We start from the raw sequence: 72,089 nt of genomic DNA on the forward strand, positions 1-72,089 counted from the left end.
AGTCAGTCCCACGGCTCACCGAGCTCCGCGAACGGGCTAGTTCAAGCTCCGCGGCCCGGGGTGGTCGAAGCTGCCGCCCTCCAGTCCAGCGGACACAGCTGTTGCCGCGGGAGCTCCGGAAAACAGGCACCAGCCTGTGACCTGCGAGCTCCCGACGATGTCGTCCACTGGCCCGCGGCCGAGCTCCGGATTCAGGTCGCCGCCGCCAGAACGCCGCCACAGTCACCGGAGCGCTGCCTCAGCCCCACGCCGGGCCCCCTCAGCTACCGGAGCACCATCCCAGCCCCGAGCCGGGCCGCCCTCACCGGAGCGCCGAGTCGTGACGCTGCCACCGGAGCATCTCAGCCCCGTGCCGGGCCACCCTCACCGGAGCGCCGAGTCACGCCGCTGCCACTGGAGCATCTCAGTACCGCGCTGGGCCGCCCTCACCGGAGCGCCGAGTCATGCCGCTGCCACCGGAGCGCCGTCCCAGCCCCGAGCCGGGCTGCCCTCACCGGAGCGCCGAGTCGTGCCACTGCCACTGGAGTGCCCGAACGCCGCCACAGCTCGAAGATGGCCAGCCTCGCGTTGGTGAGTCCTGGCTGGCTCTACCTCCGGAGCCTCGAGGTCGGTCGCAGGTTGGAGGCCGCCAGCGCAGACGGAGGCAGAGAAGGGGGATACGACAAGAAAAAGTCGCATTCCCCCGAAGGGAGAGACAGAAAGCCCTGTTTCAGCCCTGCCACCCCCCACACATAACACAACCTAATAACCAAAAATTTAACTAAACAAGACAAAAAAAACAACAGAAAAAAGTAAAACAGATGGACTGCAGGCGAGCCGCAGCCGTTCAACAGCGCCGCCACTTCCGGATGTGGCGATAACAGCCATAGTAAGGATTGAACCCCGGTCTCTGACACTGTAAGGCAGAAAATCTACCTCTGCACCACTGTGCTGCAGCAAAGTGCAAAGTGATTTTAATTGTTTTTAATTATTTATAAATAATATCATATCACAGATATTTTTGTTTAAATTCCAGCATTTGCCTTTCTTTCACTGCTGTTAAAAATTACCATTTGAAAGTTGGCACAGGATTCACAAACAAGTTCTCCGTTCTCCATGCTGGGGTATCTCAACAAGGCCATGCCTCACTCTTGGATTCCATGTTACATCTAATGAGGGATAGCAATGATAGAATTGTCCACAGGAATCTCTTGGCAAGGTCTGCACTTCTGTGTTAAGATACACATCTGGAAAATTCTTGTCCTGGCTGGCTTATGTGGATAAGTTCATAATATTCAAATTTGTACGTTAAAAGAAGAGAATTAGCCCATTTGGCCCATCGAGTCTACTCCAACATTCAATCATGGCTGATTTATCTTTCCCTCACAACCCCATTCTCCTTCTCCCCTTCTCCCCATAATCTCTGACACCCCTACTAATCAATAATCTGTCAATCTCCATTAATCTATTGACTGATTTAGGCTCCACAGCCCTCAATGCAACAAATTCCACAGATTCACCACCCTCCGATTAAATACATTTCTTCTCATCTTCTTTCTAAAGTTGGCGCTATAAGTATCACAGTGCCATATAAAGATTGACACATCCCATCAGAGTTGTGGCTGTTACTTCATTTATTTCTGTGCTATAAATTGGACCTACTTTGGTTTAAAAGATAATGCTTCTTGGGACTAAATAAACACTAAAAGCCCTGTCCCACTGTACAAATTAATTCAAAGAGTTCTCCCGAGTTTGCCCTGATTTGAATTTGGAGATTTACGATAATGGCCGCTCGTCAGTACTCGGGGCTCACGTGGACATTTTTCAACGTTGAGTCTTCCCGAGCTTACCGCATTTCCCGAGTATGAGCCGCTAAAAGACGTCCCCGAGCTCCGACGTACCCGCTACGTTCATTCTACGTGCTTACCACGAGTTTGATATTTTTTTAAACTCGGGAGAGCACTTGAATGAACTCATACTGTGGGACAGGGCCATTACTTGGTGTTTAGCTTATTATTGTCACGTGTACAGCGCAACAGTGAAATGCTGCTCGACCCACGGAGTTACTCCAGCATTTTGTGTCGATCGGTGTCTATATAAACCAGCATTCGCAGTTTCTTCCTATCCATGGTTTGTGTGATGGTCCGGGCTGCGTCCACAACTCTCTGCACTGCAAATGTTAACTATAGCCATAAGGTGAAGCAAAAACCACTTCACAGAAGTATTAATGTTGTAGCAGTGGATACATCTCTTCTAGGCAAAGATCCAGTGGGATACAACTTCTGCTGGATACTTACAATCTGCCTGTTCCCCCACCCTGACTCATTTTCTTGGCTTATGTATAATGCATGATGCATCTTTGGCAGAATTTCAGACATTATGAAGAACAGCTGGCCAAACCAAATCCCTGTACACCACTTAAGGGGATAAGAAAACTGCAAGTTCTGCATCAAAGCTCCAAACGGAGGCCTTGGTCAAGGCCTTCAGGTGTTAAATGCACAAGCAGATTAAGAAGAAAATAAATGTCTCCACTTGTTCCTCCAGGGGTACATAGACCAGTACCCCTTATATTCTAATTCCAGACTCTCTTCTGATCTCAAACCTGCTGACCTGTATGAGCTCAAATGGCCAAGAATCTACTCAGCACAGCATCCATTTTATAGTTCAACGCGCCACACATGCAAATATTCTATTCCCTTTAACTTTAAATGCAACACATGCAGGTACTATCGTAATATTTAAGAAACATTTAGACAGGTATATGGATAGGACAGGTTTAAAAGGATGCTAGACCAAGTGCAGACCCGTTGGGTCTGTTCCCCCAAAGTGTGGTTGCGGGGGGGGGGGGAGGCGGCATGCAGCATGCGGCATTACACACACTAAGTGCACACACGCTAACTATCCCCCTTGATATTATATTAACATTATTAATTTGCTCTTTTTACTCCATACCCGCCCTATCCACTGATGCATAGCCCCCAACTCGCAGGCGCGTCTAGAGAGGAGGGGGGGGGGGGTAGAGAGTGAGGGCAGAGAGAGAATGGGGAGATACAGAGAGAAAGGGGCAGAGACAGAAGGGCAAGAGACAGAGGGAGAGGGCGGTGGAGGGGAGGAGGAGAGGGAGAGTGGGTGAGGGGGGGACGATGGGGGAGGAGGGGTGAGAGAGATGGGAGGACAGAGAGAGGGGAGCAGAGAGAGGGAGAGAGGGGGGCTGAGAGCGGGGGAAGGGAAGGGGGGAGACGGAGGGGAAGGAAGGGGGAGAGGTGGGGGGGAAGGGAGGGGGAGGAGGGAGGGGAGGGGGATGAGGGGATTGGGGTGGAGAGACATGGGGTAGTGGAGTGGTGGAGGGGAGGGGGAGAGGGTTTAGGGAGGGAGGGTGGGAGGGAGCAGGGGAGAGGAAGGGGGAAGGAGAGAGATGGGGAGAGAGGAGAGAGAGAGGAGGGGGAGGACAGAGAGAGCGGAATGCAACCGTGATTCACACATTCAGAATGTTCTGGAAATGAAGCTGGCGCGTCTCATGCACGAAAGCTGTCGGCAGCTCTATGGAATTCAGGGGAGAATCCTTCGTGTCACCAACACACACTACCAACTCTCCCCTCTCCCCACACCACTATCCACCTCCCAACAACCATAAAAGAACAAAGAAACGAGAAGAAAAAGAAGAGAGAAAAAAGAAAAATAAAGAAAATCCCCTTCCCCCCTATCTACATCCACATCGCCCTCTCCACCCTCCCCCCCTCTCTCCCCTCCCCCCCCCTCCCCCCCCTCTCCCCCCCCCCCTCTCCTCCTCCCCTCCTCCTCCCCTCCCTTCCCCCTCCACCCACACAGCGGGTTTGATCTAAGCTGTCAATGAATACAGCAGTATTGCATATCTCCCACCCCTGTCCCATTGTGATTAGACATCTGTGAGATGGCGCTGTGACTCATGCAGCAGTTTGGTTTTAGTGGGACTACGTGAAGGTTTCGATCTCCCACACCTGTCCCATTGTGATGTCATATATGTAAATTAGATCCATTGTGATTGGACATCTGTGAGGTGGCACTGACTCAGGCAGCAGTTTGATTTTAATTTTTTTTGTTGTATTGTGAACAATTTAATTCAAAATCTGGGGAAATAATTGACCAAATTTAGAGAGGAGTGCATTTATGCAATCATAAGTTAAATCACTACCGAAATTGTAAAAATCTCCGCGTTTTGCGTCTGGTTTTCGAGGAGATACGTTTCACATGCAAAACCACACACACACATCCACAAACAGACATCAGCCCATCTTGCCCACACCAAACAACATGCTCTATCTACACTAGTCTCACCTGCCTGGACTTGGCCCATATCCCTCTGAAGCTATCCTATCCATGTTTTTGTCCAAATAACTCTTAAATATTATGATTGTACCTGCCTCAACTACCTCCTCCGGTAGCTCATACCATACCACCCTCTGTGTAAAAAAGTTGCCCCCCAGGTCCCTATTAAACCATTCTCCCATAGGTATCTTAGGTAAAATTTTAAAAAAATAGAAGCCTCCCTAGCCTATTCAGATGAACATAAAGGATTCCACATCAACAATCAAAGAGCAAGGATTTGGCCTAGCCAGCTGTACTTCACAATGTCTGACATCCTGCCTTTATATCATCATGCATAATGCATAAGTCAAGAAAATGAGTCTTATCCCATTGAAACTTTGGATGGAAGATATATTCGCTTGTATAAATGTTATACTTTTATGAAGTGAAAAATGTCTTTACTCAACCAACATTGCAAGAATAAGAGCAATAAAATGGTTGATTCTTGATTTAAAGTTTGTGAAACTTTGTATTTTATTTTGCATTACATCTTCTTCTAAGTCTGGAATTCCCCATTAAACCTATCTCTTTTTTTTATTTTCAGCTTCCCTTACAATCTACCTCTTTGCCTAAGCTATTGAACATTGTCTCACTATCTCCTTGTGCCCACATTTTGATATGAGAATGTGCCAGTGTCATTTTACTTTATTAAGAGTGCTTGTGAATTCCAGTTTTTATTTCTGTCTAAGGTTATGAACAAAAGCCTGGCAATCATAATTACTCAGAATCAGGCACATTTCCAACATTTCCCTATATTGCGGACACAAGAAACTTGACCAGAAACTGAAAAATGCTGGAGGAACTCAACGGGTTCCCACACCTGAGGAAGGATGTGCTTTCTTTGGAGAGTGTGCAGGGATCATTGGGTTAAGGTATGAGGAGTTTTTGAAGGCTCTGTGCCTGTACGCGCTGGAGTTTAGAAGGAAGGGGAGAGGGGGGGGGGAGGGGGGGGAGATGATGTGGAATCCTTTATGTTCATCTGAATAGGTTAGGGAGCCGCTTCTTTTTTTTTTAATTGAGACCTGCCAGATAATGAAAGTCCAAGATAGAGTGGACATGGAAAGGATGTTTCCAGTAATAGGGGTGTCGAGAAACAGAGAACACAGCCTCAGAATAAAAGGACGTACCTTTATAATGGAGATGAGGAGGAATTTCTTTAGCCAAAGGGCGGTGAAACTTTGGAATTCATTGCCACAGGCACCTGTGGAGGTCATCATTGGATATTTTTAAAGCAGAAATTGACAGATTCTTGATTAGTAAAGGTGTCAAAGGTTATGGGGAGAAGGCAGGAAAATGGAGTTGAGAAGGATAAATGGATCAACCATGATCGAATGACAGAGTAGACTGTATGGCTTAATTCTGTTCCTATGATTTGTTCAGTTTAGTTTAGTTTAGAAATACAGTGTGGAAACAGTATTCGGGCCACTACATCTGTGCCGACCAGTGATCCCCGTACACTAACCCAATCCTGCACACGAGAGACAATTATATATATTTTAACCGAAGCCAATTAACTTACAAACCTGCATGTCTTTGAATGTGGGAGGGAACCGGAGCACCCGAGGAAACCCCATGTGGTCACGGGGAGAACGTACAAACTCCATACAGACAGTACCTGTAGTTAGGATCAAACCCAGGTCTCTGGCACTGTAAGGCAACAACCCTACCGCTGCACCACCAAGCCGCCCCATATCTTATGGTCTTTGAGTCAGGCAGCATATCTTGGGAGAATATAGACTGGTGACATATCAGGTCAGAATCCTTCCTCCCTATATTATCTTTGATAATGGGAAAAACACAAAATATGCCCAGTATCAATCAACTACATCAGGTTTAGTCATTCTATTTGTCTTACTCAGTGAGAATGGTTTTCAAATTTTCAATTTATGTTCATATCTGCCTCCGCCTTCTCATTTTCTTTGCTGTCTGATTTTCTTGGTATTTCAGCATTTTCTGTCTTGTTCAGAGTTTTTCACCCTTTGCAAATCCCTCACCATCCTTCTCAGTCCCAACATCACTTCCTGGCGGCATATTTGTGCACCTGGTAGAGCTGCTGCCACACCGCTCCAGAGATCCGGTTCAATCGTGACCTCGGCAGGAGTCCGTTTAGAGTTTACGCGATGTACCTGTGGCTGAGTGGGTTTCCTCCAGGTGCTCCGGTTTCCTCCTACATCCCAGGGATTTGCAGCTTTGTAGGTTAATTGATCACGATAAATCGCCCGCAGCAGTGGCGGAACAAACATAGAACTGGTGTGAACAGGTGTTCAATGGTCAATGTGGATTTGGTGGGCTGTAGGGCCTGTTTCAATGCTATGTCTTTCATTCACTGAATCAAACTTGAGCATTACCTGAACAATTCCTGAGTTTTGCTGTGCAAGACTGCTTGATCATGAATTCCCTCTCTGAGTGCATTTAACTAATATTCAGCACAGGGATGATAAAACTACCATAATTGGCCTTGATTGTTACTTCTATTTACAGAAATAAAGATTTGAATGCCATATTTCGTAACCTCAAGAAATTCCAAATTGTTTTTATTCCTAATGAAGCCGAATTGAAGTGCAGTTACTGTAACATGGAGCCAATTTACAGAACAGGAAGCTGTCACAAAGAACCAATGGCCAAGTAATCTTTTCATAGTTTCGTTTAGTTTAGAATTCCACCTGGAAACATCTCCACAAATGCTGCCTTATCCGCTGAATTCCTCCAGCACTTTATGTTTTGCCAATTTTCTAATGTCACAATTTGTGTACATGCGCTTCAAACTGAAGGGTCTTCAAACGGAAACATTCTTTCTGTTTCTCTTTTCATAGATATTGCTTGACCTGCTGAATGTTTCCAGCAAGTTATATATTTTGTATTTCAGATGTCCATTACTTTTAGAAGTATGAATAGTTTGTGCAGCTCCTTTAGTTTAGTTTAGTGATACAATGTGGAATCAGGCCCCTGTGGCCCACAGAGTTCTTGCCAATCAGTCATCACCCATACACTAGTTCTACCCTACACACTGGGGACAATTTACAGAAGCCAATTAACCTACATTCCACGTGCCTTAGGAATGTGGGAGGAAACTGGAGCACCCGGGGAAAGCTCACGCAGTCACAGGGAGAACGTACAAACTCTGCTCAGACAGCACCCTGAGGTCAGGATCAAACCCGGGACCCCTGCGCTGTGAAGAAGCAACTCTACCACTGTGCCACTGTGCCTCCCCTGACAGTGACGTTTCGGGTCTGTAGAAGGGTCCCGACCTGAAATGTCAGCTCTCTATGTTCTCCAGAGATGTTGCCTGACCCACTGAGTTACTTTTAATTGTGGTGACCAGTTCAAATTGTGGTGACCATAAAACTAACAGATTGTTACCAAAAACCCATATGACTCACAAAGGTCCTTCATAAAAGAAGATCTGACAACCTAGCCTGGCCTCTATATGACTCCAGCCCACCTTTAGACTTTAGACACTGAGACATTAAAGGTAGTGAGGAAAGAGGCCCAATTGCCTACCGAGTCCATGCCGACCTGCGATCACCTTGCACACTAGCACTATCCTACACATGAGGGACAATTTACAATTTTACCAAAACCAATTAACCTACAAAACTGTATGGCTTTGTAGTGTACGAGGAAACTCAAGCACCAGGAGAAAACCCACACAATCACAGGGGGAACATGCAGACTCCATACACACAGCACCCATAGTCAGGTTCGACCCCAGGTCCCTGGCGCTATAAGGCAGCAACCCTGTCATTGGGTCACTGTGCCGCTCTTACTTAGTTGACTCGTAACTGCTTATTCCATTCAGAGACAACTCAAGGTGGAGAGTAGTAGTCTAATTCTATTCTCTCTGCAAGTGATATCAACATCCTTTGAATGAATTAGATAAACAAAATTGCTCCTTTAGGAGTATAATTGTATAACAGAGAATTCCACAAAAGCTGCACCGACTGGTTTGGAAATGCTGTCAGCCATGATTTCTCAAATGTAAACAAAGGTTATGTTTCTAAACATAAGCAAAGTCTGTCAATTAAGAACTGACAGAAGGTTAGAGTTCAATGTGCGGAGAAAATCAATGCAAAAGTACTAAATGTCCTGAAGAATTTTTTTTTAACATGAGCATAGACACAAAGTGCTGGAGTAACTCAGTGGGTCAGGCTGCATTTCTGGAGAAAATTAATAGGTGTCGTTTTGGGTCGGAACCCTTCTTTCGACAGTCTGAACAAGGTGTAAGATACAAGGTGTAAGAAAGAACTGCAGATGCTGGTTTACACTGAAGATAGAAACAAAATGCTTGAAGCATCTCTGGAGAAAAGGAATAGAAGATGGGTTTCCGACCTGAAACATCCCCTATTCTTTTTCTCCAGAGATGCTGTCTGACACGCTGAGTTACTCCTGCACTTTGTGCTTATCTTCAGTGTAAACCAGCATCTGCAGTTCGTTCCTACACTTAAGCCCTTGTCCCACTTTCACAACCTAATTGGCGACCTCTGCCGAGTTTGCCCTTGACTCATACTCGCAGCATGGTCGCCACGAGGCGTAGGAGGTCGTAGGATGTCTTTGTAACTCTTCCTCATGCTCGTGAGTGGTCTCCGCGTACTCGTGGCCTCAAGTAGGTCGTGGCGTTTTTTCCAGCCTGATAAAAAATGTCCACGAGTAACAAAAAGGTCGGCATGGAAAAAATGAATACTTTTTACTCGTAGGTCGGTCGTAGTAGGTTGTGATGGTAGTCGTAGGTAGTCATAGATAGCCGTGGATAGTCGTAGGTAGTTGTCCAAGTCGTAGGTTGGTAACTGGCCCGAGAAAAAATATGCAAACATGACATAATGTTATCTTGTGATAATTTTCCACTCATAGCTAGTCGTAGTTGGTCTTAGGTGTGAAAGACAGAGGTCGAGGGGGGTCATAGGAGGTCATGGACATAGTCATAGGAGGTCGTAGACATAGTCGTAAGAGGTCGTAGGAGGACTTTTATTTTGGCGAGTCAACACAACCTTGACATTTTTTTCAACTCGTCTAGGGTCTTTTAAACTCATGGATTAGGTCGTCCAAGTGGGACAGGCCCTTTAGCACGAGCATGCTTAGCAGTATGTATTAAAACTGTTGCTCTATTCTCATTATCATAACATTTCTAATTCTATTCTCTATTTCCTTGTTTAGTTTTATTTGTTTGGCTGCACTGTTTACAGATTACTGCTTGTTCTCTGCCCCGTGAAAAGTAGTGTAAGCTGCTCTATCATATATACCATCAGCTGTGTCTCCAATAACCATCGCCCATTTGCACTGGATCCATACTTCTTTTTAAAATGACTATCTCTTGGTTCTACCATAAACACATTGACTTGAGACGTTGACTGTTTCACACTAACTTGCCGTTTCAAACATTTAACTGTGTTTATGTTGCGATTTTCTCACTTTTAGGTCCTTTGAGTACAAAAGGTTGCATTTTGCCCAACAGCTTGAAAAAGCCATTGCCAATGAACCAGCAATAGCAGATTTGTTTTATTTAGCCACAAAACCTCTCCGGGTGATCCAGAGCAATATAGTTGACATTAAGCCACCCTGCAAGATTTCCTATTCAGCTCTTGTGCTTCCAGCCTTGATGAAGGGTTTTGCACAATGGTTTTGCACCTTGGCTCTCAGTTAAAATATAACCTAGACTCAGTTATAGCATTGAGCACAGAGATAAATAATAATTATAGCCATAACGGAAACAGAAACAGAAGAGGAGGCAGTTCAACTTTTATGATGAATTTGTGATGAAATCAAGTGAAGAGATAGAGGGCGGCACAGTGGTGCAGCAGTAGAGCGGCTGCCTTACAGCGCCAGACCCAGGTTCGATCCTGACTACGGATGCTGTCTTTACAGAATTTGTGCATTCTCTCCGTGACCAGCGTAGGTTTTCTCCAGGTGGTCCAGTTTCCTCCAAAGACGTACAGGTTTGTAGGTTAATTGGCTTAATATAATTGTAAACTGTCCCTCATATATATGAGATATGTAGGAAATATGTAGGAAGTGTGAGTGTGCGGGAATAGCTGGTCAGCGCAGGCTCAGTGGGCCAGGTCTCTGGTGCTGTAAGTCAGTAACTCTACCGCTGCGCCACTGTTCCGCCTACTGAATTCCTCCAGTGGTTTGTGTTTTACTTCCAAAATAAAGGCATCCATATTGTTTCCAAAAATGCCATCGTTCACCTTACTTATGATCTGCACAATATCCCTCCAATTTACGTAATTAAAGATGTATAACTATATACTTTAACCCCCCACTCCAGGTTCAGTTATCTTAAAGCTTCTTGTTTCTCTTAACCAAACATTATAAAAGCCACCCTGGGAATATGTTGTGATTTCAATTAGTGTCTTCTTCAGTGATTTGGAAGTAGCCAATTTAATATTGACATCTGTTGTAAATTATTAAAAAACCATGCTAGTATCAGAACTTTGACTTGCTAAGAATATACATCAGAGACCTGGCTTCCTGTTAAACTGGTTAAAATGCGTAATCAATGCACTCCCTGGAGAAAAAAATTCCAGGGTTAACATGCTTCCAATTCAATGAAATCTACCCAATTTCTCTAAGGGTTTGCAATTTAATCCAGCTGAGAATATTTATATTCAAACTGAGTTTCAAATTCTTAAACATATATAGCAAAGGTCCAGTACTATGTTCAGAATGACATTGGGTGGCACAGTGGTGCAGTGGTAGAATTACTGTCTTACAGCGCCAGAGACCTGGGTTCGATGCTGACTACGGGTGCTGTCTGTATGGAGTTTGTACGTTCTCCTTGTGACCGCGTGGGTTTTCTCTGGGTGCTCCAGTTTCCTCCCGCACTCCAAAGACGTACAGGTTTATAGGTTTATTGGCTTCTATAAATGGTAATTGTCCATAGTGTGTAGGATAGTGCTGGTGTAGGAACGTCCACATCAGAGTAGAATATAAGGAGCACATCACGTGTTTAATTTAGTTTTTTTAGTTTAGATTAATTTATTGTCACGTGCACTGAGGTGAAAAGAGTTTTTGGTGTGTGCTGTCCAGTCAGCGCAAAGATTGTCCACATACAGAAGTGTGCAGATACAGGATAAAGGGAATAAGGATTAGATAAGATAAAGTCCGGAAAGGTTCCATGGTTCAGTTGCCTGATAACAGCTGGGAAGAAACTGTCCCTGAATCTAGCGGTGTGTGTTTTAATACTTTTTTATCTCTTGCCTGATGGGAGAGGGAAGAAGAGGGAATATCTGGGGTGATATTCATCTTCGATTATGACGGTAGCTTTGCTGAGGCAGTGTGGTGTAGACAGAGCCGGATTTAGATAAAGAGAGGCCCAAGGCTATTCCACTTGTGAGGCCCCTCCCAATCCCCCAGCCCCACGACTAGAGGAAGATGGAAGAGTGTTTTAAATAATTGGATTAAAGCCAAGGATGATGACAGGTGTTTAAAATTCGCAATTCCTTCACTAAAGGACATAAAATGTTAGTGTTAAATACCGTAGTGATTGAAAAAAAATGCATAAATATTAAAATTAACTGTGAAAACCTTTTGCTGTAACCGAACTTTGTAAACATTTTGTTGAATAAGCAGGAATTTTTAGGAAAATAAAATTGTAAGTTTACAGTTATATTAAAAAACAAAAACTAAAAAAAAAAAAAAAAAAAAATGTGAGCTGAAAAATGTTATTGCCTGGGAAGTGTTAATAAGATCACAATGACTACCTCACAGTGACAGTGTGACACTTTTAGATCCTACTGTATGTTGTCATTAAACAGTTGGTTTTAAAATACACTAGATTAAGTGGGACCCGTTGCGTCCCACTTCAGACAGGAGGGCTGGTCCCCAACTTAATATTCCACCTCTCCACCAATTCCAATATTGCTGGCCTGTTTGGAGCGCTAGCATGGGTGTTGTGGTCTGAAGGGACTGGTTTCCAGAGGGCTAGTGTGGACATTGTGGGCAGAATGGACACTTGGGCTGGCAGCTTAGTCACTGAAGCCTGGCAGCTCAGTCACTGAGGCCAGGCAGCTCAGTCACTGAGGCCAGGCAGCTCAGTCACTGAGGCCTGGCAGCTCAGTCATTCAGGCCTGGCAGGCTGGCAGATCAATAACTCAGGCCTGGCGGGCTGGCAGCTCAGAAACTGCCAGAAATACTGCCAAAAACAGTTGACAGATTCTGTGAGAGAGAAGGGGGAGAGGGTGGGGAATCAATTTTAGACATTTTCATCTTTATTTTTACAGATCACAGCAATGAAGGAGGAAAGTCTATTCTTGCATGGATCTCTGGAGTGCTAGTATGGGTGGGGTGAAGGGACTGGTTTCCAGAGGGCTAGTATGGATATTGTGGACTGAATGGATTCTTGGACTTACAGTTCATTGAGTCATGGCTGGTGGGCTGGCACTTCATTCACTTACAGTTGGTGGGCTGGCAGTTCACTTACTCATGGCTGGTGGGCTGGCAGTCCAGTCACTCAAGGCTGGTGTGGTGGCAGTTCACTCAGTCACCCCTCCTCCCTTCATCCCCCCCACTCTGCTCCTTGCCATTCCCCTCCCCCCCACGCATTCAGTCCATCTACCCTCAACCTCCCCACCGTGCACTCTTAGTGGCTCTCCGACAGCGCAGCCATTCCTGCCTATTAGGTTCCCATTGTGATGAGGAACACGCAGGCATGGCAAGTGGAAAAAGGATTTATTAAAGTATAAAATGTGAATGACTCTTAAAATATAACAACAATTTAAATGTTAAAGAAGAGATTTATTAAGGTCTTTCCTGTTATGTTTCTTGTTGTGTTCTGCTGCTCACTGCCTCTTGATGGCGCTTTACTGTTGATAAAAAAAGAAACTATTTTAATATAGAGAGATTGAGCGTTCAAATTTTAACAAAATAAATCTGAAAATTTACCTCAAAAGTCATCATTCAGTGCAGGCCAGCAAATCCAATCTCACAGCACTGGAAGCAGGGTGCAGGGAGCAAATGCAATCTCAGAGCACTGGAAGCATTGTGCAGGCAGCAAATCAAATCTCACAGCATCCCAAGCAGGGTGCAGGCGCGCACGCGCGCGCACACACACACACACACACACACACACACACACACACACACACACACACAAACACACACACACACACACACACACACACACACACACACACACACCCCACCCCCACTCCACACCCCCCCCCCCCCCCTCCGGAGCTCCACACAGCGACCCGGGTAAGGCATCGCCCCGCTCCGCAATGGTACCTCAGTGCTGAAGCTGCAGCTCGATGCTCTGGCCTATCCTGGCAGGAAAGGCAGCGCCAATACGAATGGTAGGCCGCGAGGAGGGGGCGAAAATGCTGCTCGGAGAAAGGTCGCATCCTTGCCCAGGTAGGGACTGGGAAAAACGGTTTCCCCCTCCCCCCCCCCCACCTCCCACATAAAAAGACTGCAAGGCCTCCAGAACAAAACTAATAACAAACTAAAAATAAAAAAAGGGTGAAGAACGAACAGCTGCAAGCAAGGCTCCCACCACCACTCGACATTTTCCACATCAGCAGATTAAAATGAAGCCACAACAAAAAGCAAGAAAATATGTTAAATACACGACAGACCTTTTGTTTTGTCCTGCACTTGCGATCCGTGATGTTGAAGGCGTTTTTAGTCGCGTTTAACTTCAATGCAGCAGAAACGGGAGCACAATCGAAGAACGGATTTTCTTCATCAGGTAGTATATTTGAGTAGCAGTCCGAGCAAATTCCTCTCGACAACGAATACAAACCTCACTTACATTTTAATCACGCAGCCCCCCCCCCCCCCACAGCGCCACTGATGGTAACATAGAAACATAGAAACATAGAAAATAGGTGCAGGAGTAGGCCATTCAGCCCTTCGAGCCTGCACCGCCATTCGATATGATCATGGCTGATCATCCAACTCAGTATCCCATCCCCGCCTTCTCTCCATACCCCCTGATCCCTTTAACCACATGGGCCTCATCTAACTCCCTCTTAAATATAGCCGATGAACTGGCCTCAACTACCTTCTGTGGCAGAGAATTCCACAGATTCTGTGTAAAAAATGATTTTCTCATCTCGGTCCTAAAAGACTTCCCTCTTATCCTTAAACTGTGACCCCTAGTTCTGGACTTCCCCAACATCGGGAATAATCTTCCTGCATCTAGCCTGTCCAACCCCTTAAGAATTTTGAAAGTTTCTATAAGATCCCCCCTCAATCTTCTAAATTCTAGCGTGTACAAGCCAAGTCTATCCAGTCTTTCTTCATATGTAAGTCCTGCCACCCCAGGAATCAGTCTGGTGAACCTTCTCTGTACTCCCTCTATGGCAAGAATGTCTTTCCTCAGATTAGGAGACCAAAACTACGCAATACTCCAAGTGTGGTCCCACCAAGACCCTGTACAACTGCAGTAGAACCGCCCTGCTCTTATACTTAAATCCTTTTGCTATGAATGCTAACATACCATTTGCTTTCTTCACTGCCTGCTGCACCTGCATTCGTACTTTCAATGACTGGTGTACCATGACACCCAGGTCTCGTTGCATCTCCCCTTTTCCAAATCGGCCATCATTCAGATAATAGTCTACTTTTCTGTTTTTGCCACCAAAGTGGATAACCTCACATTTATCCACATTATACTGCATCTGCTATGCATTTGCCCACTCACCCAACCTATCCAAGTCACCTTGCAGCCTCCTAGCATCCTCGCACAGCTAACACTACCCCCCAGCTTAGTGTCATCCGCAAACTTGGAGATGTTGCATTCAATTCCCTCATCCAGATCATTAATATATATTGTAAATAGCTGGGGTCCCAGCACTGAGCCTCGCGGTACCCCACTAGTCACTGCCTGCCATTCTGAAAATGACCCATTTACTCCTACTCTTTGCTTCCTGTCTGCCAGCCAGTTCTCTACCCACATCAATACTGAACCCCCAATACCGTGTGCTTTAAGTTTGTATACTAATCTCTTATGTGGGACATTGTCGAAAACCTTCTGAAAGTCCAGATATAACACATCCACTGGTTCTCCCTTATCCACTCTATTAGTTACATCCTCGAAAAATTCTATAAGATTCATCACACGTGATTTCCCTTTCATAAATCCATTCTGACTTTGTCCAATGACTTCACCACTTCCCAAATGTGCTGCTATCCCATCTTTAATAACTGACTCCAGAATTTTGCCCATCACCTATTTTAGACTAACTGGTCTGTAATTCCCCATTTTCTCTCTCCCTCCCTTTTTAAAAAGTGGGGTTACATTAGCTACCCCCCAGTCCTCAGGAACTACTCCAGAATCTAAAGAGTTTCGAAAAATTATCACTAATGCATCCACTATTTCTGCGGCTACTTCCTTAAGTACTCTGGGATGCAACTTCTTTGGCCCTGGGGATATATCGGCCTTTAATCCATTCAATTTACCTAACACCACTTACCGGCTAACCTGGATTTCACTCAGTTCCTCCATCTCATTTAACACGTGGTCCCTTGCTATTTCCGGCAGATTATTTATGTCTTCCTTAGTGAAGACAGAACCAAAGTAGTTATTCAATTGGTCTGCCATGTCCTTGTTCCCCATGATCAATTCGCCTGTTTCTGACTGCAAGGGACCCTACATTTGTTTTAACTAATCTTTTCCTCTTCACATATCTATAAAAACTTTTGCAGTCAGTTTTTATGTTCCCTGCCCGTTTTCTTTCATAATCTATTTTCCCTTTCCTAATTAAGCCTTTTGTCCTCCTCTACTGGACACTGAATTTCTCCCAGTCCTCTGGTAGGCTGCTTTTTCTGGCTAATTTGTACGCTTCATCTTTTGTTTTGATACTATCCCTGATTTCCCTTGTTATCCACGGATGCAATACCTTCCCTGATTTATTCTTTTGCCAAATTGGGATGAACAATTGTTGTAGTTCATCCATGCAGTTTTTATATGCCTTTTATTGCATATCCACCGTCAACCCTTTAAGAATCATTTGCCAGTCTATCTTGGCCAATTCACATCTCATACCCTCAAAGTCACCTTTCTTTAAGTTTAGGACCCTTGTTTCTGAATTAACAATGTCATTCTCCATCCTAATGAAGAACTCAACCATATTATGATCACTCTTGCCCAAGGGGCCACGCACAACAAGACTGCTAACTAACCCTTCCTCATTACTCAATACCCAATCTAGAATAGCCTGCTCTCTCGTTGGTTCCTCTACATATTGGTTTAGAAAACTATCCCGCATACATTACAAGAAATCCTCTTCCTCAGCACCCCTGCCAATTTGATTCACCCAATCTATATGTAGATTGATGTCACCCATTATAATTGTTTTACCTTTGTTGCACGCATTTCTAATTTCCTGTTGATGACATCCCCAACTGCACTACTACTGTTAGGTGGCTTGTACACAACTCCCACTAGCGTTTTTTGCCCCTTAGTGTTTCGCAGCTCTACCCATATCGATTCCACATCCTCCTAGCTAATGTCCTTCGTTTCTATTGCGTTAATCTCCTCTCTAACCAGCAACGCTACCCTGCCTCCTTTTCCTTTCTGTCTATCCCTCCTGAATATTGAATATCCCTGGATGTTCAGCTCCCAGCCTTGGTCACCCTGGAGCCATGTCTCCGTGATCCCAACTATATCATATTCATTAATAACTATCTGCACATTCAACTCATCCACCTTATTACGAATGCTCCTTGCATTAAGATACAAAGCCTTCAGGCTTGTTTTTACAACCCTTATACAATTATGTTGAAAAGTGGCCCTTTTTGATTTTTGCCCTGGATTTGCCTGCCTGCCACTTTTACTTTTCACCTTGCTACCTATTGCTTCTACCTTCATTTTACACCCCTCTGCCTCTCTGCTCTTGCACCCATCCCCCTGCCACATTAGGTTAAATGCTCCCTGACAGCACTAGCAAACACTCCCCCAAGGACATTGGTTCCATTCCAGCCCAGGTGCAGACCGTCCTGTTTGTACTGGTCCCACCTCCCCCAGAACTGGTTCCAATGCCCTAGAAATTTGAATCCCTCCCCCTTGCACCATTTTTCAAGCCACGTATTCATCTGCAATATCCTCCTATTTCTGCTCTGACTAGCCCGTGGCACTGGTAGTAATCCAGATATTATTACCTTTGAGGTCCTACTTTTAAGTTTATCTCCTAGCTCCTTAAATTTACCTTGTAGGACCTCATCCCTTTTTTTACCTATATCGTTGGTGCCAATGTGCACCACAACAACTGGCTGTTCACCCTCCCCCTCCAGAATGTTCTGCAGCCGTTCAGTGACATCCCTGACCCTTGCACCAGGGAGGCAACATACCATCCTGGAGGCTCGTTTGTGGCCGCAGAAACGCCTATCTATTCCCCTTACAATTGAATCCCCTATTACTATTGCCCTTCCACTCTTTTTTCTCCCGTCCTGTGCCGCAGAGCCACCCATGGTGCCATGAACTTGGCTACTGCTGCCTTCCCCTGATGAGCCATCTCCCCCAACAGTATCCAAAATGGAATACCTGTTTAGGAGGGAGATGACCGCAGGGGACTCCTGCACTACCTGCCTACTGCTACGCTGGCTATTGGCCACCCATTCCCTTTCTGTCCTCTTACCTTTTACCTGCGGTGTGACCAACTCACTGTACGTGCTATTCACGACTTTCTTAGCATCGTGGATGCTCCAGTATGAATCCAACCGCAGCTCCAATCGTTCAATGCGGTCTGCCAGAAGCTGCAGCTGGACGCACTTCCTGCAAACGTAGTCACCAGGGACACCGACCATATCCCTGATCTCCCACATGTTGCAGGCTGAGCAAACCACGGGGCCAATCTCCACTGACATAGCTTACTCCCAAATTAAATCAACTCCTTCACACTATAAAAATCTTTATCCTTTAAACTGTACCTTTACTAATAAATACTGTACCCTTAACTCACAGAACACTTAACTCACTGAACCCTTAACCTGAAAGCAGAAATGCAAACCTGCGGTTGCACCCAATCAGCTGCTTCCTCTGGTCCTCTTCCACCAATCAGAGGCTTCCACCAGACCCCATCTCTGGAAGTGAGATGGAACACTGCAGATTGGGTAACTCCTCCTCTCACCAACGGCTCCCCGGGCCTCTGTGAAGGCAAGCCCTGCGCTCGATTTTTAACTCACCGCCCAGGTAACTCCTCCTCTCACTTCAACGGCTCCCCGGACCTCTGTGAAAGCAAGCCCCGCGCTCGATTTTTAACTCACCACCCAGGTAACTCCTCCTCTCACCAACGGCTCCCACCAGCGGTAAGTTTTGGAACAACGCCACTATGGCACAGCGCCAATGATGGTAGGTTTTGTAACAACGCCACTATGTCAAAAATATTATACACCTTGGCGGAGCGAGGCCGAGGCCCCCTAGATCTCGAGGCCCTAGGCTTCAGCCTATACGTAAATTTGGCTCTGGGTGTAGATTAACATTGCTCCACAAATTCTCCAAGTGACCATGTACCAAAGAGAATAATGATGTTTTCTTTTTCTTTTCTCTGATTTGAAGATAATATGCATCAGTCTGTGATTTTATTTTCCATTTATTCTAAAAATTGTGAGAGAACAAGAAAATGTTTGCATGCACTAAGTTGGGGAATCTAAGCAAGTAGAGTTATATTTTCTAGTCCTCTAGCACATCTGGGAGATTTATTAAGATTTAGGTTTAAGGTTTAGGTTTATTACAATCATTAAGGGATTGGACAGGCTAGATGCAGGAAACAGGTTCCCGATGTTGGTGGAGTCCAAAACCAAGGGCCACAGTTTAAGAATAAAGGGTAGGCCATTTAGAACTGAGATGAGGAAAAACCTTTTCACACAGAGAGTTGTGAATTTGTGGAATTCTCTGCCTCAGAAGGCTGTGGAGGCCGATTCACTGGATACATTCAAAAGAGAGTTAGGTAGAGCTCTTCAGGCTAGCGGAATCAAGGGGTATGGGAGAAGGCAGGAATGGAGTACTGATTGTGGATGATCAGCCATGATGACATTGAATGGGTTGCTGGCTCGTAGGGCAGAATGGCCTACTCCTACACCTATAGCCTATGTATCTATGTATCTTTGTATCTATGTATGTGTACAGTGATAAGGTTTGTTTTACATGCTGTCCAATCAAATCTGATAATCCAATACATAAATACAATCAAGCCAAACTCAAGTACAATAGGTAGAGGAACTAGAATAATCCAGAGTGCAGAAAATCGTTCTCAGCATTGTAGATCAACAGTTCCAGAGGCAAAGTCCGATGTCCACATTGAGGTAAAGCTGAATTGGATAGCACCATAGCTTAAGGAAGAACCATTCAGAAGCCTGATAGCAGAGGGAAAGCAGCTGTTCTTGAGTCTGGTGCTGTGTGCTTTTAAGAGTCAAGACTTTGGGGTCAAACGCGAGTGTATACTGAGATTGAAATTTTCTACTGAAATTGAACAATGACATCCTTGCTTGCAGCAGTGCAATAGGTTTGTAAACATAGTATTCATATTCTTCTGTGACTATGGACAGTAAATAATTGTTAATTATGTTTTTTTACAATACTGCACCTGAGTTCTCTACAGAGAAAACATCTGTAATTCCTTTCAAATCCATCATCCGATCATCAGATCAAACAATGTGACGACTTATTTCACTTTGGTTCCAATTCAGCCCCTTTAACCTTGTACACCATCCCAAGGGATATCTATCCTTTGTGCAATCCATCAAAATTTGACATCAAGCCACCAGAGGAGATATTAGAGAAGGCTGCACAGATAGTGAGAGGCAAAGCCACCAAGGGACTTCAAAACACCATGAAGAACTTCAGGATCAAGACATTGGGAGCTCTCAGAGGTGGTATGAGGTTGAGTGGTGGAGGTTGATTCGAACTCTGGAGACCTGAGCTGAAGTGTCAGGACAGCTGGTGTCCCTGGAGAAACAGCTTCTGACAGCTTTGTGCCATTGACAATATCAATACTGGTATTTACTTTGCGCTTCTCTCACTGTTGACAGCAGTGCTACAAAATAAACTCAATACGAAGGCAGATAGTGATTAACTTGGAAAGTCTCAAGAGGCCTTTTAAAATGTAAGAAGAGGGATGGAAGTGGCGAACTTCAGGAACAGAATCTCAGCGCCTACGATCTAAGAAATTGTAAACACATTCATTAATTTTCATAGTCATAGAGAGATGCAGCATGGAAACTGGGACATCATGGGGACTTCCACTGGGTCCATGCCAAACACCAAGTACCTATCCACACTAAACCTACACTAATTATAGAACATAGAACAGTACAGCACAAGAACTGTCCCACGGCCCACAATGCCCATGCCGAACATGATGTCAAGCCCGTCATTTATCTACCTGCACATAATCCATGCCCCTCCACTCCCTGCATAGCTTCATTCCTATCCAAAAGTCTTTTAAATGCCACTACTGTAAGTGCTTCAACCACCATACTCGGCAACACGTTTCACGCACTCACCACTGTCTGTGTAAATAAACTTGTCCCGTGCATCCCCATTAAACTTTGTCCTTCTCGCCTTAAAGGTATGCCATCAGTATTTGATTTTTCCATCCTGGGAAAAAGATTCTAACTGCCTACCCAATCTATGCCTCGCTTAATATTAAGTACTTTAATCAGGCCAACCTGCAACCTCCATCGTTCCAGAAAAATCAAGCTAAGACTGTCCAACCTCTCCCTGTAATACCCGCTAATCCAGGCATTATAATTATTCAAGCCACTTTCTCATCAGCTCTCCCCAGATTCTACCAGTCTACACTGGGGCAGTTTACAGTAGCCCATTAGCCTACCAGCCTATAAGTCTTTGCGAAACCTGAGCAGTCCCAGCAGGAGTGAGGAGAGGCTGCAGCCGCCGCAGGTGGGATGGCGGGGCTCGGGTTCGATGTCAACGTCAGTGTGCGTGCGCCCCTCCCCTCCCCTCCCCTCCCCTCCCCTCCTCTCCCCTCCCCTCCCACCACATCTCTCGGGCAATGTGCCTGCACCCCTGGTTGGAGCCGTTCCGCTCACGTGAGGCACCGTCAACAGCCGTCACCGTCAAGAGGCGGCGATTAGTCGTGGCCGGATTAGGTGTGGGGTTTAGTTAAATTGAGGTGGAGTTAAGGTGTGAAATGAGGTGTGAGGTTTATTTGAGGGGCGAGGTTTATTTGAGGGGCGAGGTTTATTTGAGGGCAAGGTTTATTTGAGGGGCGAGGTTTGGATAGGTACGGTTCAGTCGAGGTGAGGTTTAGGTGTGAGGAGAAATTTGGTAGTGAGGTATCATCGAGGAGAGGGGTTTAGTGAGGTGAGGGGATTAGTTGAGGTGTAGGTGAGAGGAAGTGAGCATAGGTTAGGTATGGAGAAGTGGGTGTCGGAGCTCAGGAAGGGAGACCGAGGTGCTGCTGAAGGAGACGAGACCACTGCCTTCTGTGGCAGAGAATTCCACAAATTCACAACTCTGGGTGAAATTTTTTTTTCTCATCTCAGTGCTAGGCAAAGACATTTTTTTTGTAAAGATTTTTTTAGCTGTATGAGGCCATTTATTGAAACATATAAGATTATTAAGGGTTTGGACACGCTAGAGGCACGAAACATGTTTCCAATGCTGGGAGAGTCCAGAACCAGGGGCCACAGTTTAAGAATAAGGGGTAGGCCATTTAGAACGGAGATGAGGAAATATTTTTTTCACAGTGAGATTGTGAATAGACCATCGACAATAGTCAAGACAAGTCAAGTCAAGTTTATTCGTCACATACACATACGAGATGTGCAGTGAAATGAAAAGTGACAATGCTTGTGGATTGTGCAAAAAACTACAAAACAGAATGGAACAGCATCACATATTCACATACTACATATTTGTGGGAGGGAAAAAAAGAAAAAAAAGCTATTTTAAAAAGACACCACACAACAGTAAATTGGTACAGTAATGTTAGTCCCTGGTGAGATAGGAGTTTACATTCCTACTGGCCTCTGGGAAGAGACTCCTTCTCATCCTCTCCATTTTCACAGCATGGCAACGGAGGTGTTTGCCTGACCATAGCAGCTAGAACAATAGATGCAGGAGTAGGCTATTCGGCCCTTCAAGCCAGCACCACCATTCAATGTGATCATGGCTGGTCATCAACAATCAGTACCCTGTTCCTGCCTTCTCCCCATATCCCCTGACTCCGCTATTTTCAAGAGTGGATTGGCAGTGGAGGCCAATTCTCTGGAGGCTTTCAAGAGAGAGATATATAGAGCACTTAAAGATAGCAAAGTCAAGGGATATGGGGAGAAGGCAGGAATGGGGTACTGATTGTGGATGATCATAGAAATGTCTATTGTCTATTTCATGAAATATATATTTTTTGGGGGGTTATTTTACTGCTTATGTGTTAGAAAAATTCTAAGCTTCTGTTCTGTAAAATACCAGCAGAAAGCTTGAGAATCACTATTGAAAATGCAGGAGCGTTGCCTCCTGAACCCCCACCGGGGTGCTGCCCCTGGACCCCACCGGGGGCCTAGCAAGCCTGTCGTGGAACAACCCCATTGAAGAAGATAACAGTGGTTACCCAGACCTCGTTGCTGGTTGCGAAGGGACCCCCATAACAGTTCAAGCTTCAGGGCCCCAAAAACGTAGGTCCGCCACTGAGTCCCAGGGAGATTGCACCAACTCCACACAGTACAGATCTGAAGAGGAGCCCTGACCTGTAACGTCACGTATCAACTCCCTCCACAGATGCTGCATGACCTGCTGAGTTCCTCCAGCACCTTGACTTTTGCACATCTAGTGTAATTACATCTATAGATGATCAAGATGTTAGCAATGGAAGAGTGTAGATACGTGTAGGTATCATAGGATTACTAGACTGAGTGGCGGTTTTAAAAAATATGAATGAGAATTTAAAAATCAATGCTTAGCTTGGGTGGCACTATGCTGCAGCAATAGAGTTGCTACCTTATAGGGCTAGAGACCTGGGTTCGATCCTGACCTCGAGTGCTGTCTGTACGAAATTTGTACATTCTCCCTGTGATTGGTTTTCACTGAATGCTCCGGTTTCCTCCCACATTCCAAAGACGTACAGGTTTGTGTTAATTGGCTTTGGTAAAATTGCAAACTGTCCCTTGTGTGTAGGGTCGTGCTAGTGTACGGGGTGATTGCTGGTCGGTACAATTCCAGTGAGGAGAAGGGCCTGTTTCCATGCTGTATCTCTAAAGTCTAAAGTCTACTTTACTAAGTAAAGTAGAACCAAATGTAGGATGTAGACACAAGAAACTACCGATGTTGGTTTGCCAAAAACGGAAAGTGCTGTAGGAATTCGCAGATACTATCATGACGTATAAGAAAACATTTGGAGATTAGGAGAGGTTTAGGAGAGGTTTAGAGAGATATAGGCCAAACACAGGCAGGTGTGGCATGTTGGTCGGCATGGGCAAGATGAGCTGAAAGTACTGTTTCCACAATGACTATGACTAACTCTATGACTGTAAGCACATGAGAGAAGATTACCGGTTGCTGAGCACAGGGGTGGTGACTGAAAAGGGCTTGAGACAAGGCAGGGACGAAGTACAGAAATTTTGATCAAGTTTATGGCGTGAAGAGCTAGGGAGGACGAAGATGAGTAACTATGTGTAGGAAGGAACTGCAGATGCTGGTTTATACCAATGATAGACACAAAATTGTGGGTGCAGCCCACACTATCAAACAAACCAACCTCCCTTTCATTGACTCAATTTATACCTCACGCTGCCGTGGCAAGAATGCCAGCATAACCAATTATGAATTTCACCCTGGTCACTCCCCCTTCTCCCATCTCCCATCAGGCAGAGAGGTACAGAAGTGTGAAAAAGCATACTTCTAGATTCCAGTGTGGATAGTTTATTCCCAGCTGTTATCAGACAACTGAACCATTCTATCAATAACTAGAGAGCAGTCCTGAGCTAATATATATCACATTGGAGACCCTCGGACTATCTTTAATCGGATTTTACTGGAATTTATATTGCACCAAATGTTATTCCCTTTATCATGCACGTGTACACTGTGGATCGCTCGATTTAATCATGTACAGTTTTTCCACTGACTGGTTAGCACGCAACAAAAGGTTTTCACTGTACCTCGGTCCACGTGACAATAAACTAAACTAAACTAAATTTAAAATGCTGAAGTAACTCAACGGGCCAGGCAGCATCTCTGGAGGAAAGGAACAGGTGACATTTCAGGTCAGAACACACCTTCAGACCTAAAAGGGCTTCAGACCTGAAATGTCACCAATCCGTTTTCTCCAGAGATGCTGCCTGCCCTGCTGAGTTACTCCAGCATTTTATGTCCATCAAGAGTAACTATGACCTACATAGGGATATGAGAGACTGCAGATGCTGAAATTTTGAGTAAAAACCAAAGTGCTGGACTAACTCAGCAGTTTGGGTAGCATCTGTGGAGATAATGGATAGACAACGTTTCAGCTTGACTTTCTTCAGACTGGCCTAGAAGGGTCAGGACTCAAAATGTCACAGCTTTAACTTGCTACACGGATGTTATTTATCCATTAACCAACAGATCCGATAGTAGGATGCACCTGTGTTTAATTTTGTGGCATGTTTCCAACGATACAACACTTTAAGAATGTTAAGTATTCTGGCGATCGCCTAAGGCCAGGAGAGAAGGTACAAGAAAGCAATTTCTTGTTGTTTCTTCGTCAATTACCTTTATTTCTGTAAAAAACAGAGCTTCAGGGCTAAGGCCTGATGTTGAAACTCCCCCAGGTTATGGTATGTAAGGAATGGAGTGCAATATTGTCAGTGTTAGCTTTGATCATCTTGCAGTAGGTGGGAAGAAAACTTCCATAACCTCAGTCAAAGCAAAACACAATCCGCAGTACAAAGTTATAAATTGTTATGTAATAACAAGAAACTGCAGATGCTGGTGTATCAAAGACAGACGCAAAATGCCAGAGTAACTCAATGGATCAGGCAGCATCTCTGGAGAACATGGAGTTTAAGTTTAGTTTATTGTTACATGCACCGAGGTATAGTGAAAAGGTTTTGTTGCGTGCTAACCAGTCAGCAGAAAGACAATACATGATTACAGTCCAGCCATCCATGGTGTACAGATATATGATAAAGGGAATAACGTGATTAACATTTATTGCAAAATAAAGTCCAGTAAAATCCAATCAAAGATAGTCAGAGGGTCTCCAATGAGGTATACAGTAACTCAGGACTGCTTTCTAGTGGTGATTCGTGATAGGTGATGTTTCCGTCCAGACCCCCCTTCTAAATTTTTATTTCTAATAAATTGTTATTTCTGCTACCACCGTTCTGGAGGAAAATGAACCCTTAATAATACAATTAAAACAAATTATCTTGTCATTTTCACATTAGACTGTGTGGGGGCTTGTTCTGCATAGATTGGATGCAGCACTTCAGATATTTTGATGGTAATGACATTTCCAACAGCTGTCAAGTGCCTTAGGAAGAGTTATAGTCATACAGCTCGGATACAGGCTCAACTGCAGATGCTAGAATCTTAAGTAAAAACAAAGTGCTGGAGGAACTCAGCAGGCCAGGCAGCATCTGTGAAGAGAAATGGACAGACGACATTTTAGGTGGACGCAACTCCTCCAGGCTGACCAACATGCCCATTTACACTTGCCCAATCTGCCTTGTTTTGGCCCATATCTCTCTAAAATTGTAAATTGTTCCTGGTGTATAGGATAGTGCTAGTGTACGGCGTGAATACTGGTCGGTGCGGACTTAGCGGGCCGAAGGACCTGCTTCCGTGCTGTATTTCAACTAAACAACAATTAAATATTAGAGGGTGTAGCTTTAATGTCAGAAGGGAAGGTTTAAAGGAGGTGTGCATGGCACTTTTTTTTACATGGAGAGCGATGGGTGCCTGGAACATGTTACCAGGTGTGGTGGTGGAAGTAGATGTGATGGTGGAATTGAAGAGGCTTTTAGATAGGCAGATGACTATGCAGAGAATGGATACCTGCAGGCGGAAGTGATGAGCTAGTATGATTATTGGTATGAGATGAGTTGGTATGACTATTGGCAAGGACATTGTGGGCTAAAAGGCCAGGGCCTGTGCTGTACTGTTCCATATTCTATGCTAACTCAGCAGGTCAGGCAGCATGTGTGGAGGGAAATGGACTGGAGGACCAATTTTTAAATAAAGTGGTACAGGGTACTGCATCATATTGTATCATATCGTACCGTATCGATTCAAAATGTTGGCTGCCCATTTCCTTTCACAAATGCTGCCAGCAGTTTGTAAAAACGTAGAGTATTCTTTGCTGAAAACCGAGAGGACAATTTTCACCTTCATTGGTTGGGCAGTGAACTGATGGAGTAGTTTGTAATGGAAAAAGAATATCAAGTGTTCCTTAGTTCTGAGCAGTGATGGTGAAAATTACCACTGTTGACCCAAACTGGTTGTAATACATTGATTCTGAAGACAGGTAGACAGGCATATTATTTTAGCTAGTTACACACAATTATCTAACTGCAGTTACGTAGATCAATTGCTTATCCTTTTTTTTCTATTTTCAAACAATCGTGAAGCAAAGTGCATGGAAATCAATATAATTGTCACGTATGTTTGCTTAAATTTACCAGCCAATGCCTCACTGCTGGTTCTTAAAGGGGCTGTGTCACTGCAGCGACCTAATCCACGAGTTAAGAAGAGTGTCTTCGACCTTCAAGCTCGAGGGCACAAGCCTGGAAAACCTCGAGCTGGATCGACTGTCCACATTGAAACCGTGAGCTGGATCGACCGACCGCACACACACACACACATACAAACACATCGCAAAGGCGGGGGCCAGGGGGGGAGAAGTGGGGGGAGAAGGGGGGGGGGGAAGAGGGGGAGAGGGGGGGGGAGATGGAGTGGAAACACTTTTAAGAAGTATAATAAAGTTTAGCGGGCATTTTACATACCTGTCGGTTTTCCCTGAACCTGAAAACTCCAATGAGCCAATCAAAATACCCGGTCAGCGAAGGAGATTGCCTACGGCTGCCCTCGACTGTCTGTAACTAAATAGCGACCCCACTCCACTGCACTATGAGTTAAAAAGAACCATGCCGACCAAATTTTACTCACGGAAAATGTTTCAACATGCTGAAAAATGTTCTGCGATCTAGCTGAGGCCACGAGTATTTGGGAACTTCCCTCAAGCATGAAAGAGAGTTCTAGTGACCTCATAGGAGATGTGCGGGGCAATTTGTTTACACAGAGGGTTGTGAGTGCCAGGAACATGATGCTTGGGTTGTTAGTTGAGGCAGATAGGATAGCAGCATTTCTTAGAGACTTTTGGATAGCCATATGGAAATGCAGGGAGTGGAGGCATACGGATTATGCGCAGGTACAGTAGATAAGCAACATTGAGACCTGTTCTTGTGCTGTTCTATGTTCAATGTAAACACATGGGTCAATAAGGAGCAACATTTGCCATGTTAGGCACGCAGTGTGGATTGTACTATGTTGGAAAGTGTAGCAGCACAGTGCAGGCCACACTGCACTTCTCACAGCTACCATCACAAACGATGTATAGGGACTTGTGCTTCTGTACAATCAGTTTCAGGAACAGATACTTTCCTACAACATTGTGTTCTTGAACTGACCTGCAACACCCCAATTCTATCTCGGCAATGGAACGCTAAAGACCCCCTCTTGCACAATGATGGGCATGTGTTGATTGAATTGATCTGAATTGAACTGAAAGATACAGCATGAAAATAGCCCTTCGGCCCACCAAATCCACATTGATCATTGATCATCCGTTCACATTGGTTCTATGTCATTCCACATTCATAACTACCCACACATTAGGGGCAATTCACGGAGGTCAATTATTCTGCAAAGCCGTACATAGAAACATAGAAAATAGGTGCAGGAGTAGGCCATTCGGCCCTTCAAGCCTGCACCGCCATTCAATATGATCATGGCTGATCATCCAACTCAGTATCCTATCCCTGCCTTCTCGCCATACCCCCTGATCCCTTTAGCCACAAGGGCCACATCTAACTCCCTCTTAAATATTGCCAATGAACTGGCCTCAACTACCTTCTGTGGCAGAGAATTCCAGAGATTCACCACTCTCTGTGTAAAAAATGATTTTCTCATCTTGGTCCTAAAAGACTTCCCTCTTATCCTTAAACTGTGACCCCTAGTTCTGGACTTCCCCAACATCGGGACTAATCTTCCTGCATCTAGCCTGCCCAACCCCTTAAGAATTTTGTAAGTTTCTATAAGATCCCCCCTCAATCTTCTAAATTCTAGCGAGTACAAGCCAATTCATTGGTATGTGGGAAGAAACCTGGAGGAAACCTATATGGTTACAATGTGATGGGCGGTACAGTGGCGCAGTAAAGCTGCTGCCTTACAGCGCAAGAGACCTAGGTTCAATCACATGATTCAATCACAGCACTCAATGAGTTTATCTTTAACATAGGGTCAGGTTTGGTTTCAAATGCTGAACGTTGTTTGGCGCCGTCCTGTAGGGGGTATGGCTGCCTAGCCTGCAGCTGTCTGTTTTTTTTCATCTCTTTTTCTTATTTTTAGTTAGTTTAGTGTTTTGTTTTGAGGAGTTCTAGCATTTTTATGTGTGGGGGGGGAAACTAATTTTCAGGGTCCCTACCTGGTCGGAGATGCAGCTTTTCTCCGGGCTGCAGCTTCGACCCGTCCCCGCGGCCTACCAGCGGGCCTGGAGCGGCGTCTCCTGAGGGGACCGCCTGGAGCTTCGGCATCGGCGGCGGCGGCGGCACCGGCTCAGGGGCGGCGGCACCGGCTCAGGGGCGGCGGCACCGACTCAGCAGCGGCGCGGCGGCACCGGCTCAGAGGCGGCATCGGCTCGGCGGCGGCGGCACCGGCGACGGCACCGGCTCAGCAGCGGCGGCGCCGGCACCGGCGGCGGTGGCGCCGGCTCAGCATGGCGGCGGCAGCGGTTCCAGCTCGGCATCGGCGGCGGCGGAGCTGCGGGTCGGAGGACGGCGGTGCAGCGCTGGAGCGCCATTGCGGGGCTGGCGGTGACTTCACTGAAACTCCGGTAACTGGAGCTGGGTCTGGAACTGGAGCTGGATCCGTTGCGGAGCTGCGGGTCTGTGGAGCGGCTGCGGGCGGCGGTGCTGAACTTTCCATCGGGAGCCTGCAATCTCTTGATGAGATCGCCAGTTGAGCTCCATTCGGCGCGGCCCTGTCGGCTCCAGAAGCCACGGTCTCGAGTAAGGAAGCCCGACTATGGGTGGACATGGGGATGGGACTGGACTTTGTGCCTTTCCCCACAATGGGAACCATTGTGGGGGGATGTTTTGATGTTGAAACTATCTATTACTGTCATGTTGTATTCTTTTTTTATGTGCTGCATGGCAAAAAGAATTTCACTACACCTAAAGGCGTATGTGACCAAATAAAATTTGAACTTGAACTTGAACTTGAACTGAGTTATTACACTTTGGAGATAGTTTAGAGATACAGCGCAAAACAGACCCCTCAGTCCAGAGAGTCCATGCCGACCAGCGATCACCCCGTATACTAACACTATCCTAGACACTAGGGACAATTTAGAATTTTTACCAAAGCCAATTAACCTACAACCTGTCTTTGGAATTTTGGAGGAAACCAGAGCACCCAGAGAAAAGTACCCCTATGCTTGTTCTATTCCACACACTAGGGACAATTTACAATTAACCTCCAAGCCTAGACGTCTTTGGAATGTGGGAGCAAACCCATGCGGCCAGAGAGAGAGAGAGAGAGGGAAACTACAAACTCCATACAGATGGCACCCGTAGTCAGGATCGAACCAGGATCTCTGGTGTCATAAGGCCGCAACTCTATCGCAGTGCCTCCATGCCACCCCATTCTTACAGAGGCAGCCATAAAAAACTCAAGAATCAACGTTTACAATATTGTTTAATTGCATTATTTCTGGCTTTGAACTCGCTGAATCGTTAACATCAGCTACTTCAGCTACTTTCTTTGTCTTGCGCAACTGAATTTTCCAAACATTAATTTTTATTTCTTTCAATTTGAAGACAAGAACATTATCCCAATCTTCCCGGCAAATTAAACACCGCATGGGCTAAGTAAAGTAAGAGATACCCTGTAGAACTAATTACTGTTGACGGGAAGTGAAGAGAGAAGTTCGTTCTGCAGGTGTTGCCCTGTGGGGAACATTTAATTAGAGGTCCTGCTAGTGCTTAATGAGGACACTAACAAGGAGCACACATGTCATGCAGGGCACACAGTGTGGTCAGTGGTGTGCTAGGCTTGTCAACATGCTGACTCATATAATTAATCAGAAATTACACAGTGGCACGCCATCAACCTGAAAGCTACTGCAATGGTTTTAAGTGTTCGATCTGAAGGAATTACATGTTCATGATTTTGGTCTTTACCTCGTGATTTTTTTATTGCAAAATGCAACACTTCGAGACAGGTTTATCTTGCAGATTAAGCCACGTTACTTCACATCAGACTTCTCACCACAGAGTCCTAAAGTCCTAGAGCTATACAGCGTGGAAGCAGGCTCTTCGGCCCAACTTGCCCACACCGACCAACGTGATGATGTTGATGATGATGATGATGACGATGATACTTTATTGTCACTTGTACCCAGCTCAGTGCAGTGACATTCTTTGTTTTTGTTTGCAAAGTACACAAAATATTTGCCACAAAGGGGCTGACAAAGTTACACAAAGTACTCATCCCTTTTTCTTCCCCCCCCCCCCCCCCCCCCCCACACACCAGGTCCCCTTTTGTTCTTGTGCAACATGACCCGCCCACCTTGGCCAGCCAGCTCAGCCTGACCTCAGCCCATCTTGACCCCGAGGCGACATCTTTGGTCCGACTCTGTTCAAGGTCTGCCCCGACCTCGAGGCTTCGACCAATTTTGGGGCTCTGACTCGTCCTCTACATTCGTGTGTAATGTCCTATCTACAACAGTCTCAACAGCCTGCATTTGACCCATATCCCATCTGTCCAATCCATGAACCTGTCTAATTGTTTCTTAAATGTTGCTATCGGCCCTGCCTCAACTACCTCCTCCAACAGCTCATTCCATATACTCACCACCCTTTGTGTAAAAATGTCCGTCTACACTTCATGCTGCCTCAGAAAAGCATTCAACACAATCAAAGGCTTCCCCTGCTCACATCCGGCAAAACGTACACAATCTTGAAAGCGGGTATCGCCAAACTCAGGAACAGCTTTTTTCCCCTCTGTTATCAGGCTACTGAATAGTTCCTCCATAAACTAGAGCAATGTTCTATTCACTTCTATCCAATAGAAAGAATTAATTACAACTTGAGGGCCAACTTGTTTATGCAAAGGGTGATGGGTATATGGAACAAGCTGTCAGAGGAGCTAGTTGAGGCAGGTACTATCACAACATTTAAAAGACATTTGGACATGTACATGGATAGGTTAGGTTTAGAATGTTATGGGCCAAACAGAGGCAAGTGGACATTAGTAGATGGGGCATGTTGGTCAGCATGGGCCTGTTTCCATGCTGTACGACTCTTTGACTATTTATTCATTCGCATTGCCACCTAATTCTTCAGAATATGAAAACAGGCACTTATCATCCACGTGAAGCCCATCAATGTAACTTGCTGGCAAGTTCAGTTCTCTGAATCACTTAATAGTTGCTAAAGAGGCAATATAAGTTCTGAACATGATTACTTTTTTTGGGACATTGGCCTTTATCAGTTTTTGTCACATTGGTCTTCATCAGTCAGAGCCATCCTACACTTCCCACATATTGAGTATAAACTTTGGGAGGTCATGTTGCATTATATAAGAAGCTGGTGAGAGATGCATTTAGAGTATTGTGTTCAGTTCTGGGCACCATGTTATAGGAAAGATGTTGTCAAGCTGGAAAGGGTAGAGAAAAGATAGACAAGAATGTTTCCAGGACCCGAGGGCCTGAGCTATGGGGAGAGGTTGGGCAGGCTGGGACTGTATTTATTGGAGAGCATGAGGAATGATTTTGTAGAGATGAATAAAATAATGAGGAATACATTGTGTAGACGCACAGTCTCTTTCCCAGAGTAGAGGAATCAAGAACCAGAGGACAAACTGTAGTTTTAAAGTGAAGGGAAAAGATTTATTAGGAATCTGAGGGGTGGCTTTTTCACAGAAAGGGTGGTTGGTGTATGGAATGAGCTGCTGGATGCAGTAGTTGAGGCAGAGACTATCAAAACTTTTAATAAACAATTAGACAAGTACACAGATAAGACAGGCTTGGAGGGATATGGGCCAAACACAGGCAGGTGGGATTAGTGGAGATGGGGCATGTTGGTTGGTGTGGGCATGTTGGGCCGAAGGGTCTGTTTCCACGCGGTATGACACAATGACTTTATCTTTCAATTAATTTCATTTCAATTCAATTCAATTCAATTCACATTCACATTGCCACATAATTCTCCAGCTGAAAGAAACAGTCACTTATGATCCATGTGCAGCCCCCCAATGAAGCTTGCTGGCAAGTTCAGTTCTATGAATCCCTTAATAGTTGCTTAAGGGCCAATGTAATGCCTGAACCTGATTTATTTTAAGAACATTGTACATCAAACGTAGAAAAGTGCAGCACAGCAGCAGGTCCTGTAGCCTACAAGATTCTATTTTTAATGTGTTGATGCTTTCTCCCATCTTTCTGTGTAAACTACAACATGTGACGTGCATGGTATGTGTGCTCCTTGTGTGGATCTTTATTAGGCACTAACAAGATTAACAACTAAACGATTCAGAACTAACAAAGACCGGGGTAGGGAAAATAAATTATTAGGCCTTCTCATTCAGGATAATCGAATCATAGAAATATACCTTACAAGAAAAAAATGCCATTCGCATCAAACGGTGGCGCAGTGGTAGAGTTGCTGCCTTACAGCGACAGAGACCTGAGTTCGATCCTGACTATGGATGCTGTCTATATGGAGTTTGTACTGTCAGGAGCTCCAGTTTCCTCACACACTCCAAAGACGTACAGGTTTGTAGGCTAATTGATTTTGGTAAAGATTGTAAATTGTCCCTGGTGTGTAGGATAGTGCTAGTGTACAGAGATCGCTGGTCTGCACGGACCTGGTGGGCTGATGGTCTGTTTCCGCGCTATATCTCTAAATTAAACCAAAAAATAAACAGTGAAATTTGGATTAATTTACTTCATTTGACTTGGTTTGTGGACCTGATGATGTTGCCATTTCAAATGATTGTTCTCATGCTTTTTAAATGCTTTTTATTTAGCTTCACTACCCTTTGCTCATGAATGAAAATTAGCATCTTTAATTCCTCTTTAATCTTTCGGGCAATTATTGTTCTACGGGTGGTTGTTGCCTCTGTTGCAGTGTAGAGTTATAGAGCACATAATCAGTCCCATCAGCCCGTGGTCAAGCAGTCATTTAAACTAACCTAGAAAAGTACAGCACAAGAAAAGGCCCTTTGGTCCACAGTGCCCGTCACAAACTTGAAGTGAGGTTAAACTAATCTCCTCACCCTGAACATAATCCATATCCTTCCATTCCCTGCATTTCCACATGCCTATCTAAAAGCCTCTCAGGTGCACTGTTATACCTACCTCCACCACCGCCCTTGGCAATGTTTCCAGGCACCCGCCTAATCGATGTGCCCCCCCCCCCCCATATCTCTTTTAAATTTTGCCCCTTTCACCTTAAAGCTATATCCTCCAGTCTCCAACTCAGGCAACATTCTGGTAAACATCTTCTGCACCTTCTCCAAAGCCCCCTCATCCTTCCTACAATGGGGCAGCCAGAACAGCAGTCAAACAGGGAAAGGCCAGGATAGAGTGGATGTGCAGAGGATGTTTCCACTAGAATCCAGGACCAGAGGGCATAACCGCAGAATAAAAGGACACACCTTTAGATAGATGAGGAGAAATTTCTTTAGTCAGAAGGTGGTGAATCAGTGGAATTCATTGTCACAGACAGCTGTGGAGGCTAAGTCATTGGGAATTTTTAAGGCAGAAATTGACACATTCTTGATCAGTAAGGGTGTCAGGGGTTATGGGAAGAAGGCAAGAGATGGGGTTAAGAGGGAGAGATTGATCAGCCATGATCGAAATGGTGGAGTAAACTTGATGGGCCGAATTGCTTTGTTCCAATTACATTAACTTATGAACTAACCAAACTCCTATAAACCTGCAACATGACTTCCTGACTCTTGTACTCATTGCCCTGACCTTGCATTCATCACATTTTTTAAGTCTCTCCACATTCCCATCGACTGCTTCCAGATTATTTCTCTCAGCCACAAACCAGTGGAATTTGCAGCGGCCACAATTAACCTTCTCGTCGGCATATCTTTGGTCTGTGGGAGGAAAGCAGAGCACCCAAAGCAGACCCATGTGGGAAATGTGTAAACTCCACAGAGGTAGCACCAGATACAGGTCCACCACCAAATGTAGGCAACTGATAGTCCAGCGCCTCCTTTAATAAGGTCAAAATCATGAGCGCACTTGAAATCCCTCCCTGCAGTAAATGTGGTGCCTAGGTCGGGTGAGGCAGCCGAACTTGTCCTCATCGGCTCTACTGCGCCAATTGGCGGGCCAAATATGCCCCCTGCAATTGGGTTTCTGGAACTCCGTCCCAGCCGCAGCCGGCAAATCCGTTCGAATTCCGAGGTCAACTCTGTGGGCCGATATCTCGGTCCTTTGGCAGGCTAAGTGGACCATTCCAGTGCCATTGGATTCCTCTCGGAGGCTGTGGCCTCTGTTGGTCTGGCAAAACATATAATCTAGGAAGGCTCTGGAACCAAGGGTGCCGGAAAATCATTAGTGGATCTGTATTAGGATTGAATAGCTGGAGCTTGTGACAACTGTTCTATCCACTGTACCAATGTGCCATCCAGTCTCATTGTTTAGTAATGAAAGTTGTCAACACTTGCAATTCTATTACACACAAATCAAGTTTGGGCAAGTTTAAACAGTCACCGGTTACGTTGAAACAAATTCATGGTTCCCTTCTGCATCCATGGATGGTTCACAATGAATATGCCGGCAAATTACTGTTTAAAATGTAGTAAAATTGGGAATTTTTAGTTTGGTTTTATTAGTTTAGAGATACAGTGCAGAAACAGGCCCTTCAGCCCATCAAGTCTGCGCTGACCAGCGATCCCCAAACATTAACACTATACTACACACACTCGGGATAATTTTACACTTATACCAAGCCAATTTACCTACATACCTGTACGTCTTTGGTGTGTGGGAGGAAACCGAAGATCTCAAACAAAACCCACGAGGTCACGGGGAGAACGTTCAAACTCCCTACAGACTCCATAGTCGTGATCAAACCCGGGCCTCCGGTGCTGCAAGCGCTGTAAGGCAGCAACTCTACCGCGGCACCACCGTGATAAGTACACAAGCATCTTGAAACACAAATTTACTGACAGTCTAAGAAAGGCCAAGGACGGTGCAGTGACGCAGTCGTAGAGCTGCTGTCAGCGACAGGGGCTAGGGTTGGATCGTGGCCTCAGGTGCTGTCTGCGTGGAGTTTGCACGTTCTCCCAGTGACTGCTGGGGATTCATCCAGGTGCTCCAATTTCCTTCAACATCCCAAAGACGTGTAGATTTGTACGTTAATTGCCCTCTGTAAATTGTCCCTACTGTTTAGGGAGTGGACGTGGAAATGGGATAACATAGAACTAGTGTAAGGGGTGATTGGTGAAGGGCCTGTTTCCTTGTTGTAGCTCTAAATAAAAAGCCAGACATGACAGTGTGCTCTATGACTGGGCTCCATGGGACTGTCAAGAAAACCAGGTGACGTAGACTCAAGAACATTTTTACTTGGCACCGCGGTACAGCCGGTAAATCTGCTGTCTCGTAGCGCCAGAGACCCAGGTTCGATCTTGATCACAAGCTCTGTCAAGCTCTATGCAGAGTTTACACATTCTTCCTGTGATCTTCTGGCAGTCCTCCAGGTGGTCTTACCTCATCCCACATCCCAAAGACGTTCTAGTTTATAGGTTAATTGGCTTCTGTGTGTAGGGAGCAGATGCGAAAGTGGCAGAAAATAGAACTGGTGTGAACGGGTGATCGATAGTTGCCGTTGAATCGTGCTAAAAAAAAGCCATGCAATAATCTGTCTTATCACAATCACAAAATAAAAGGCAAGTTTCTCTGCTGTATCTTAAAAAAATAGAGTATGCGACTGAGTTGAAATTTACACACTCAGATTTTAGTTGAGTTTAGTTTAGAGATACAGTGTGGAAACAGGCCCTATGGCTTACAGAGTCCATAGCGACCAGGAATCACTAGTTTTATACTACACACTAGGAACAATTTACACAGGCCTATTGACCTACTAACTTGCACGTCTTTGTGGCGTGAGAGGAAACCGGATCCACGGAAGAAAACCCATGCGATCACACGGGGAATGTACAAATTCCGTACAGACAACACCCGTAGTCAGGATCGAACCTGGGTCTCTGGTGCTGTGAGGCAGCAACTCTACCACAGTGTCTGGCAGTGTTTAGAACTCAGGACTGAGCTCAGTCATTAAATATATTTAGGATATTGAGATTTCGGTAAAGTGTTCTTGAGGCATAAGACTGGCTGTGCCCATATTGAATGGCAGAGCAGACTTTAGCTACCCCATGACTTGCAGTGGCTCCCATTTCAAATGTTGTTTTGTTATCAAATTCTTAAAATGCCATTGTGACAATTTTTTATTTTTTAGGACGCTACTTCGCAAAGATACATCATCTTCCCGGCTACAATGCGAGCCAATTACAGGCAAATTCTTTCAATCTATTCTTAATTGCCTCAAATTCCCTGCCCTTTGCCCCCCTTGTGCTTCCTTGATGTATGAAAGAAAATAACGTGTGCAACAGAATTGATGACAGGTCTCGTGCAATGATAAATCCCTTTTCCCCAGCTGTGCTAGGGAAACAATGCACACTATCCTGAAAAAAAAGTTTCCACAATAAAATTTCCGTTGTGCTGCTCTGTTTTGTGATAAATTTAGCCTCTGGCTATAGAAAGCCCAGCAATAATCTGTCATATCATGATCGCAGAATAAATGAAACATTGCTTTTGGCAAATAAATCACACTCAGAATGAAATTAAAACTCGCAGGATTTTTGAACCTTTGCTCATAAAGATTGTCGAAAATGGTTCAACTGGAAACATTTTGCTGTTTTATTTCTCTTGTTGCGGCATAGTTATTCCATTTTAAACCCTTTAGCGACTTCTCAGTGCTGGTTATTATTCAACAATTGACAGGTTTATAAATGTAGCTCAAACATTAATCAATGACGGAGGTTTCAAAGAGGAAGCAGATACAATTAGGGAGAGAGGAGCGAGGTGGATTGGTAGGGGAAGGTTTTCTGAAATCGCTGTCTGCCTGTTGTGAGGCAAAGTGCTCGTACCATTCTTCCACAGGGAGACGGTGCCAATAGCAGTATAGGGACTCACAGCAGACGAATATGTAGGAAGGGAATGCAGATGCTCGTTTAAACCAAAATAGACACAAAAAATTAAGTAACTCAGCGGGACAGGCAGCATCTCTGAAGAGAAGGGATGGGTGACATTTTGTGTCGAGACCCTACTTCAGACTGGTTAGGGATAAGGGAAGCAAGAGATATAAGCGATGATGTCGAGAGATAATGAACAATGAATGAAAGATATGCAAAAGTAATGATAAAGGAAACAGGCCATTGTTAGCTGTTTGTTATGAGAAAACGAGAACCTGGTGCGACTTGGGAGGGGGAGGGATAGAGAGAGTGGGAATGCCGGGGCTACCTGAAGTTAGAGAAATCAAATTCATACCACTGGGCTGTAAGCTGCCCAAGCGAAATATGAGATGCTGGTCCTTCAATTTGCGTTGAGCCTCACTCACTCTGACAGCAGAGGAAGTGAGTTGTGCCCACACAATAGCTTTGACAGCTAGTGTGATCATGCCATCAGCTGATCGGGTGTCAAAGATAGACAAAAGTGCTGGAGAAACTCAGAAGGTGCAGCAGCATCTATGGAGCAAAGTAAATAGGCAACGTTTTGGGCCAAAACCAAATGTTTTGGCCCGAAACGTTGCCTATTTCCTTCGCTCCATAGATGCTGCTGCAAACGCTGAGTTTCTCCAGCACTTTTGTCTACCTTCGATTTTTCAGCATCTGCAGTTCCTTCTTATAGTTGAACCCGGGTCTCTGGCGCTGTAAGGCAGTAGCTCTACCGCTGCGCCACCGTGCCATTCTGGGCTCTGTCAATTGACCCTATGATAAAAGGTAGTGGATGTGAAAGTGGGATAATCCAGAACTAGTGTGAATGAGTGATCGATGGTCGGCGTACACCAAAGGGCCTGTTTCCATGCTGTATCTCTAAACCAAACTAAATGTGTGAAGCGAATGGATAGACGATGTTTCGGATCAGGACCCTTATTCAGACACATGAGGAAATAATACATATTGAGCTCCATTTTAAACACTAAATGTAATCTGTCTCCACATCTATCAATTACGTGAAATCCAAATCATAATAATTAAATGCTTAAAAAAATGTTTCTTCATGTCACTAATGTTAATTTGTCAGTCACTTTTATTCCAACTTCCCTTGGTGCCTGACTCCTCCTCTAATGGGATGAGTTTATTGCTACTTACTCCATCTATGGCCATTATCAATTTAAACCTCTTTATTGTCTCCTCTTCTGTTCCAATAGTAGCAGCATCTCCTCTCCACTGCTCCCAGAATCATGTTAATTAACTGTTCTGCTCACTTGACATTTCTCTTGGAATGAAGCAGCAAGAACTGGACATAAAACATCGCCTGTGGCCAAATTAATATTTCAAAAAAATTATCACCCTGACTAGCTTGCACTTATATCCGAATCCTCTAGTTTTAATACCTAAGATACTACATGTTTTTTTAAACTACTTTCTCAACCTACATCTACTACTTTCAATAAACAAGGCACATACTATATACTTCAGTTATATATACAAAGGCGACATGGTGGTGAAGCAGTAGAGTTGCTGCCTCACAGCGCCAGAGACCCAGGTTCAATCCTGACTACGGGTGTTGTCTGTACAATCCTGACTATGGGTGTTGTGTGTATGTTTTCTCCGTGACCATGTGGGTTTTCCCTAGGTGCTCCGGTTTCCTTCCACACAACAAAAATGTACAGATTTGTAGGTTAATTGTACGTTGTTCCTAGTGTGTAGGATAGAGCTAGCGTACGGGTGTTTGTTGGTCGGCGCATATTCGGTGGGGCCGAAAGACCTGTTTCCACACTGTATCCCTAAACTAAATTAAATTAATAGGTAGAGCAAAGAAAAAAATACAGAATACAGTTCTCAGTATTATGGCATACCAGTTCGAGAGGAAAAGGTCAAAGTTCGAAGTGAGATAGGTTAATCTCTAAACTAAACTAAATTAAACCAAAATCTAGGTTTATAGAGGAGGTTAGTTGAAGGTCCTTGAAGTTGGCATTTACGAACAAGTCTATGAGAAAATTCAAAGAATGTTGCTTTGAACAATATTGAAGCTGCTTTTCTATAGACGGGTTTAATGATGAGCAATTGGCAGTTGATTATTCTTTTGTGATGCCTTAACCAATAGAGTATATTTGTGCTGCGAACACTGTACAACAAGCGAAACTCAATCACCAGGAAAAATAATGCTCTTTAGGCAGTCAAGAATTGTTAATTTAGTGGCAGTCAAATGTAATTCCAATAGTTTATGAAATCATTAAATCTCAAGGTTGTGCTATTGTGTCTGCAGTGCAATTTTCCAGACACTTGCCCATATGGTGTGTTATATGAGTGTTCTGCTCCTATACCCTTTACATGATTCCATGCGCATTCACTAGGTTTTACCATATGCTTTCATGCCTTCTGTTCCACAATTCACATTCCCTGCTTCTGTTAATGCATCTGAGATATCCCACTTTAATTTTTACCTGTTCTGTTAACACTAACCACTGCTAACAGGATGTGTAAGTCAGGTGACAAGAATCACACTTTGGATGAGGTGCAAAGCTAAGGCTAAAGAAGGTTTGCATAGACACAGAGCACTGCCTTGTACAACCTCAGGGTGTCACACAGTGCTTTGCAGCCAACAAAGTAATAAATGCACTGTTGCAATGCAGGGCTGCGCTGCTGCCAAATACACTTGAAGCAAGTTCCCAAAGGCAAACCAGTTCAGTGGCCTTGTATGTTGTTTGCGGTCGAATTGAGGTCATCAAAAAATTATTGTTAATGTCTGAAATTGTACCTCGTCACTCTAGACTTTAGACATACAGTGCGGAAACAGGCCCTTCGGCTCCCCGAGTCCGCGCAGACCAACGATCACTCCGCACACTAACAATATCCTGCACACTTGAGACAATTTACAGAAGCCCATTTAACCTACAAACCTACACATCTTTGAAGTGCGGGAGGAAACCGCAGTATCCGGAGAAATCCCACATGGTCACAGGAAAAACGTACAAACTCCATACAGATAGCACCCATAGTCAGGATCAAACCCGGGTCTCTGCTGTTGTAACTCTGTGCTACTGTGTCATCACATATATCTCTTATCCACCAATTAATAATGCCTTGAAATTAAACATCTTGTTTTTAAATTACTCCATTAACTCCACCCGCCTCATCTTTGAAATCTCCTCAAACTCTATAATTCTCTTGAGGTTTATGAGCTCTTCTGATATTGGATATGTGGTCATTGCCAGGTTTAATTAACTTTGACTGTCAAGGCCCTGAAGTTTAAATGTCCTCCATAAACATCTCCATCTTGCCACATCTCTTTCCTCCTTACGACCTTCCCTTATTACTTAGCTCTTTGACCAAGCTTATGGTCTCCTGCCCTAATTACTAAGCATAATCAAGATGAATCTGGACTATAGTGAGCTGGTCTCAGAAGAGAATCTATAATCATTCTTTACAAACATTCTACTCTTTTAAATCTCTATTTCAACACTGAATCTATCAGTAATAACAAGGGAACGCAGATGCTAGTATACCAAAGAAAGACACAAAATGCAGCTGGTAATTCAGCAGGTCAGGCAGCATTATGGAGAACGTGGATAGGGATGTGTCAGGTCAGAACCTTTCTTCAAACTGCACACGTATCCCGACTCTAAAAATCACTATCCATGTTTTGCAGAGATGCTGCCTAAGCTGAGTTACTCAAGCATTTTGTGTCTAAACCTATGAGGACAATCTGGTATTTTGCAGTGTAGGAAGGAACTGCAGATGCTGGTTTCCATCAATTGTAGACACAAAATGCTGGATTAATTCAGCAGGTCAGGCAGCATCTCTGGAGAAAAGGAATAGATGATGTTGCATGTCAAGACCCTTTTTCACACTGAGAGTCAGGGGAGAGGGATACTAGAGATTTGAGAAGGTACAAAGAACAAATGAATGAAAGGAATAAAAGGGACAAATCAAAGCCAGCAACAATGTTCCACCAAAGATAGACACAAAGTGCTGGAGTAACTCAATGGGTCAGGCAGCATCTCTGGAGAAAAGGAATAGGTGATGTTTCAGGTCGAGTCTCAAACTGTCAGGGGGGTGGGAAGCGAGAGCTATTTTCTCTTTGCTCTATCTGTTGAACCTGTGTATGCTTCATGGCACTCATGTATGGTACAATTTAACTGTACAATGTTTTTCACAGTATCTTGGTGTGACAATAATAAACCAATATCAAGACCAAACTGTGCGCGTGGGGGTTCTCTTCTCAAGCATATTCTGAGTCAATAGATTTTTCCACACTAAAGGAATGAATTGATGAAAAAGAAAAGTCGAGATTTGGTATATAATTGGCCACATTCTTATTCTAGTTCAAGTTCGCATTTATTGTCACTTAACCAATTAAAGTACAGTGACATTTGAGTTACCATACAGCCATACTAAGTGAAAAGAACACAATACATGCATAAAATAAAATTTACCATAAACATCCACCACAGTGGAATCAACATTCCTCACTGAGATGGAAGGCAATAAAGTTAGGTCATCTTCCTCCTTTGTTCACCTGATGTCGGGGCCTTTGACGCCTCCGCAGTTCGCCGCTACAGACGGTCTGATGTACAGGCCCTCTCGTTGGGATGATCGAAACTCCAACGTCGGGACAGATTGGAACACTCTGTGGCATGGAGTTCCCGAGTTGGCCGCTTTTTACTAGAGACCGCAGCTCCATGGTATTAAAAGTCCACAGGCCCGGCGGTCGGAGAACTTCTGACGATCCTCGTCAAAGAATCGCAGCTCCGCAAGGTTAAAGTTCGCGCCGCATCGGTCTCCAGTTGTTAAGCCGCGGGGGGGGGGGGGGGGTAGGTTAGACACTGAGAAAGTCACATCGCCATCGAGGTAAGTGACTGAAAAAAAGTTTCCCCCTATTCCCCCCCTCCCCCCACATAAACTAACCAAGAAACATTGAAACACCCATTTAAAACATGCTTAAAATATTAAAAAGATAGAAGGGATGTGACAGACTGCTGGCTGCTGTTGATGCAGCCATTGCTGATGCCACCCAGTTAAATGACAGATCATCAGTCTGAAGAAGGGTCTCGACTCAAAACATCACCAAATGTTCTCCAGAGATGCTGCCCCACCTCCAGAGTTACTCCAGCATTTTGTGTCCTTCTTGTTATTAACCAGCCTCTGCAGTTTCTTGTTGCTATGGTATGATCTATTCCTGTTTCCATTTCTTATAACCTCATATCTCTGTACATCTGTATATTAATTTTTTTTCAAAAGTTCCTGTGTAAAACCACTGAATGTTTTGCAAAAATGTGTAAAACAATTGTTGGTTAGAGGCTAAATGCAAATCAGATCATCTTCAGTGCTCAACTGATGTGATAACATTTGCTTTCTCCTTCAGAAGGCAAACATGGCCTTAACTTTTTGTCTTATCCAAAAAACAAGGTCTCTAGCAATGTACTTCTCTCTCAATATTGCACAACGTCAGTCCAGTTTGTATGCTTAGGTCTCCAGAAGGGAGTGTTAAACCCACAACATTTGACTCTCTACGGCATGTAGAATGACCCGATGGGCTGTGGCCTGTAGAGGGAGCTGCCGAGCCCAGCCCTTGCTCATCCCCCTGAGACCAGAGACCAAAGAGAAGGGAACCAGCGACGATGGTTGTGTGGAACAAAGGCCGATTGGAAAGTTTAGTTTAATTTACTTTAGAGATACAGCGTGGAAACGGGCCTTTCGGCCCACCGAGTCCGTGCCGACTAGTGATCCCTGCACATTAACACCGTCCTACACACGCTAGGGACAATTTAAATTTAAACTAAGACAATAAACCTACAAACCTGCACCTTTGGATTGTGGGAGGAAACGGGAGATCCCGGAGAAAACCCACGCAGGTCACGGGGAGAACATACAAACTCTGTATCGACAGCACTCGTAGTCAGGATTGAACCCGGTTCTCTGGTGCTGAGGCAGCAACTCTACTGCTGCGCCCTCGTGAACCTGAGTCTTAACTTCCACGTCCTCAATGTCAGCTTCAGGAGGCGCTCCCGGGACATAATGGTGGACGGGCGCGGAGCGGGACGTTGCTTCGCTGGATGATCCAGTTGAAGGTGACGGCTGGAGGCCCTGCAGCAGCCTGGGGCTCGCCTGGATCAGGCGCTGCCCCACAAGCCCTAGCGTGCGGACCGGACTTTAGAAATGGCGCCAAACCTGCCGACTCGAAAAATAATTTCACTGTGTTTTGTACATGGGACAATAAAGTGTCTCTCAAGAAAGTGGAGGACTACAAGTACCTGGGAGCAAGGATGCAGAGCTGCGAAAATGACATCTAGGTCCGGAAAGCGCTCGCATGGAGAGCCCTTAATAACATGTGGAAAATCTGGACGTCTCAGATGTCTCAAACTAAGATTCTTCCATGCAACTGTAGAGACCATATTATTGTACGGGTGTGAGGCATGGAGTCTCACTCGAGCACTGTCCAAGTCTCTCGATGGTACTTACACCCGAATGCTCAGAAAAGTTCAAAATGTCAGATGGAGAGACCACATCACCATCGCCCAGCTCTGTGGGGAGATTCCACCTCTGACCGAGAAGATCAGGTCGAGAAGGATGAGGCTCGCTGGACACAACCACCGCCACCCAGAAATGCCAGCAAACCAGGTTGTGCTGTGGGAACCCACCCATGGAGGAGTTACCCAGGACGGCCAAACAAGACAATGCTGAAGACGTTGATGGAAGGCGCATGTGTAGAGACAAAAGAGGAGCTTGCCAGCTGCATGGAGGACAGAGATGTGTGGTGCGTCCGTCACTGTGCCCGTCGGAAACCAGCACCACTGTGTCGCTAATGTTTTCAAAGATGATGATGAGGATGGTGACAATAAAGCACCTTTTAGCCATTGAACCTCACTGGTCAATGCCCATCTCCGTGGTGCCTTTGTTGGTAAGGATCCCATTGTATTGAGTGAAATAAAAGCAAATAGTGTTGCCAAATTGTACCTCTGCCATTGGAACAAAATAGATTTAATAGGTGTTGGAGAAATAAAGCTGCCTCGGAGTGAGTGGCAATAATAAGGACATTTCACTGCACAGTACTTGAGTTATTGCATTATTCATTTTACAGGCAAAAGGCATGACTTCAAATCCCACCAGCCCAGCATCGGAATTTGACCACTTATTTAAAAAAAAAAGAAATCTTGAAATAAAAACCTTGACAGAGAAGTTGTCCATTGTTGTAAATATTTGGTATGCTGTACAGTGTGACCCAAATGTGATGGCAATTGCAAACCAAATAATTTATTATGAAAAGTTTGGAGTATTGTGTGTAGTTTTGGTCTTCTAATTTGAGGAAGGACATTCTTGCTATTGAGGGAGTGCAGCATAGATTCACCGGGTTAATTCTGGGGATGGCGGGACTGACATAGGCTGAAAGAATGGGTCGACTGGGCTTGTATTCACTGGATGAGAGTGATTTTATAGAAACATATAAACATTTTAAGGGATTAGACAGGTTAGATGCAGGAAAAATGTTCCCCACGTTGGGGGAGTTCAGAACCAGGTGTCACAGTTTAAGACAGTAGGCCATTTAGTAAGTAAGTATGTAAGTATGTTTTATTTATGTAGCACGTTTTAAGTCAACTCGCATTGACACCAAAGTGCTTTACATAAATTAAATAATGTTTCCATACAAACCATAGAAAAAGGTTAAAAAAAATAAAGAAAATGGACACAACACATTATAGAGTTCAACACAAACATCCCCCCACAGCAGAATCAAAAATGTCCACTGTGGGGAAAGGCACCAGAAAGTTAAGTCCTCTTCCTCTGAAACAACCGAGGTCGGGGCCCATTTGTGGCCTTGCAGCCAGTCCGATAATTTTCAGGGCCCTCTTGCCGAGAAGATGGAACTCCAGCGTCGGGTGAAACAATTCCTCAAGCGGCTGGGAAAGTCTGGAGCAGCTGCCTCCTCCCCGGAGACCGGAGACCGGGGCACTCGTAGACCTCAGGCCGCGCCGGTTAGAGCTCCAACCCCGGCGAACTCGATCCCAGGCTCCGCGGCGCTCCAAATCCAGCGCCGTCCGCGGCCGGACGCCCGCAGCCACAGCTCCGCGATGTTGGGAGTCGGCGGCCCCAGCGCTCCGGAGCTTACCGCACGGCGACCCGGTAAGGCATCGCCCGCTCCGTGGCACCGCTCCGTGATGGTGTCCTTGCGCTGTGCCGCCGCCAAAGCTGTAGTCCCGGCCGGTCCCGACAGGAAACACCGTTCCATTCTCGATAGTAGGCCGCGAGGACGGGGCGAAGAAGCAGCTTGGAGGGATGCTGCCTCTCCGACCAGGTAGGTGAATAAGAATTAAAGTTTCCCCCTTCCCCACCCCCACCCACCACATCACAGACCTCCACTAACATTTTGGACAGGACTTAAAATTAAAAAAAGGTGAAGAGACGGACTGCGGGCAGGCTGCCATACACAGACGGCGCCCACTCCTGCACTTCCACCATTTAGGACTGAGATGAGGAAAAACTTTTTCACCCACAGAGTTGTGATTCTGTGGAATGCTCTGCCACAGAAGGCAGTGAAGGCCAATTCACTGGATGTTTTCAAGAGAGTTAGATATAACTCTTAGGGCAAACAGAATCAAGGGATATGGGGAAAGAGCAGGAACGGGGTACTGATTTTGGATGATCAGTCATGATCATATTGAATGGTGGTGCTGGCTCGAAAGACTAAATGGCTTACTCCTGCACCTATTTTCTATGTTTCTATTATTTGATGCATGTGTATGTATGTCTCCCTGCCGTTTAATATGGATGACCACCAACCCTTTGTCAGATCAACAAAGAAGGGACAATTAATGCCATTATTATTATTGATGCAATTACAAGGAACTGCAGATGCTGGTTTACTAAAGAAAGACGCAAAATGCTGGATCTAGGACCATCACAGATACTGCCTGACCGCTGGGTTACTCAAGCATTATATGTCCTTTTGTGTAAACCAGCACCTGAAGTTCTTTGTTTCTGCATCAAACCAGCTGTTTGATGGACAGCTTCACTTCCACTGTTAGTGATGACCTTGTCCCAAATTATACCCAAATTTGTGTTGATAAAAATATAATTCGAGATTTTTAAGACAGGAGAAACTGCAGATGCTGGAATCTTGAGCTAATGCAATTTGCTGAAGGAACTCTGCAGGTCAGGCAGCATCTGTGAAGTGAATGGATAGGCGATGTTGCGGGTCGGGACCCTTCTTCAGACTGATTGTAGCACAGTGGAGAATGCTGGAAAATAGGTGGGAGCAAAACGCAAAGTGCTGGAGGAATTCAGCGGGTCAGGCTCCCTCTCTGTTTCTCATATCACCTGTCCATTCCCTCCATAAATGCTGCCTGACCTGCCGAGTTCCTGGAGACATTTGAATTTGATGCATCTCTAAAAGAAAATCAGGCAGTGTTGCTAGTATTCTGCTGATCAGTCAACAGAGAGAAGCACAGATAATATTTCAGACTCATGGGCTTCATCAGAATTGGAGTCTGGAAAGTTTGCTTCAGATGTCCAGCAGGGGTTTAGAAGGATGAGGGGGACCTCATTGAAACTTCCCAAATAGTGCAATGCCTGGTTAGAGTGAATGTGGAGATGATGATTCCACTAGTGGAAGAGTCTAGGACCAGAGGCCATCAGCTCAGAATAAAAGGGTATACCTTTAGAAAGGACATGAGGAGGAATTTCTTTAGTCAGAGGGTGGTGAATATGTAGAATTCATTACCACATACAGCTGTGGATTCATGGAATCACAGATTCATACAGCATCGAAACAGGCCCTTTGGCCCAACTCATCCGTGCCGATCATCTAAGTCCATCCCATTTGCTCGCCTTTGGCCCATATGGTTCCAAACCTTTTCTACCCACGTGCCTATATAATTATCATTTAAATGCTGTTATAGTTCCTGCTTCAACTACCTCCTTTGGTGAAAAACAGGTGTAACTTGGTGTAGTATAGTCATTATCTGAAGTCACTGAACTCAAGACTAAACATAATTAATCTAGTGGGTGTGGTATCAATGAGTGAGGTGCTCAATGACATAACATTTCCTCAGACGGTCTCTCCCTAGATGCTGCCTAGCCTGTTGAACATTTCCAAAAACTGAGTTTAAAAAAAAATGTATATATTTTTTAAGTAGTAGGTTTACATATCTATGATATGTTAGTTCCGTGTAATTTCAACCATGTTTTTTTTTAAAGTTAGGAACAAAGACTGGAGATGAGGGTTTTTGTTTAGTGAGCCTTCACAGTTTCTGGACCTTCAAAGCATTTAAATAATTTACAAATAACTTTTCTTTTGGTGAAATATTAAATATTGTGAGCTTTTGTGTATTGCAAATCTAATTATTTCTACTCACTTTACCGAGGAATAATGCATCAAACGTTGTGAATATTTGCAAGTATATTGAGCAAAACATAAAGTGCTGTATTAATTCAGTGCACCAGGCACCATCAGTGGAGTGAATGGATAGGCACAGTTTGGGGTCAGGACCCTTCTTCAGACTAATTGTAGAAAGGGGGGAGAAAGCTGGAAAAGAGAGTTGGGGACCACACATCACCCCTAGTTCAGTTCAGTTCAGTTCAGTTCAGTTCAGTTCAGTTCTGTTCAGTTCAGTTCAGTTCTGTTCTGTTCAGTTCAGTTCAGTTCAGTTCAGTTCAATTCATTTCAATTCAATTCTATTAAATTCAATTCAATTCAATTCAATTCAGTTCAATTCAATTCAATTCAATTCAATTCAATTCAATTCAATTCAATGATACCTAGGTACAGTGAAATTCTTTGTTTTATCATACAATCCGATAAATCATACAGCAAACGACCAGTAGACAACATCGTTGGGAGCTCGCAGGTTGGTGACCTGTTTTTCCGGAGCTCACGCAACTACAGCTGCGTCTGCGTGACTGGAGGGCAGCAGCTTCGGCAGCTTCGACCGCCCCGGGCCGCGGAGTTTGAACCGGCCCGTTTGCGGAGCTCGGATTCATCCGCGGGAATTGCACACCATCACCCGGCGGGGTCGCAACATCGGAGGCTTGGATTGCCTCGACGCAGAGAGAGAGCAAGGAGGGAAGAGACAATGACTTTGGGACTTTAAACTGTGTTGAGTGTTTGTTTTGTTATTATTCTATGTTATGACTGCAGGCTAAACCATTTTGTTGCACTGAAAAGTGCAATGACAATAAAATTGAATCCAATCCAATCCAATCCATACAGCAAACCTCACCCAAGCAGTACACAAAGGGTCGCCGGGTGGGTACAAGTGAGGGGAGGGAGGGGGGGGGGGGGGGGTTCAATCGGCAAATGGATGGAGTAAATGCAAAACGCAAAAGAGCTCCTCAACGCAAAAAAAATAAAGGAGATGATCCTGGACTTCAGGAGGAGACCGAAGACCTTCATCCATCAGCCCATCACCATTAACGGCGAGACAGTGGAGGCTGTGCAGAACATCAGGTACCTCGGGGTCAACATCAGCCACGACCTGACCTGGACCGTCAACATCACGGCGACGGCCAAGAAAGGACTTCAAAGGCTTCACTTCCTGAGGTGCTTGAAGAGGGCACGTCTCCCACAACAGCTGCTGGTGAGCTTCTACAGGTCAGCCATCGAGTCAGTTCTCACATACTGCATCACAGTATGGTACTCTGGCTGCACCGCAGAGAACAGGAAAGCTCTCCAACGCGTCATTAAGACTGCTGAGAGGATCACTGGCACCCAGCTCCCCAGTCTGGAGGACATCTACCGGACCCGCTGCATCCGGAGGGTCAAGGGCATCATTAGAGACAGCACACACCCTGGACACTGTCTCTTCACCCTCCTGCCCTCAGGAAGACGATACAGGACACTGAGCGCCCGCACGACAAGACTGAAAAACAGCTTCTACCATAGAGCTGTGACACTACTGAACTCTATCCCCCTCCCACACTGATTCCCCCCCCTCTCTCTCACACACCCGCCCATACTCCTGTATGTTTATGTTTATAGTCAAATTTTTTAATTGTTTTTTTTTTTTTTTTTTTTTTTTTAAATCGTATTTTTATACTCATATTCCTGTGCAGCTGGAGGACTGCTCCAACAAAATTTCGTTGTCTTGAACAATGACAATAAAGATTAAAGATTATTATTATTAAATGACTAGAGATGAAAAGGTGACAAAAAGTGTCAATTAAGGAGGATGAGGAGTGAAATGTTAGGCAAGAGGGATCAATGTAGTTGAAGATGGACACAAAATACTGGAGTAACTCAACGGGTCCCTTCTTCAGTCTGAAGTCCCTAACTGAACGTCGCCTATTCCTATTGTCCAACGATGCTGCCTGACCCGCTGAGTTACCCCAGCATTTTGTGTCTATCTTCAGTATAAACTGGCAGCTGCAGTTCCTACCAAGACGAAGAGCGTAGGTGGACCGAGACAGGATAGCTTAGAGAGAAGGTAGAGTGGGGCAGCATAATAGGAGAAATGAGTGCTCATCAGTGTGGGAATGGGGGGGGGCAAATGATACAAAGGAAGGAGGGAGGGGGGGGGGGGGGGGGGGGTTGAGGTTTGCAAGTACATGAATGAGATATCGTTGCCTCTTCCTGAGTTCTATTTGTTTTTCTCAAATGTGAGTAAATCCACCGAACCACCATCAACCAAAGCTCTAAAACCTGCGCATCTCTACAACAAAAACATAGAAAGGATTTCAGTCTCATTTGCTCTTCCCCTCGCAAGAAGCTACCTTGCTTAATTGTGCAATTTACATAATGCTCATTTGTTTGTGAAACACCTTTCACATCGTAAAAGATCGAAGGGAAAATGCATTAAAATGCAAATGAAAGCATTAAAAATGGAACTGAATTAACCCCTCATAGACATCTGGGACATCTTGGAATGCGGTTATGTCACTCCACACAATTATAGTCATACTCTGTTGATCTGTCCTTTACAGGTACTTTTGATTAAATTAAAGGTGGAATTTTTGTGACCATATTGGAAACAAAATTGTGACAGATGTAAATTGACTATTTAAAATTAAATGTATATGTTTTTCGATGATTTGATGGTGTATTACACAGAAAAACCACGTAATTATGAATTAAAATACATTTTTCAACATTCAGAACCTGCAAGCTAAGTTATGTTTTAACATTTTGCACATTGTTATGAAAATGACGACCAGAGAAAGGCAAACTGGAAGGCAATTAAAAAACAGAACATTTTTGTTTCAATACCCTTAAAACGTACCTTAATAAAATGTGAGTAAATAAATTCTCTTGGCAGGATGCAAAACTGTTCCTCAGACATTGAACCGAAGGACCTGAACACCTGTATGCTGGTACTATTGTACATGCACTTGTACAAGAATATTAGGATTGATATCCCAATAAAGGAATTTATCAAAGGCACCTTAATCCCTTTAACTTAAATTCTTGTCAAGAACTGCCTGGGATTTATCATCCAACCAACATTTTGCATCCTTTATCTACTGAATTAATGATACACCATTTTTATTTTCAAATATCAGAGAGAAATTTAAAAAAAACATTTGTTTATTCAAATAATGTCCAGCAGAGTTTAACAACAATGAAAACAACATTTTAAAATGCTACCATTGGTCAAGAAAGTGAAGAATCAAGTGTGTTATTGTCACATGTCCCAATAACGGAACAATGACATTCTTACTTGCAGTATCACAACAGATATGTAAAAATAGTACTCTTTAAAACCTGTAATAAAACAAAAAAAAATTGTTTTTGTTTTATCACTATTATACTGAAACTCTTCCCTTTGGTCTTAACATTCTATATTTTTCTGTGAGCCATGGTTGTGTTGACTTTCTTTCTTTAATTTGTATCTTCTTCCAAACGCTTGGCCACAACCTTCCCATTTTCACACATGCTACTCACATTTTCTCTGCTGAGCGGATACATATCCTCCCATTGCATTTCAACCTATATTTACCAAGTTACTAACATTTTAAAAACAGCTTCAAAAATATTAAACTTTTCAATGTTCTCATTTAGAAGAAAAAAATTCCGACTGACGTCACAATCCACTCCCAAAGTATGACGGGACACTCCGCGCAGGAGGGGCACTCAAGCGCTCAAAACATAAAAATATCAATCCACTCGCAAGTCTGGTCCTCGGGTCGACGCCCGCCCGCTGCCTGGTGAGGAGGCTGCTGCCGCGGGCTGAGGACGGCGACTGGGCCTGGGCTGGACCAGAACCTGGAACTGGAGTGAGGGCCGAGCTTGTGGCTTGGGATGGGGTCGTGACCGGCGCCAAAAAAGAAGCCTCTGGTGGAACCAAGGACGACTCGGGGTCAGGGTCTTTACCCAAGGACGAGCCGGGGTCTCTACCACCCTCCCTCTCTACCCCTCTCCCTCTCCCTCTATCCTTCCTAGTCCTGTCCCTCTCCCTCTCTATCCCCTTACCCTCCCTCTCTACCCCCTCCTTCTCTACCCCCGCCTTCTCTACCCTTCCCCCTCCCTCTCTACCCCCTCCCCCACCCTCTCTACCTCCTCCCTCTCTACTGCTGCCCCTCCCTCTCTAACCCACTCCCCCTCCTTCTCTACCCCTTTCCCTCTCTAACCCCTCTGTCTCTACACCCCTTCCTCTCTACCCTCCCTCTCTCTCTTCCCCCTCCCTCTCTGCCCCTCCCTCTCAGCCTCCCTCCCTCTCTACCACCACTCCCTCTCTACCACCCCTCCCTCTCTAGGGAGTGGTCAGTATTGGGACCTAAGGGTGAGTGGAAGAGTATTGCGTTCAGGCACCAGCCCTCCCCTGTGATGTGCACGCTCCCCTACCTCTCAAACTCTACTCCCTCCCTCTCCCTCTCTACCCCCTCCCCTCCCTCTACCCTCCCTCTCTACCCCACTCACACTCTCCCTCTCTACCCCCCTCCCTTTCCCTCTCTAGCCGCACCTGCGCAGTTGGGGGCTATGCATGAGTGGATAGGGAGGGGGCTGGGGAAAAGGAGCAAATCAATAATATTAATATAATATCAAGGGGGGGTTAGTGTGTGTGTGGGGGGGGGCGGTGTTTAGTGTGTGTGTGTGATGCCACAGTCGCCCCCCCGCAACCACGTGTTGAGGGGACAGGACCCAATGGGTCCCATTTGGTCTAGTAATCTATAAAACATGCATTGTCTATATATAGAATGCATGTTTTGCCAATAAATATTTAATCTCCGTATCTATCTATCTATATATATATAAATGCATACATATATATAGATATATATATATACTAGACCAAGTGCAGACCCGTTAGGTCTGCTCCCCCAACGCACCAGTTCCCTACCCGTAGCCCCCACGGGAGACGTGGTCCTACAACTCAAGCTGTTCCCGAACATAAGATTCCAGCACTCAGCAGTGCGGCTGTTTTTAAATGGCGTCTTTGAGGCGAGAGGCGGGCGCCAGCAGCCGTTATGGTCGCTGGCCAGCAGGAGGCGACAAAATGAGTGAGTGGGGGGGGGGGGGGGGGAGAAGGATTTTATTAAAAATGTGTACATAAACAGGACGAAATTTAATCAGGACTTGGAATGAAAAGTGAAATCTCTACCGAAATGGAAAAAATCTCGGCGTTTCAACATCTGGTGTTGGTGTAGCAACGAATCAAAGGCTGGCACCCACAAGACAGGCAGAAACACACACACATACACACACACACAGTTTTAAAGATAGATAGATAGATAGATAGATAGATAGATAGATAGATAGATAGATAGATAGATAGATAGATAGATAGATAGATAGATAGATAGATAGATAGATAGATAGATAGATAGATAGATAGATAGATAGATAGATAGACAATACAGGCATTTAATATTTATTTGGCAAAACCTGCATATGCTTCATGCATTGTGCATAATTCAAATAACAAAATACATTGATTTATTTTGTATTTTTACAAACTCATTCTATTCCAAACCACTTTGCAAATAACTAATCACCACTGAGGTGTACTTAATGTTGTCATGTCAGAGGTACAGCTGAAAAAAATGTGTCTTAGTCATAGATTAATTAAGCTATACAGCAATGGAAACAGGGCCTTCAGCCCATCTTGTCCATGTCAACTGCTGCTGGTATACTAGGGTTGTCCCATTTGCCTGCATTTGGCCCATAGACCTCTAAACCCTTCCTATCTGCCCAAACATCTTTTAAAAGTCATAATTTGCAGCTTCTTCTGGCAACTCATTCCAAATACAGACCATCCTAAGAATGAAAAAGTTGCTCCTGAGCTTTTTCTTAAATCTCTGCCCTCTCACCTTAAGCCTATGCGCTTTAGTTTTAGAATCTTCTATCCTGAGAAATAATTTGTGTGTTATTTTTATTCATGCCACATGATCTTTTATACCTCCATAGGGTCAACCTTCAGCCTTTTATACTCCATAGAAAACAACACAGTCTTATCAACCCTTTCCATAAATCTCAAGCCCACAGATACTAACTTGGTGAATCTCATCTGCATACTCTCCACCAAAATGATATCCTTCCTATAACTGGGCAACCAGAACTGCATACAATACTCAAAGTGTGGTCTCATCAACAACTTGTACAACTACATCATAATGTCTGAACATTAGTACACAATACCCTTCACAATGAAGGCAAAGGTACCAAATACCTTCTTCATCCCTCTGTCTGACTCGCCACTTTCATGGAATCATGCACCTGCACTTCCAGATCTCCCTGCTCTGTAATATGCTCCAGAACTCTATCATTTATTGTGTAAGTCCTGCTCTCGTTTGACATACCAAACAGCAACACCTCATATTAGTTACGGTCAGAGTGGCTTACAACGTGGAAACAGGCCCTTCATCCAACTTGCCCACACCATCCAACATGTCCCATCTACCCTAGTCCCACCTGCCTGTGTTTGACCCTCTAAACCTACCCTATCATGTACCTGTCTAAATGTTTCTCAAAAGTTGCGATAGTACCTGCCTCAACTACCTGCTCCGGCTGCTATTCCATGCACTCACCACCATTTGTGTGAAAAAGTTACCCCGCAGGCTCCTATTAAATCTTTCCAACCCTCACCATAAACCTATGTCCACTGGTTCTTGATTCCCCTACTCGGGGCAAGAGACTCTGTGCATCTACCCGATCTGTTCCTCTCATGACTTTGTACACCTCTATAAGATCACCTCTCATCCTCCTGCATCCAAGGAATAGAGTCCTAGCCTGGTTAACCTTTCCCTGATGCTCAAGCCCTCGAGTCCTGGAAACACCCTCGTAAATCTTCTCTGCACCCTTTCCAGTTTGACAACATCTTTCCTATAACATGGTGTTCAAATCTGAACACAATACTCTATATGCAGTATCACCAATGTCTTATACAACTGCAGCATAACCTCCCGACTTCTATCCACAATACTCTGACTTTTAGTTGTTTAGCCATAGAGTCGTAGCGGCATACAGCAGCGACTACGGAGGGTTCATGGCCCCGACCACGGATGAACAAAGGAGGAAGACTGACTGGACTTCTATTGTGTATTGTATGTTTTTTTTCAATTGTATCGCTGCATGGCAAATTAATTTCACTGTGCCTTGGTTGGTGCATGGGACGAATAAATTTGTATTGTTTTGTATTGTATGGAGATACAGTGCGGAAACATATTGAAGTTGTATAAGAGGTTGGTGAGGCCATGTTTAGAGTATTTTGTTTAGATTTGGGCACCATGTTATAGGAAAGATGCTGTCAAGTTGGAAAGGGTGCAGAGAAGATTTACAAGGATGTTGTTGCGGCCTGAGCTATAGGGAGAGAGTGAGCAGGCAAGTACTCACATTCTTTGGTACGCAGGAGGATGAGAGATGATCTTATAGAGGTGTACATAATCATGCAAGGAATACATCAAATGCTGTAAGGCAGCAATTCTATTACTCTATTGCTGTCCCTGGTAAGGAATGTTTTATATGCAAGCAAACCTTGATGGGTTATTATTGTCGCTTACTTTTATTCCAGGAATGTTATTGTAAAGCTGTAATATTAACAGCATTTTGAAAGTATGTTGAAGGCAATTGAAATGGGCCCAGGATTGATAGTGTGGCTAGTAATAATTGAAAGCTGTAAGTGTGATGATGAAGTGTGAATGTGACTATCTATGAATGAAAGAGTACATGTCTTTCCAGTGCCATGTTTCCTTCCCTAATCTATTGGTGTTTCCCGGGATGATCTTCCCACCCCACCAATTATTCCCATGAAACACATGAACTGAGGTAAGATCAGACCAACAGTGTTCAAACACATGGAAGATTACCAGAAATCAAGGACGGCACAATGATGCAGCAGGTAGAGCTGCTGCCTCACAGATTCGGAGACCCAGGTTTGCTCCTGACTTCAGCTGTCTGTGTGGAGTTTGCGCATTCTCCCTGTCACCGTGTGGGTTTCCTCCGGGTGCTCCAGTTTCCCCCACATCCCAAAGCCGTGCAGGTTAATAAGCCTCTGGAAATTGTCCCTAGTGTGTAGGGAGTGGGTGAGAAAGCGGGAGAACGTAGAACTAGTGTGAACGGGTAATCGATGGTCAGCGTGGGCAGTGGACCGCAGGGCCTGTTTCCATGCCGTGTCTCTTAATCAAAAAAATAACTGCAGATGCAGTAAATCTCTAATAAATCAGAATATCATGGAAAACTAAGGCAGAGTCTCTGACCAAAAATGTTGTATTTTTCTCTTTTCATTGACGTCAATTAACCTGCTGAGTTTTCCCAGCACTTTCTGCTTCTTTACCAAAGATTTCTGAAAGTAAGTTTCCTTTGCTTAAGAATCAGCGTGCTACTGAACACATCTGTCATCTTAACAAGCTAGGAATTAGGCACAATCCTATCATACTGTGGCTTGAGTGGTAGGAAGAAGATGTGTGAAGTTGCAAGAGATAGTTTAAACTCAAACTGAAGCAACATCATATACTTTGTTTCCAACGCTATACATTACATGGTCATAAAGTCACAGAGCATGGAGATGCAGCAGTAGAGTTGTTGCATTACAGCACCTGAGGCCCTCCTTTGTTCCTGACTATGGGTGCTGACTGTATGGAGTTTGTACGTTCTCCTCGTGACCTGCATGGGTTTTCTCCGGGAGCTCCGGTTTCCTCCCACACTCCAAAATCATGTAGGTTTGTAGGCTAATTTGCTTGGTAAAATTGTAAATTGTCCCTAATGTGTGTAGGATATTGGTGGTATGCGAGGATCGCTGGTCGGCGTAGACCTGGTGGGCCGAAGGGCCCATTACTGCGCTATATGTCTAAACTAAACTAAGCATGGATAAAGGCCCTTCAGCCCACCAAGTTAATGCTGACTCACAAGGATCAACATACTAAAACTACATTCCAATTCAATGTTTTCACTCTGTAGATGCAGATACAAGAACAGGATCCTCACTCTTAATACTCTTTTGAATGGACTTCATCTGCTAAGAATGGATTCCTAATCCTCCAATCTAGCTCGTGGCGGCCCTTGCATTTATTTCATCTGCATTTTCTCTGTCGCTGTAACATTAGAGACCATACTCTATTTATTTTGTTTTTAACATTACCTGATGTGCTCATGTATGGCATGATTTACACACAAAACAAGATTTTCACTGTATCTAACTATATCAAAATAACAGACCAACTCTCATACTAAACTCCCTAGATTCTACTTATCGCCAACATATTTGCGACAATTTACAGTGCACTGTAAATTGCCCCTTGAGCAGAGGGAGTGTGTAGATCTACAATGTGAACAGCTGATGAATGTTCAACATGCACTCGATGGATCTGTTTCCATGCTGTATCTATAAAACAAACAAAAAATGTTCCCCACCAAGAAATGGGGAAAGATTTAATAGGATACTGAGGGGTAGGTTTTTTACACAAAGGATGGTAGGTGTATGGAACGAGCTGCCAGAGGAGGTATTTGAGGCAAGTACTATTGCAACGTTTAAGAAACATTTGACAGGTACATAGATCGGACATGTTTAGAGTGATGTGAAAAAAATGTAGACATTTGAGCCTAGTGTAGATGGGGAATGTTGGTAGGCATGGGCAAGTTGGGCCGAAGGGACTGTTTCCATACTGTATGTCTCGATGACTCTGTGAGAGCAATCATACTCAAAGTCAAATGATCGCCGATGATGATTTTCAAATTACTTTTGCTGTCACCTCTAAACTTTTCATAAATTTGGCCTGAGATTGTCCTATAGCCTCTGCTGATTAAAGTAAAGGATGATCTCATTGATATGGATAAAATTCTCAGTTTATTTGACAGACTGGATGTGAAGAGGTTGCTTTTCCTGATTGAGGACTCAAAAAAAGGAAATAGCTTGGCGATTGTGCAATCTGCAAAGGATACTTCAACAGAAGGTGAAGAAGGATTTGCTTGGCAGCTAGCTGCATTCTCACTGCAAGGATAATTACTTCCTGCTTGACAGGAATAAGAACCAAGTCTTCGGCAAATATACATGAATAATCGGGGGAATATTAACAACTTGCAAAATTCAGAAGCCATCACCAATCAAACTTAGGTGACCCCACATATTTACCATTTACTTTTTTTTTAAAAGACACACAGACAGATTTCAAACTTTTGGATAAAACACAACAATCATGCTTTCTTCAAATCCAGAATCCAATTTCCAAATGTATACATTTAATATTTTAAGAACCAATTACGGGCAGAAGAATCAAAACTGTATAAATCAATCAATAATCCTTTGAAGAAAATATAACTTTTATCAGGTTTTTTTTCCAGATATAATCCTGTAATTTCCCCAATTTTATTCAATCATTTATGGACTAATGCCTTTTATGTTTCTCTGCTCTGTTGCATCTGATCAAAGGAATACTGACTGTCAAAGGATCTTTTGAAGGAAATTACATTCATTGGATTCTTCAGGTGCATCTCCTATTTTGATTCTCGGCAGGCTTAGAAACTATAAGTATTTGCAGTCATAATGGAGTTGAGAGGGTGCGCTTTATATCAGATTTCTCCAGACAAGGCAGTAATCCTTTCATCAATGGATAAAACTGGGTCAAGGAATTGAATATAGACACAAAGTGCTGTAGTAAATCAACAGGTTAGGCAGCATCTCCGGAGAAAAACGATAGGTGTTCTTTTGGGTTGGTTTCATACTGAAAGAAAAGGGTGGTGGTGGGGGGGAGGGGGGAGGTGAAGAGCTTGAGGCGAGAAAAGACCAGGACTAATCAGGATTAACCTCGTGAGCCTATGCTGCACTGCCTCAATAGCAAGGATGTCCTCCCTCGGAGCTTGTGAGAGGTCTGTTCATTACATGACAACAAGCCTACTCACTTTCTTCTACTTGACATGATCCCCTCCCAGTCTTGGTTGATGCCTAACCTTTAATGGAACTTCTCAACATTTTCAGTACAATCCCTCTGCAGCTTCATTAGAGAGTCGCATGTTACTGTCCACTGCTTCAAAAGGTTCAAAGGGTTCAAAGAGTATTTTATTGTCACGTGGACCAATTAACGTACAGTGAAACTCGATTTACCATACCATACTAAAAAAAAGCAACAAGACACATAAAAGTTGACATAAACATCCTCCACAGTGGATTCTCAACATTCCCCACTTTGATGGAAGGCAATAAAGTCTAATCTTCTTCACTCTTTATTCTCCCACGGACGGGGCAGTTGAACCATTTGCAGTCGGATGATCGAAGCTCCCGCAGCCGGAGATTGAAGCCCCCACATCAGGGCGGTCGAAGCTCCCGCGATCGGGTCGGTCGAAACTCCTGCTGTTGGAGCTCAAGAAATCGATCCTCAGCAAAAGGCCGCCAGCTCCTTGATGTTAGTCCGCAGTGCAGACGGAGATACGATATGGAAAAAAATTGAAACACCGTTGAGGTAAGAGTTTTTCAAAAGTTTCACACAACCCCCACCCTCCCCTCATCCCCCAAATAAAACAAAGCTAAAGAACACTAAAACATACATTTAACACATACTAAAAACCAGCAAAGATGAAAAGGACGAGACAGACTGTTGGCGAGGCAGCCACTGCTGTGCCAACCAGTGGTACTAGTACTTGCCAGACTTAATAACCTCAGAGGTCTAATAATTACCCCGACACTCAAGTTCAATAAACGTGTCTTGAACCAGAGACACATGTTTAAGGTAAGAAGTAAAAGGTTTAATGGGGAAATAAAAATTAATCGTTTCTCCCATAGGATACTGAGAGTTTGGAATACGCTGACTGAGAAGGAAGTGGAGGCAGAGACTCTCAAGATTTAATCAATATCCAAAGCATCAAAAACCCCCTAGAACACTTTTGGAATCTGTAGTTCCCCTTGGGTTACTTTAGGATTTTGTGGCCATTATCCAGCCTCTAATGGCCAAGGCAACAACGCTATGGAGCAAGCATTGGTAAAAAGGATTAGTATAGATAGATAGATAGATATAATTTATTGCCACACAACCAGGGTCGGTGGAAATTTGGGTTGTCAGCAGCAGTACAATAATAAAGAACACACAATAAAACTGTAACACAAACATCCACCACAGCATTCATCACTGTGGTGGAAGGCACAAAAATTTGGCCAGTCCTCCTCCATTTCCCCCCCGTGTACAGGACCAGAGTCCAGAGTCAGTCCAGGATCGGCTCTTCCTCACCGGAGACCGCGGCTTTAAGATGGTGTAGGCCGCAAGCCGGCGGTCGAGATTTAAAGTCCCCGCCGCAGCCAGAAGCACCGTAAACTGCAGGGCCGGCGATCGAAGCTCCCCTCCAGGGGTGATGGTAAGTCCATGCCGGGCCCGCGGTAGAAGTTGGCCGCGGGCCGGCAGTGATGGCTTCTTCTTCCCCCAGGTCCCCCGCGAGGGATCCCGGGCTGTAGACGCTGCACCAGCTGGAGCTCTGCAGACCGCGGCTTCAGGCTGCGACTTCAGGCTGCCGGCAGCCCCGGGCCAGCGAAACGGAGCGCTCCCCTCCAGCGAGCCCCAACGAGGGCTAACCCGCTGAAGCCCCGGGCGCGTCTCCGGGAAAGGCCGCGTCGATCCTTGATGTTAGGCCACGGGGGAGGCGACCTGGAAAAAGTCGCCTCTCCATGAAGGAGGCGACCAAAGCGGTTTCCCCCTTACCCCCCCACACCACCCCCCACACAAAACACACGAAGGAACATTAAATGCAGACTTTAAAACATACGAAAAAAATAAAAAAAGGTTGAAAAAACTGACGCGCTGCTGACATGGCTGCTGCACAGGGCAGCGCCCCCTAAATATAGAAGGGTGCTAGATGCTCAACATGGACAGTGTGGGCTGAAGGGGCTATTTCTGTGCAATATATGACACTATGAACAGACACCTTCTGGTTCATGTCACATATGGCATTGGGGATATGAATATCTCATTGTGTTTGGAAGCATTTCTACAATAAAAGTTAATAATTAGTTACAGCTTTTATAACAGACAAAAACTGGCTACAACTTTACCAGCTCTTAAATAGTCTTGCGGCATTCATTTCTGGTTATACTTCACATTTATTGTCTTCAATGGGATGGCACAAGCAGAGGAGGTCACAAACTTCCTTTAGGTATGTAAAAAGGAAAAGATTAGTGAAGACAAATGTAGATCCCTTACAATCAGAGACAGGTGAATTTATAATGGGAAACAAAGAAATGGCAGAACTGTTAAACGAGTACTTTGGTTCTGTGTTGACTAAGAAAGACACAAATAATCTCGCAGAAATACTAGGGGACCGAGGATCAAGTGGGAGCAAGGATCTGAAGGGAATCTACATTAGTCAGAAAATTGTGTTAGATAAACTGTTGGGACTGAGGCAGATAAATCCCCAGTGCCTGACGGTCGGCATCTCAGAGTATTCAAGGATGGAGAAGATGCTTGGGTTGATTGTTAAATATTTTATAGCAGTGCATTTGGAAAGCAGTGACAGGATCGGTCAAAGTCAGCATGGATTTATGAAGGGGAAATCATGCTTGACTGATCTTCTGGAATTTTTTGAGGATGTAGCAAGTAGAATGGATAAGGGAGAGCCAGTAGATGTGGTGTATCTGGACTTTCAAAAAGCCTTTGACAAGGTCCCACACAAGAGATCAGTGTGCAAAATTCGAACACATGGTATTGGGAGTAGGGTATTGACGTGGATAGAGAACTGGTTGGCAGGCAGGAAGCAAAGACTAGGAATTAATGGGTCCTTTTCAGAATGGCAGGCAGTGACCAGTGGGGTGCAGCAAGGCTCGGTGCTGGGACCCCAGTTATTTACATTATATATTAACGATTTAGATGAGGGAATTAAATGTGATATCTCCAAGTTTGTGGATGACACAAAGCTGGGTGGCAGTGTGAGCTGCGATGAGGATGCTATGAGGCTGCAGGGTGACTTGGATAGGTTGGCTGAGTCGGCAGATGCATGGCAGATGCAGTATAATGTGGATAAATGTGCGGTTATCCACTTTGGTGGCAAGAACAGGAAGGCAAATTATTATCTGAATAGTGTCAGATTAGGAAAATGGGAGATGCAACAAGACCTGGGTGTGCTTCTACATCAGTCACTGAAAACAAGCATGCAGGTACAGCAGGCAGTGAAGAAAGCTAATGGCTTCCTTGCGAGAGGATTTGTGTTTAGGAGCAAGGAGGTCCTACTGCTGTTGCACAGGGCCCTGGTGAGACCGCACCTGGAGTATTGTGTGCAATTTTGGTCTCCTAATTTGAGGAAGGACATTCCTGCTATTGAGGGAGTGCAGCATAGGTTCTCCAGGTTAATTCCCAGGATGGCGGGACTAATATATGATGAAAGAATGGGTCGATTGGGCTTGTATTCACTGGAATTTGGAAGGATGAGCGTGGATCTTCAAGGTTTCATGGTCAGCTTATTGTCACATGTACCAATTAAGGTACAGTGAAATTATAGAAACATAAAATTCTTCAAGGATTGTACAGGCTAGATGCAGGAAAAATGTTCCTGATGTTAGAATAAGGGGTAGGCCATTTAGGACTGCGATGAGAAAAAACGTCTTCACGCAGAGAGTTGTGAACCTGAGGAATTCTCTGCCACAAAAGGCAGTGGAGGACAATTCACTAGATGTTTTCAAGGGAGAGTTAGATTTAGCTCTTAGGGCTAAAGGAATCAAGAGATATGGGGGGAAAGCAGGAACAGGGTACTGATTTTAGATGATCAGCCATGATCATATTGAATGGCGGTGCTGACTCAAAGGGCCAAATGGCCTACACCTGCACCTACTTTTCTATATTTCCATGTTACTATGTAAACAATTACTGGCACTATCACTTCATTAGGCCCAGATAGAGTGGACATGGAAATGATGTTTCCAGTAATGGGAGTGTCTAGAACTGGAGGGGACAGCCTCAGGATAAAAGGATGTACGTTCAGAATGGAGCGGAGGAGGAATTTATTTTGCCAAAGGGTAGTGGATCCGTGGAATTCATTGCCACAGACAGCTGTGGAGACCGTCATTGGTTATTGAAGCAGAGGTTCTTGATTAGTAACGGTGTCAAAGTTTGTAGGCAGAAGGCAGGAGAATGGTGTTGAGAGGGAAAAATAGATCAGCCATTATTGAATGGCAGCGTAGACTTGATGGGCTGATTGGCATAATTCTGCTCCTACATCTTATTTTATTATGTTCTTATGGTCTTGTTAGGGACCAAGGATTGGTTTTATGTCTCAATGTGCTTGAAATGAAGCCGATGATATCTCGACTCATACGCTGCTTTGAGGGACTTAGGGTGGCACAATCGCACACCAGTAGAGTTTCCACCTTACCAAGCCATAGACCTGGGTTCAATCCTGACCACGGGTGCTGTCTTTATGGAGTTTATACATTCACCGTGGGTTTTCTACGGGTGCTCCGGTTTCCTCCCACTCTTTAAAGATGTACAGGTTTGATGGATTCTGCAAATTGTAAATTGCCCCTAGTGAATAGGACAGTGCTAGTGTACATAGTGATCGCTGCTCAGAGTGGACTCAATGAGTTGAAGGGCCTGTTTCTACATTGTATCTCAAGTCTAAATTTTTTTAAAACTTTTCTTGAAGTAGGAGGCATGAAACTGTCGGGTGGTGTGAGATTCATGCTCAGGAAGCTCTAGCTATGTGAGGATTTTGACAGATTTTCAATGTGGGAATCAAAATTCCCCGTGACCCTCCAGAGGCCAGAATTCATACCCAACCAAAGGAATATGTAGGAATTTAGTAATTGAAGATCACAGGCCCAACAGAGGGAACAAATGGTTGGGAAGGAATAGTTACCGGTAATGATAGATCATCAGAAAAGTCCAAAAAAGCAATCTGTTGTTCCCCTTGGAGTACATTGGGATATTCCATCCCATTGCCCAGTCTCCCCTGACCAGTAGGAGATATCTTGTCTGGTTCTGATGCCAACATCATGCTGGGCTCAGCCAAGGCTGGTGTTAATATTGCACCTGCTTCCAGCAGGAATCCTGTCAGTGAGGAAACCACACTGTTTGTATTACAGCAGCTGGGAGCATGCAGTCCTGGAGACTGAATCACAATTCTGACTGGAGAGAAGAACTTATTAAGCACAACCGTAAATTGAAATGATTGAACACCTTCAGAAATCTCAATACAAAACAGAAAAGCAAACCTTCGTCCCTTTTCTTTGCGAAGATACAGGCCCAAGCACAACACTATTCTCAGTAACTGGATCAAGGGTGAGATCCCTCTACGTTTATGGACCTATTACAAGCATGAGGTGCAATAGTAATTTTAAAAATAAATAAATAAATATATGGTATCAGGACCTGGCAATGGGAGGTAAAACAACAAAAACAGACTTGGTTGGTAGTCCCCTTTCTGCGGAGTTTAATGTTATAATAGAGCGATTGTCCCTACTTTCTTTTTCTTTCTTTTCTAGGGTCTACTTTCTTACTTTACTTCCTTCTCTAACTTCTTTTCTAAGGGGCTTTCTTTTCCCAACACTCTCTTGCACTTCACGACTCTTGCGCACTTTCTTTACTTTCCTTACTTCTATCTTTTTCTTAAAGCTCAAAAAAATGAAGCGGTACAAAAAATGTATTAAGATATATGTGTTGTGTATTATTGTAATTTACCGTACTTCTAATAAAATAAAATAAATAAATAAATAAATTTAAAAAAAAGAGTGAGATCCTTCTATTCCTTACACAGTGGTGCACTGAATATTCCTCATCTACCATAATTAAGATGAATTAACACAATTGGTTATATTTGGTGGACAACATATTTGCTTGAGTCAGTGTTTAGTAGATCCAAATCTCACTCCAGTGACTTGGGGATAAAAATCTCTAGTGACATTTTCTGTTAGTTCCTTGGAATTGAGGTTGACATGCTTCAAGTCATGAAGCAGCAGCAAGGTGGCACGGCGGTATAGTTGCTGCCTTACAACGCCAGAGACTCGGGTTCGATCTTAACTACAGCTGCTGTCTGTGCGGAGTTTGTATTTTCTCCCTGTGATCACGTCGGTTTTCTCCGAGTGCTCTGGTTTCCTCCCACATTCCAAAGGCGTGCGGCTCTGCATGTCAATTGGCCTCTGTAAGTTGCCCCTAGCGTGTAGGATAGAACTAGTGTACGGGAGATCATTGGTCGGCGCAGACTTGGTGGGCCAAAGTGCCTGTTTTCACGCCATATCTCTAAACTAAACTAAGTCTATATCTGAGGTGGCCGATGAGCCAATGTGGGTTGGTGTGGACGTAGTGGGCTGAAGGATCTGTTTCTTTGCTGTACGATACGATGTATGATATAACTTTATTTATACGAGGAGGGAGATTGATCTGCCATGTCATAAAAAGCACAAAATACATGAAACATGAAATTAAAGTGACGAGAAGAAAGGCTTGGGAGATGTGTAAAGATTGAGGAGGGGGGTGGGGGGAGGGATCAGTCTCAATCTCAGTCTACCCCCTCAACAGTCTACCCCCTCAGCCACAAGGAAGAAGGATCTCCTGCAGCGTTCTGTCCTACATCTTGGTGGAACCAGTCTGTTGCTTTAACTTGTATAGCACTACGACCCTAAATTAACATAACACCCACTAAAAACCTTCATCTAACTATGTTTTACATGCTTCAAAAGAATCTACAATGCAAAGTTTATGTATGAATGCCAAAAGCTTATCTAAATCTGTCTCTCCAAAATCGCCGATGTTCACATTTGATATTCTAATCTACAAACAGCCAATTTTAAAGAGTTTGGGTCAGCCTGTTCCAGAGAGATGAAAGGCAAACAATGTTCTCTGTGCTGTACGCCTCCACGGATCTAATACAGGACAAATATGGCAGTACCGAGCACATTAGGCCTTTTCAGTTAGTGCAAGATGTGCCCACCAAATCCGACACAAATAACTGAATACGTACTTTTGTTCATTAGTTTTTATTTTGTGTACCAGTAATACAATCTGCAATCTTCAACAACAATGTGTAAAGCAATATACAATGAGACCGTGCAACACACTGGGCCCATGTTGATTTCCAGGAGGATAGTGTGATTAGTCCAATACTCTCCCTTTTTTTTGTAAGCTTGCAACTTACTTTTATGGCCATCTATTTCTCCTTGACTCTTTCCTCCATTCCTACGTGAGGGGGTACAATTGACTACCACCAAATAATCTACCAGCACTACCTTGAGTGTGGGAGGAGACACAAACAATCATGGATTGAATGTGCAAACTCTACACAGTTAGTACCTGAGATCAGGATCAAGCTTGGGCTTTTTGGAGTTACAAGGCACCTTTGTTCCCGAAGGTAAGCTCTTTGATCTTTTTCTACTTTGCATTCTTTTATTTTCCCTTTATCCTTTTCTCACTGACACTCGTTCTTCCTTTTGTTCTTCCTTTGGAAAAGGTTGTATCTATCATTCCACCAAAATCAACCAACATCATGAGCAAAATTAAATTAAGGATGAATTGATCCCCAGTAAAAATTGGTCGTTGGTAAGCAACTGAGTGGCACAGATGGTAGTGCAGCTGCCCCACTGCGCCGGAGACCCAGGTTTGATTCTGATCTTCACACTGTCGGTGTGAAGCTTACATGTTCTCCCTGGGTTTGCTCCAGGTGCTCTAGTTTCCTCCCACACCCGAAAGTTCCAGTTTCAGTATTACTTTATTGTCACATGTACTGGGGTACAGTGAAAAGCTTTTGTTGCGTGCTAACCAGTCAGCGGAGAGACAATATCTGATTACAATCGAGCCATTCACAGTGTACATGATAAGGGAATAATGTTAGTACAAGTTAAAGCCAGTAAAGTCCAATCATAGATAGTCTGAGGGTCACCAATGAGATAGATAACAGCTCAGGACTGCTCAGGACAGCTCAGGACAAAGATGTGTAAGTTTGTAGGTTAATTGGCCTTTTAAAATTGTTCCCAGTGTGTAGGGTGTGGATGAGAAAGTGAACATAGAACTAGTGTGAATGGGTGAGTGATGATCAGTGTGGACATGGTGGGGTGAAGGGGTTGCTTTCCTGTTCTATCTTTCAATCAATTAATCAATCAATTACCAGGGAAGCAGTAAAAGAAACGTTCTATTTTTAGGTACAATTCTGTAGCAGTAATAAAGCAGCTGCTAGTTTTTGGTGATGTTATCCAACTCTGGGTGGAAGTCACTCTGAACATCTTGACGTTGGGCTGACTCTGGGAAATGTTCCATTAATTCTACACTACAATGAAGTAAAATGCTGCCAGACATGTCATATCATATGCGCTTCAAACAGTCACAAACACACCAAATGTCTTTCTATTTGCTTCTGCCTATATTTTAAGAACAGGCAAGTTACTTGGTCACTAACACCATGAATGTATTTGACAGGCCTGTTAGAAAAAATACTTTATAAAAGAACCAGGGGCAAGTAATTGCATGAACAATACCCTGTGCAGAAGTAGAGATTTACACATTTGAAATAGTCATTTACTAAATCTTATATTTTCATGTTTAAATATTTTTCTTACAATAAATCTATTTAGTGCATTGAGTCTGCATGAACCCTCAGAGTATTCTCTTCAGTCTGACACCTATTTATATCTCTGTAGCCCAGGGTGGCAGCGGTAGAGTTGCTGCCTTACAGCGCCCGACACTCGAGGTCGATCCTGACTGCGGTTCTGCTTGTATGAAGTTTTTACGTTCTCCCCGTGCCGTTTGTTGGTTTTCTCTGAGTGCTCCAGTTTCCACCCACACGACAAAGACATACAGGTTTGTAGGTTGATTGGCTTTGTTAAAATTGTAAATTGTCCCTAGTGTGTGTAGGACAGTGAGTGCTGTGTGCAAAGAGCCTGTTTCCGTGCTGTATCTTAAAACAAAACCACTTTTCCCTCAAATGCTCATCAATTTTATTCTGTTATCATTTATTATATATTTAATTGTTGTGTTATTTGCATTTAATGTGCCAGTAATGCTGCAACAAGTAAGAATGTCATTGTTCTGGTCTTGATGCATATGGTAATTTAACTTTCTTGATTTTTAGTTTTTTATTCAGTTTCGATATGCGGCATGGAAACAGACCCTTTTGGCCCACCGAGGCCGTGCTGACCAGCGATCGCCCAAATACGAGCACTATCCTACTCACTCGGGACAATTTACAATCTTTTTACCAAAGCCAATTAAACAATAAACCTGTACGTCTTTGGAGTGTGGGAGGAAACCGGTACACCCGGGGATAACCCACGTGGTCACAGGGAGAATATACAAACTATGTACAGACTGCACCCGTAATCAGGATTAAACCCAGGTCTCTGGTACTGTAAGGCAGCAACTCTACCGCTGTGCCACCGTGCCGCCCTGTTTCCTGAATCCCACCCTGATTCTTCTACCATCCACCCACATTACAAGCAACTAATTAGCCATTAAGCCCCCTGTTTCAAACTAGTCTTGGGTTTCAGTGTTTGGGGAAACATTGGGCAGCACAGTGGTAGAGTTGCTGCCTCACAGCGCCAGAGACCTGGGTTCAATCCTGACGTTTTGCCTGTACAGAGTTTGTATGTTCTCCCTGTGACCATGTGGGTTTTCTCCAGGTGTTCTGACTTCTTCCACCATGCCAAATACATTCAGATTTGGATGTTAATTCGTGGTAGCAAACTGTCCCTAGTATGTAGTGTCCTAGTGTCCTAATTCGAGGAAGGATATTCTTGCTATTGACGCAGTGCAGTGTAGGTTTACAAGGTTAATTCCCGGGATGGCGGGACAGTCATATGCTGAGAGAATGGAGTGGCTGGGCTTGTATATTCTGGAGTTTAGAAGGATGAGAGGATACCTCATTGAAACATATAAGATTGTTAAGGGTTTGGACAAGCTAGAGGCAGGAAACATGTTCCAGATGTTGGGGGAGTCCAGAACCAGGGGCCACAGTTTAAGAATGAGGGGTAAGCCATTTAGAACGTAGACGAGGAAACACTTTTTCTCACAGAGAGTTGTGAGTCTATGGAATTCTCTGCCTCAGAGGGAGGTGGAGGCCGGTTCTCTGGATACTTTCAAGAGAGAGCTAGATAGGGCTCTTAAAGATAGCGGAGTCAGGGAATATGGGGAGAAGGCAGGAACCGGGTACAGATTGGGGATGATCAGCCAAGATCACATTGAATGGCGGTGCTGGCTCGAAGGGCCAAATCTGTTCACACTAGTTCTATGTTATTCCACTTTCGTGTCCACTCCTTACACACTAGGGGGAATTTACAGAGGACAAATAACCTACAAACAGGCATGACTTTGGGTTGTGGGAGGAAAGCAGAGCATCCGGAGGAAACCCATGCAGAGAAACAGAGAACATGTAAATTCCACACAGACAGCATTTGAGGTCAAGATCAAACCTGGGTCTCTGGCACTGAGAGACAGCAGTCTGACTGTGCCACCCTTAAGTGGTTATGCAGCAGCATATAGATAATACTCTCTGTCCAGTGGTATGAACTACCTAAATGGCAAGAGATTTGGTAGCAGATTGGTTTAGTTCATAGATTATTATTAGCAGATCTGCCTACCCTCTTGATGAAGACACATGCATTCAATCCCACTGTGACAACTGAGAAATCTAAATTCCAGGAATTAATTGAGTCTGCAATAAAACTCCGATTTAATTAATAGTGATTCTGAAATTATCATTAAAACATCTCAATTAAGAAAATAAACCATTCTTACCCAGTTGACCTTGGCTCTCAGCTGCCCAATGAAATGGTTGGCCAACTTCTGTGGAAAGAGATAGACACAAAGTGCTGGAGTAACTCAGCGTGTCTGGCAGCATCTCTGAATAAGGTAGAGTTGCTGCCTTACAGTAGCAATGTTACAAAATTTTGAGATTTTAAAAATCAAGTCTGTAATTTATCCCATCAGATAAAGCATAAAAATAAGTTTAATTTGACACCTAATTCACTTTCATATCTCAAGTATTTAAAACGTTATGGCCATTTTCATACTGGGAAATGAGCATCTTGTTCCCTATTGATTTTCTATGGACATAACAAAAAAGCTGTGATCTAAACATCTATCCATTTCTTAATAAATGATTAACATTTTTAAATAGCCTAAATGTCCAAATAATATTCACAAATAATTCACAATAAAACATGATTTTAAAATCTCATTTACATTAATTTATAGGCCAAATGGAAGGAATTTAGTGTTCAATTGCTGTAAATAAATGCCCATTTAAATCAGCTTTCCAGTGGGTCCCTGTGGAACGCGCTGGTTTAGAACGTTCACATTGCGGTAGATTTGTGCCCCAAATGCCGAGAAAAATACTGCGCGATATAATGGGCCCAAATTGAGCTACTCGCAATATTAAACTTTGTATAAAGGGATCTTTAGAAGCCCTTTTTAATGTAAAAATATACAACCTAACTTCTGCTATTTGCTTTATGAGACCCTGCGGTTGCTGACGGTCGCGGGTTTAGAGATTGATTTTTAAACTACAATAACTATTATTCAAGGCCTTTAAACCTAATAATAGCTTTTGCGACGGGGTCTTCCAGCGATTTTTCGTTAATAATTAACTAGGCTGAACATTTTCGATTGGAACAGCTTAGAGAAAATCGCGTTTTAAACCCGCCCCCTCTAAACGGCGCCAAAATCGCGCACACCCTCAGCAGCAGATCTTCAACGACGCTTCAGGTAGGCTTTGCAACATACCTACTTACAGCACCAGAGATCGGGGTTAATTACTGACTATAGGTGCATCCTAACTCTGTATGGTGTTTGTACGTTCTCCCTGTGACCGCATGGGTTTTCTCCGTGTGTTCTGGTTTCCTCCCACACTCCAAAGAGATAGTGGCTTGTAGGTTTATTAGCTTCTGTAAATTGTAAAAAATTGCCCTATTGTGTAGGATAGTGCTAGATTACAGGGTGATCGCTGGTCAGCGCAGGCTCGGTGGGATGGAGGGCCTGTTTCCACACTGTTTCTCAAAATTCTGATCCTAAAGAAAGGTCTCGATCCAAAACATCACCTGTTCATTTTTTCCTGAAATACTGCCTGACCTGCTGAGTTACTCCAGCACTTGATAACTATCTTTGGTATGAACCAACATCTGCAGTTCTTTGTTTTTACATTCTGTGGAAAGAGAACTTTCAGGTCGGAAAAGACATCTAAACTAGGTACTAAAAACATAAGAATCTGCAGATGTAATCTTGTGAAACAAAACAACAGTCTGGGAGCGCTCAACAGGTCAGGTACCTTCTATGGAGGGAAATGCACAGAAGAGTCTGAAGAGGGTTCCCAACCGAAACGTCGCCTGTTTATTTCTCACCACAAGTGCTGCCTGACTTATTGACTTCCTCGTGTTTGGTCGCAGTTTGTTAGTGAATGAAAGGTTTTTGAACAAAAAATTACGGGTTTCCTTTCCACGCTCTTTGCTCACCAGCTGAATTTCCTTCTCTCCCTTTTGCTTCATTCGACCTCATTTGTTTCTTTTTCCCTTCTGGTCTTTGACCAAAACCTCCGAGCACTATTCTGACAAAGGGTTATGGGGCCAAATATTGACACAAGAGAGTGCAGATGCTGGAATCTTGAGTAGAAACACAAAGCATTGGAGGAGCTCAATGAGTCTCTGGAGGGAATGGACAAGTAACGTTTCGGGTCGGGACACTTCTTCAGACGAGAAATGTTGACTGTTTCTCTTCCCATAGATTCTAACTGATTTTAGACTTTACTTTAGACTTTAGAGATACAGTGGTAAAACAGGCCCTTCAGCCCACCGAGTCTGTGCCGACCAGCGATCACCCAATACACTCACACACTTGTATCCTACACACTACCAAAGCCAATTAAGCTACAAACCTGTCTTTGGAGTGTGGGAGGAAACCGGAACACCTGGTGAAAACCCACACGGTCGCAGGGAGAAGGTAGAAACTCAGTACTCAGTACAGACATGATTGAACCCAGGTCGCTGATGCTGTAAGGCAGCAACTCTACCAATGCGCCACTGTGTCGGCCTAACCCTTATATTCAGAATTTCCTCTTTCTGTG

This window comes from Amblyraja radiata, chromosome 11 (genome assembly GCF_010909765.2).
Source record: "Amblyraja radiata isolate CabotCenter1 chromosome 11, sAmbRad1.1.pri, whole genome shotgun sequence".
Lineage (NCBI taxonomy): Eukaryota > Metazoa > Chordata > Chondrichthyes > Rajiformes > Rajidae > Amblyraja > Amblyraja radiata.